Below are 62,818 nucleotides of genomic sequence, written 5' to 3' on the forward strand. Positions count from 1 at the left end.
CACACACACACACACACACACACACACACACACACACACACACACACACACACACACACACTCACACATAATGTGTCCACAACCCGCAGGCATACAACCGTGAGTCTATAACACACACACATACACACACACAGTGTGTCTACAACCTGCAGGCATTCAACCGTGAGTCTATAACACACACACACACACACACACACACACACACACACACACACACACACACACACACACACACACACACACACACAGTGTGTCTACAACCTGCAGGCATACAACCGTGAGTCTATAACACACACACACACACACACATACACACACACACACACACACACACACACACACACACACACACACACACACACACACACACACACACACAGACACACACACACACAGTGTGTCTACAACCTGCAGGCCTACAACCGTGAGTCTATAACACACACACACACACACACACACACACACACACACACACACACACACACACACACACACACACACACACACACACACACAGTGGCCCTCATTCATCAAACTTGCGTAGAAACCATCGCAGAAATGAGCGCAGATCTTGTACGACGAAGCTCACGTGAGATTTACTAAACATGTGTACCTCTCCAATCCCATCGTAAGAGCGAGCGGCTGTTGATAAATCCAGCGTCTGAAAACCATCGTAATTAGAATAATCACACCTTCTCTAAAACGGCGGGAAGGAGACCACACCCCTAAGTTTGCGACATGGAGAGGCGCAAACCGGCTAAAACATCCACATTTCTGGTTGATTGACAGCTTGAAATTAGGCTCTACGCGAAGTAGACAACAAAATAACACGTGGAAATAATCAACAGCAGTAGTCAACAGTGTTTCGGTTCTCAATATGTAAGGGGTAGAGATTGATTTCCAAATAGCCTACTTACAATGAATTGTTTGATTGACTACAGTAGACATAATGAAGATATTTTTTATATCTATATTATTATATTAAATAATATATATATTTTTTTAAATATGATGATAAACCTTTTTGTAAACGAGGTCAAGAAAGGGTTCCTACGTGAAACTGGCAAACAAACAGTGCCCAAACCATTTGTTGGGGATAGATGAGCTTTACATGTCCAGTGCGCTGTCCTTCTCGCACTCACGTGCGCCCTGCTTCTCTCCTGCGCTCCAGTCCTTCGAGGGGACAGCCCTAGCTTTTGCCATCTAAATGGACGACTATAAAGTGTTATCGGACACACACGTGTCAGGTGTGTATTCGGATAGTCGTGCGTAATGGCGAAACTCAACCGGGAGATTATTACTGTATGTAGGCTATTGATTGATGTGCGCCTGAACTCCCAGCTATTAAAAAGACAGGACATCGGTCCATTGATTCCACGACTGAAGGCACATTCCAATACTCGGCTGTATATTGCACAATTATTCACACATCACGTCAAATCACAAATTAGAAGTATTTTGCAGTTGTTGACCTATGCCAAATTAACACAGCGCACCCAGGAAGGGTGCATCAATTCAAACAAGTAGAACTTGGCTTATAGCCAAAATATAAAATGTAAAAACATTTTGTAATTATGTAGGTCACATATTTATGATAATGAGTTGTTGCGCTACAACTGCTGCTCAAGTTGGTGATCATAGTCATCTCAAGTCCAATTTGAAAACGGCGTACACCGTCTGAGAGCAGTCGTAGGATTTCATCTTTCCTGCGCTTACGATGAGATTTGATAAATGCCAAGTGGTCGTAGAAAAAGAACGTACGCACGACGTACGTACGATTCTCGTCGTACGCTGCTTTGATAAATGAGGGCCAGTGTGTCTACAACCTGCAGGCCTACAACCGTGAGTCTATAAAACACACACACACACACACACACACACAGGGCTGGACTGGCCATCTGGCGTACCGGGCAAATCCCGGTGGGCCCTCGTGTCTTTCGGGCCCTCGAGGGCCCCGAAATAATAATAAAAAAATATATACATTATTTTTTTTGTCTGTGACGGTAAAAAAAAATGACACATCGGTGCTCATTGGATGCTTCTCTTGAGGCACATTGGCTTAGTCCAATGAAATGCACTGTTTATCGAAGGCCCGCCCCTCCCTGCAGGCCCTCGCTCGACCCAACTAGTCTGTGTCTGTCAGCAGCAGCATCATCCGAAGTTTCGTGGACTTGGATGGTGGCTATTCGGTTAATAAAAAACTCTGGTGGTGGAGCGGAGGATACAGGACGCTATATGGAGAAAGAAAGGACTGGCTATGAAAAGCGCATGGAAAAGCGAAAGCAAAAACTAAATAAAAGAAAACTGAGCAAAATGTGCTAAATCACTGAATTGTTCAAAGCTAAAAGCACCACCAGCTCGAGCTCCGGACCGGTAGCTCTCGTGTGGCCGTGGGAGGTGGTGCGTCACACAGCTCGACCTCAGGTTGGGACAGTGGGGCCACCGGTGCATCAACGAGTGCAGGTGCAGAATGAGGCGGAGGAGAGGCGGTGGGGGTCGGGAGATGTTTCGAGCAGGGGAGGTACAGACGGATACGAGACGAGACCCAGGGAGAGAGAGGTAGTAGCACCCCCCTCAACACACCCAGCTAGCCAATGCATTGTAGCTATGCGCCGCTTCGGCGTGTCGTAATTCCCTATCCCCATCATTAGCTGAGACCAAATTGTCATGCTGACCTTATCAAATCAGTCATGAATATTTGTATCCATTTGATAAATGCCCATGCACTTGTCATGTAGCCTAATGTTGCGCCAGCACATAGACATCTTCCATTTGCCTTAGCTTGAGCTGCCACGAGATGCTGCCCACTACCCAATTCCTACCCTGGCTGGCCAGGCAGATAAGCTACACCCAGAGCTCTGGCTACACCGCCTCGGCGTTTTTCCCATGTAGCCTGAAACTAAAGAATACAGATGTCGTCCCTCCCCTCTCGCTCAAATCAGTTACAAATATGTAGTGATTTATTTTCTTAAACTTTTTTATATTGCTGCGCGAGCATAGGCCTAATAGATATTCTGTCTTTACGTGTCAGCTGTCTGTTAACTCTCCTTCGTCACAACACCTGTGCTACTGCGTCTTGTATTAGGCTACGTGTTAAACGGCGCAGCCCCACTTTCACTTTCTCAAATCCAACAAATATCTTGTTTTAGTCTATTGCTTGTCGTGTCTTTTGCAACTATGGTTTTAAACTAAATTTATTTTGCTATCTTTTCCTTCTGTAATGGCATGTCACGTCATTATCAAGACTATTATCCTGAGCTGCCTCTTTGCATAGATGGCTAAGAAAGAAACCGTCTTTCCGTGCTGTTTGTGAATCGCTTGGTAGATACGCGCTCCCTTTATTGTAATAGCTATGAAACATGGTAGCTTAACTTTGTTGTTGGAGTGTGTCTGATATTTTACAGGGCCTTCATGAGTTACATTTTCCTGTGGTGTTCACGGATATGCTTTTGTATCCATGCAAACACGTTTTGTTCTGGAAAGCATTTCATCATTGGGATGGATGTTTCAATATCTTCATGGTTGAGGCGACGCTCCAAGGCGTAGACTACGTAACGTCATCAACCTCTGTTGAAAACCTAAGCAATGAGCGGTCACTTGGTTTTGTTGTGGTGTGTTGCCATTTAGTAAGCTCACTGACAGTATCTGTGGATTGGAGCAATAGGAAGCTGAAACATTCACATTTTATTATTATTGTATATGGTGTCCATTTTACAGTGTGTGTGTGTGTGTGTGTGTGTGTGTGTGTGTGTGTGTGTGTGTGTGTGTGTGTGTGTGTGTGTGTGTGTGTGTGTGTGTGTGTGTGTGTGTGTGTGTGAGAGTGAAATATTGCTTTGCTTAACAAGGTGTTTGTGTCTGGGACATGTTTTCAGTTTTTGCTTAAGGGAAATGGTATGAATACTCACTGGCTAGGAAAATAATCAGGAAAATAGAGTTAGTTGTCCACCTCTCTATCTCCTAACCTCAAACATACTCAGAACTTCACATGCAGGATGAAGGGACACTGCGACCATTTCCCTAAGAAGGTTATTGTGAGTAGTGATGAAGCATCTTTTTCGTGTGAGCTTTTTAATGTAGGCTATATTATATACGATGTCATATATACCGATAGGCGCCGCATCGGTGTCGGGCCCTCAGGCGTCAAAAAGTGCCCGGGCCCTTTTCAGATCCCAGTCCAGCCCTGCACACACACACACACACACACACACACACACACACACACACACACACACACACACACACACACACACAGTGTGTCTACAACCTGCAGGCATACAACCATGAGTCTATAAAACGCACACACACACGCACGCACGCACGCACGCACACACACACACACACACACACACACACACACACACACACACACACACACACACACGCACAGTGTTATAACCTGCAAGCCTACAACCGTGAGTCTAACACAAACACAAGCACACACGCAAACACACACACGCACACGCACAATGCAGTCTGTTAGTCTGACAATCTGTGTGTGTGTGTGTGTGTGTGCCTCCTCAGCGGTGAACAAGGCGGGCGTGATAGCGGGCGCTGTGATTGGTGGGCTGCTCCTGTTGCTCCTCCTACTGCTGCTGATCTGGCTCATCATTTGCTGCTGCAATAAGAAGAGATACGAGAAGGAGGTGGCCCACGACATCAGGTGACACACACACACACACACACACACACACACACAGGAAGATATACGAGAAGGAAGTGGCCCATGACATCAGGTAACACACACACACACACACACACACACACACACACACACAGGAAGATATACGAGAAGGAAGTGGCCCATGACATCAGGTAACACACACACACACACACACACACACACACACACACACACACACACACACACACACACGCATGCTAGGCAGGATGTAGTGCTAGTCGGATGTCCAGCATCACGGGCTACCTCATTCCCTCTAAAGGCGGATTCATACTTAGCGTAACTGGCGCTAACCTCATTCATACCTCCCTCGCGACGATGGCGTGCGCTCAAAATGACGTCACACGCCCCTCCGCAAGCTGCCGCGGCGCGAGCTCGTGCATCCCACATTTTTTGTAACTTGGCGTGCGCCACCAGCGACCATGCAGGTAGGCAGACAAATCAGGAGTTGCGAAGAGAGGCTACAGCAACTGTAGGCTACTACAGAATGGGCCCTGCATCATTCTGAGGATAATAAAATGTCCTAGAGAGTTATTTTATCTTCTCCCTTAAATGTTGTTGTGTTCAGCGATCTATTTATAAATTCTGCAACCAGAACAATGCTCTCACATGGTCTTGGAATGATCTGGTAATGTAGGCTATAACAAAAATCTACGTTTCAGTGTGGTAAGTCATAAGTCAGACGTTCAGTCAGGGGCGCCACCAGGAATTTTGGGCCCCATGAAAGATTCTAATTTTGGGCCTACACCCCCCCCCCTCCCCCCTTTCTTTTTTTTTCTTTTTAAATTATTATTATTGTTATTCAGGGGAGCGGAGGGGGCATGAAGGGCATGAATCCAACAAATAGATTTATATAGGCCTAATTTGAATTGCTACGAATCTTCAGAGGGGGCAAATAATCATTCTGAAAGACATAAAGCATTATGGTCGGAAAAGCTGAGGCTTTTGTTTTTCCATATTCAAATAAGACAGATTTCCCAATATCATTTCCATGAACTCTTAATTAAAATAGCGCAGATAGCTACTCAACATAGAGACAATTTTCCTTTCTTTGCGCCTACCCCGTGTGGTTAGCCACCTGGGTAGCCTACGGGACGCAATTCCATAGGGTTACACTCACAGAGCTTATTGGTAGTCCGCGTCAGTCTGGTATTAGACATAGGCTGTGCCGTGTGCGCAGATTATTCAAAATGATTTGGTGACTGACGGCAATAGCAAACCTGCAGCTGTCTCGTCAAATCGCTGTTCATTTTCTGCATCCAAGTTTTCCGTCGGACTGAAACTGAACGTGACTAACAGATTGTGGTGCGCTGTCCATCAGCACCACACTGACATTAGTCTAATTTAGATGCCAGATAAGCATTTAGCCTATTTTGTGCCAAGGGTAAAACTATTTGTAACTTCATGAGAACAAGAAAATCTCTTGCCCTAGCCATTAGGTTAGCCTACTCCGTGTTGTTACATATGATTGTTAAAATAGCCACCGCTTGTCAAAGGCACCGCTCTCCTGCGCAAACATGATAATTAAATGGCTGATGAGAGCATCCAAAACTTAGGCTACAAGTTGTTGTCAAATCAGCCTTCATTCCCCTCACTTAAGTTTCAACTGATGCTGTTGGGTGACCAGAGAGAACCAAAACTTTACTGATGAGAGGGTCAAAACCGAACACAAACAAAAGCAGGTCAACGACGAGTGTTGTGTTCCCCCCTTGCGCTGTTGGTCCACACCGCGCTGACATTGACAGTTGATAGACGTGCAACATTCATCACGAAACGCGGATATAATCTACAAATTTAATATGGACAAAACAACAACCCCTCTATCATGAGTGCTGTGCCATTGCTATGCAGGATAATGGCCGAACCATTTAGTGATATAAAAAACATTATTTTGGCACTTAATACCCACGAAGCAAGCGATTCTGTCAGCCCTGCAATCGCTTCAGCAGTAGGCTATGGTAGTCGGGAAAGTAGGCTATTATGTTTGGAGGCTAAGTAGTTTATCACTTTTGCCGTTTGCTCGCGGTGACAATAAAGGTGGACTTTTTAAATAGGAGCCATGCTAACGTGCTCTCTTGGAAGTTCATCCAAGGATTCTGTTTGTTAGTTAGGCCTATCATTTGATTGCGTTTGCAAACACAATGTCACAGGGAGTCATACAGTATATCACGAAAGTGAATACACCCCTCACAGTTTTGCAGATCTTTTCATAGGAAAGCATTACAGAAATTTCACTTTGACACAATGATTAGTGACCTTTTAACAACATATTTAACCGCTTAAATTTCTTGTTCACTCAGAAAAAAACTAAATACAGCCATTAATGTTTGAACATGTACTCACAAAAGTGAGTACACCCCAGATTAAAATCCGGTAGAGAAGGGGCTATGTTGGCTCGAATCGTCTCGAAATGAAACGAAATGAAAAGGGATGACAAGGGAGGTCATCAGTGTGCGTTTCAACCTTTCTTTGCATTGAACTTTTACATTTTGAGTCTGCATCTGGCTTAAATAGATTGGTGTGAGATTTGAATGCAATCCTATGGAGAATATCATGATCTGCTTCAGTAGTCACAGTGCATGTTGACATGCATGTTTCTTTTAGGTGTATTTCAGATTGCCAATGTTGACAGCATTCATGCATCCCCAAACCATGTCAGTCCCACTACCATGCTTGGCTTATGAGAGGATACACCTTTTTTGTATAACTAACTGTATTACCACCACACATGCTTGACACCATCTAAAGCAAATTTGTTTATCTTGGTCTCTTCAGATCACACGACATGGTTCCAGTGATCCATATCCTTGGTCTGCTCATCTCTCTTGAGACCAAGATAAACAAACCACATTTTAATGGTAGTGCGCACGTTAAGTATGCAACGTTAAGTATGCAGAGCCCTTAATGCTGTGTGTTTCTCTCTCTACCTCACTCTAATGTGTGTGTTTCTCCACCTCTCTCTAATGCTGTGTGTTACTCTACCCCCCCCTCTCTCTCCCCCTCTCTCTCTCTCTCTCTCTCTCTCTCTCCCTCCCTATCTATCCCTCTCTCTCTCTCTCTCTATCTCCCCCTCCCTCCCTATCTCCGTCCCTCCTCCCTCTCTCCCTCCCCCCTCCCCTCTCTCTATATCTCCCCCTCCCTCTCTCCCTATCTCTCTCTCTCTCTCTCTCCCTCCCTATCTATCCCTCTCGCTTCTCTCTCTCTCTCTCTCTCTCTCCCTCCCCTCTCTCTCTCTCTCTCCCCCCCCCCTCTCCCTCCCCCCCCCCTCTCCCTATCTCTCCCCCCCCCCTCTCTCTAGGGAGGACGTGGTAGCTCCCGCTAGTCGTCCTGCTAGCCGTGTGTCTAGCATGCGCAGCATCGCCGGCTACCACACTCACTCAGGAGTCTTCTATTCGTCAGTGCGAGGAAACGCTGCCCCCCAGAGGACGCCGTCGGGCAGTGCAAGCAGACACAGCAGACACAGTGGACACACCGCCTCCCCCCCACCAGACACTGCCAGCGTCTACAAACCCCCCCTCACCTACGACAGTCGCTATGGTTACCCTGTATAACCCCCCCTCACCTACGGCAGTCGCTATGGTTACGCTGTATAAACACAGCCCATCTATGACAGCCGCTATGGTTACCCTGTATAAACACAGCCCATCTATGACAGTCGCTATGGTTACCCTGTATAAACACAGCCCATCTATGACAGTCGCTATGGTTACCCTGTATAAACACAGCCCATCTATGACAGTCGCTATGGTTACCCTGTATAAACACAGCCCATCTATGACAGTCGCTATGGTTACCCTGTATAAACACAGCCCATCTATGACAGTCGCTATGGTTACCCTGTATAAACACAGCCCACCTTCGGAAATCCAATTTAAACCCCGACCTATAGCTACCCCTCACCTACGATAGTCGCTATGGTTACCCTGAAGTAGTGTACAAACACAACCCATCTACACTAGTTGCTAGGGTTACCCTGTACAAACACAACCCATCTACACTAGTTGCTAGGGTTACCCTGTGTAAACACAACCCATCTACACTAGTTGCTAGGGTTACCCTGTACAAACACAACCCATCTACACTAGTTGCTAGGGTTACCCTGTGTAAACACAACCCATCTACAGGAGTCGCTATGGTTACCCGCTATGGTTACCCAATGTAAACCCCGCCCCCTCCCCTATGCTTCCATGTCATGTCACCCTTCACCTCTCAGTGACCCCTGACCTCTAAATGACCCTGCCCTCTGTCTTGACCTGCCAGTACCCCCCTGCTGTCCTTGGAGTGACCTCTATGCCCTCTGTCTTGACCTGCCAGTACCCCCCTGCTGTCCTTGGAGTGACCTCTATGCCCTCTGACCCTTGACCTGTCAGTATCCCCCTGCTGTCCTTGGAGTGACCTCTATGCCCTCTGTGTCTTGAAGGGCATTTAACCCCTGGACTAACCTTTGACCTTCTGTATGGGCATGAGGGAAGAACACATGCACACACACACACACACACACACACACACACACACACACACACACACACACACACACACACACACACACACACACACACACACACACACACACACACACACACACACACACTGTCTCTCTCACACACATGCACACAAACAAATACACATACTCTCTCTCTCTCACACGCACACAAAGAATGATCAGTGTGCATATTTAAATTAATGTTTGTGCACTTTATTGCCACTGCATGGTGTAATGGATTTAAAGTGTTTTCACCTGTCAACTTTGCAACCAAACCACAGAATTCTCTGATAGGAAATGGCCAATCAAAAACACCCTAAGGGTGCATCCCAATATGTGACCTTGCCTCCTCCACTTGTGCTTGTCTCCTCATCCCGCCTCCTGGCCCCTCCTCCGTGGAGAAAACGATAAAGTTTACCAGCTGTCAGCCTCGCCACAACAACTTTTGAGGGACTGTTTTTCATTCACCATCCCAATTGCAAATGAGAAAAAGACTCTACAATTGAGATTTTGCAAGATATTGAAATATAATGCTGTTGTCAGTGATGTCATCATGACGAGAAGCAAGTGGAGGAGGCAAGTGGAGGAGTGGCCTTGCTAGGACGTGAAACGCCCAGTGATTGGACACTCTTTGGTGAACTCCGCGGTGTATCCAATCACTGGGCGTTTTTACGTCCTAGCAAGGCCAGGATCCTTGACTTTAAGAAAACCCCTGGGTTTCTGATTAGCCATTCCAACCAGGAAATGTTTTTGTTGGAAATTGACATAATTATCCCAATCAAAAAAAGACGCACATACAGTGACTGGTTTCGGGTGCAGGTTCAAAAAAGTAAATCCATAAGAAATGAAGAAAAAACGCACAACGATGAACTCCCATTTAAGCCATTTTTAATGCGTGACGTTTCGGCTTAAATGGGAGTTCATCGGTGTGCGTGTTTTTCTTCATTTCTTATGGAAATTGACATGATGAAATGTGTTCAAATGTTGTGAATGTAACCTTGGTGTGTATTGCAATGTAATATGAATTGGTTTAATTGATGCAGGGCCTATGCACTGTAGGCCACAGAGACAGCCCTATGACTCTCTGGTATTCGGTGCAATGTAAATAATATATATTTTCTGACATTTTACAAATCTTTTCAAACATTTGTTTTTATAAATGTATCTTTTGTAATCCAGACGCCCAGAGATAATCCACACACCCAGGGATAATTCCCTTTGTGTCTCTCTCATTCAGTGCAATGTAAATATATATATATATATTTTTTTTTTTCTGACATTTTAAATATCTTTAACATTTTTATAAATTTATCCTTTGTATTCCAGACGCCCAGAGATGGTTCTGTATGATTCTGTTATTCAGTGTGGTGTAAATATATACTGTAGGGCCGATATTGTTTTTTTACATGTTAAAAATCGTATACATTTTATAAATTTAGCCTCTGCATCACACAGGGCATTTACATTAGCTGGTTTTTACATCTTGCCCTTGTGGGTGCCAAATGTGTTGTCTGTATGTGTGTTTTCATGATGCCAATAAACTGAAGTATTTTCCATTTGTAAACACTAGTGTGACGTGCCCCTACTGTGTCTTCTGGAAACCCTGTAATACAATAACAACAACAACAATACATAACTACACTTTTTTTGCCTCTAAGACCTACATAAAAATAAATTGAAGGGGTGTTTTTCACATTTGAGTCTATGCAAGTTGCATCCGTGACATCGACATACAAAATCAGGGGTGGGGAACCGTTTTCATTCGACGGGCCATTTCAAATGTTATAGAGTCCTCCAAGGGCCATACTGTACTGTAAACACAAACCAGGATTTCCCCCTGCACTAAAGGTCTATATTGAAGGCAGCCATCTTTACAACAGACTCCACCTTCACTATGTCCCCTGAAAATATAACTGTATTGCAAATGTTATTTCTAAGCTTGCTTCTCAAAGTATGTCATATTTCATGTGAAGCTGCGTAACATTAACATGATATTGGCGGTCGGATAAGACGACCTGAAGGGACATACAGCTCCAGGCCTTTTTATTAGAATAGCATGAAAAAGTTGATTTATTTCCATAATTCCATCAATAATGTTAAACTGTCATGGATTGTAGATTCATGGCCCAGTTTTTTAACTATTCCAATCATTAATTTTTTTCTTTTTATATACGTTGGCCTTCCAGCTCAAAAAACCCATGAATTGGGGAATTCGCAGCATTAGAATATTGTTATAAAATCAAATTTTTCTTCATCAAAATTCGGGTCACATTAAATCAGTTGAAATTTGGTACTTTCTACATAACATGCAATGGTCAATACTTGGTTAGGACTTTCTCTGTCTTCATAATGGCCATGATGCGTTTAACATTGAAGTCAATGGCAGAAACAGTGCATGGGAGTAATGGAAGCCCAGATATCCTTGATGCTTTGCTGTCAGCTGTTCTTGTTTGTTGACCTGGTGCCCCACACTTCACTCTTCAATATACCCTGTAGATTTCCATGCCACGTTTTGGTGTTAACTCACCAGTTTAATTCTAACTCAACAGAAATTAACTCGTCAGTGTCGTAAATTATATGCACAGGCCAATATGTTGGCACGCAGGTTCCATATGTGCACAGATGATGTCAAGGTTAATCTCTTTAGAGCCTACTGCACACCTTTTTACACAGCACACTTATGGTGTAAATACCATGCAGCTAAGCTGAAGAAGCTGCAGGTGGCATACAATGATGCGTTTAGGATTCTCCTTCAGTTCCCAAGATGGACGAGCGCAAGCACTTTATTTGTCAATTGTAGTGTCCCCACTTTTCATGCACTGCTGAGAAATTTTATGCATAGATTTATGGGTAGACTTGCTGGATCAAGCAATGGTATAATATCTACTCTTTGTGATACCAGGCAGAGTGATACAAGGTACTTCTCTGAATTGTGGCAGCATGTTTATATGTTTTCAAATGAACTGGTGCTTTGTGATGTACCTGTCTGTTTTTTTATTTGTTTTTTATGTCTTTTTATGTATCTTATATGGAAATTTTTGAGTCTGTAATAAAGTTTTCAATTCAATTAAAAAAAAAATCAATAACTCCCATTGAAAATGAATGTCCAACGTCTACTGTCTACTGTGTATGTGTAGTAGTATGTCTTGAGGAGATGTGAAATGTTGACCACTTGAGTTNCCCCCTGAGGGATAATAAAGTTTACCTTGACTTTAACCTTGATTATTTAAGATACGATGAACTTGCTACCCAACTTATAACAAACCCATAGGCCTACAGCTTTATCTCAACAATGGCCATAAGCAATAGATAAAAAGAAGAAGACGAAGAATCCCTAACTGGTGAGATTGGCGGCGTTACTGGAGGGTGCCTGCGTTACTTTCACACCTGACCTCAAACACGGGATTTTTTTTTTCTTCAACTAAAGGCACGGTTCTCGGCGGCCTGAATGCGCGTGTTCTACTTCGCCTGATTATTATCATGCCTGCTGCGCTCGACAGCTTGGCGGAACTGCAATATTGACTACAATGGGAACCAATCAGAGTGAGCCCCTCGTCTCTGCTACTTTCTCTGGGGCAGGGCTGAGAGTATACAGGTAGGCTCATACCTCTATGGGTAGGCTCCACCACAGACATCATATAGGAAGACTAGATGCGTCGTCCGCGTTCCCGTCATCCAAGTCGAACGTCCGCGCATGGTGGCCATGTTAAAGCAGCCTTCTGGCTCAACCAGTTGCAGTGAGTTTTGGGTGTTGTATACTCTTCAGATGGCCATAATCCCCTCATTTCGATTTTCGAAAGGGTTGTTTTTTTATACAGTATAAAAAATTCCAAACGAAAGTATATGTTGATACTGCATAGTGATGAATATTCATAATATTATTATATTATATTACATTATATTATTATGTGCATAGGTCTAAAATCATGTATAATATAGTTCAGTAGGCTTATTCATGTAATTAAATAGATCCCATAAACAAATGCACAACGTAACCTTATATATTTTCAGTAAAATAACAAACAAACGTTATTTGTAGTATATGCTTTGGTTTCGACAGCTCCACCTTGTGTTCAAAATGAGTCGTGACGCTAAAGCCATCCAGATAGAATGAACTTGTTGCGCTGTACATCTCTCTTCCAGTACGTCATCTCTGTCGTCTTTAATTTGGTGCAATGAATATATCCATGCCGTCAACGTAATGCACAGCAATGGTTAAAATGTGTATTTGCTGTAGGTCTATCTAAATGTTTGGACAATAGGCTAGAGGGATGCATCTCTTGGGCGTTTTACCCCAGTCTACACTTAAGTTTTAAGGAGCCCTACCATTTATATACACGTGTCAATATTTCAGCGAAGCAACAGTATACATGTTTAAGTATCTCGACGTTTCAATTCTTCAGTTTACTTCAGGTGTAACGGGGGTCTGTGGAGAGTTTAGGCTGCGCTAATATGGCCGACCTGTGCGGACGTGCTTGAAATACGCGATGACGTATCTAGTCTTCCTATATGATGTCTGTGGGCTCCACAGCACACAGGTAGGCGTACTCGGTAGCCTACACAGACCTTAAGTTACACTACCTCTGCCTTAAGTATGAGCGAGGCGCCATTTCATGCCAAATCGAAAGCAGTTGGCCACCAGATCATTCTTGGTCTCTAGACAGCAAATATCGGCTACAAGCAGAGTTTATGAGATCAGAAAAAAATAATGCGCAACAGGAGAAAGTAACCAGAAACGATATTGGACCGTGCGCTGGAACTGTCTGTATTCCGCTGCGCGACATGGACTTGGAGCGCTCGGACCACCGATCGACGGCGAGGACGCGCAGTGAAGGCGCAATGTTGGCTCTCGCTGCTAGCAGGTTGGGTTACCGCGGCTGTTATGCACCATCAAGCTTAGCTAGAATTAGACAATATCATTCATTATTTTCCATTGGAGTACATGGGTGATGATCGTTTACAGATGTGCATCATCTCAAAGCTATCAGTCAGTGGCAAAACATTACTGAAATGGAGAGAGACTACTATAATAAGTAGGCCTAGTATGGCGATTAGGGCGTCGCTGAAGTGCTCACAATTTGAGCTGCTACAGGTGACAGACCTATTAAAATGGAAGTGTTTATGACTCAGAAGGTAAGAAAGTGGATCGTACTCGGGTTCTTCTTTTCTTCTTTTTTTTTTTTTTTTTTAAATGTTTACATAGCAGCAGAAGTGTAGACAACCGTTTCGGCTGTTGCCTTCGCCAGTGTCTATGACATTGTTAGTGTTTATGACTCAAAGAAAGAGGCTAGGCAAACAGTGCATGTCAGAGTTCCAAGTCCAATGCGTCCTCTGACAAGGAGAGTATCAAGGCTTGTCTCAAATATGTTAAAACATATTGGCAATCCATACAAAGCTTCTGATAAAATATGCTGCGGTGACAGAGGTATCAAACGTTTTTGAAAGGAGAGCCCCTTGTAATATCTGGTGTGAAATGAACACTGCATTTGAAAACAACACCATGTTACAATTGAAACATGGTGGTGGGAATGTCATGCTTTGGGGCTCTTTTGCTGCCTGGGGACATGGATGACCTATGAGTGAAGAATGCATGAATTCGGCTCTTTACAAACAAATCCTGAAGGATAATGTCCAGCCATCCATTTGCTACTATTCATTTGTGTTCAATCTACCAAATGTGCAAAAAAAAAAAAAAAAAAACGGTAGGGGGACAAAACCATACACGCGACAGCAGAGGGCATTTTCACACTTGGCCCTTTTAAACCATTTAAGCGAACTCAGACCTGTGATTCTGCATTTTCCCCTGAATATGTGAACCAGTGGTGTAGTCTACTGTTTAGAAGTGGGTATACTGTATATTCGGCCAGACATAGGCTCGGTGGTTACCAAGCTAGGGCTCGGGACGCCACCCCCTCGCGACCAATCTAAGTGACAAAAATGTTTGCGTCCATGTATCAGAGTTGTTGTACAAGGCACTTGAGCAAAGAGGCTATATGGTACGAAAATGTATTGCATCTCAATGTCTCAATTTCCAACTCTCCATCGGAAAGATGTTCAATAGTCATGCCCTAATGCCCTAGTAAAATCTAATCTATCTATCTATAACAGTTCTTCGTCATTCATTTTACTTTTTAGATTAAGCACCTTGAGTAAAATGTGACAGTGCTTATAATATAAATATAAATATAAATATAATATAATATAATATAATATAATATAATATAATATAATATAATATAATATAATATAATATAATATAATATAATATAATACAGTATAATGCATAGGCCTATACCTGCTCTTGGATGTCAATAGATTCCTGGAGTATTTCCCTAGTGTATACTGCCATCTAGTGGTCAGATTTCGGAACTGATCCTGGTCACGAATGATGGCTTACCCACTGGTGTTTACATTCACCTGAATTGGTTGGATAAAAAAATCCAACAAAGTTTTGTTGTGCAAATCTGAAGTTTGTACTTTCTGTGAAGTAAAGGTCATGAACTTGGGAAACAATTACTGATCCAAATTGGAAGTCACTATAAAAATGATTATGTTATAAATAGTGTGAAAGGTTACAGTTTGATAATGCAAATTTCAACCAGAATTGAACATAATAATGTAGGCTAATAAAAATTGTAATAATACATTAGTACAAAAAGTGATTGAAAAAAGAATGCACAATATATAGAACCTTTCAAGGGCACACACATGTGACAATATACAGTGTAGCCTTGGCTATATTTATTTATATATTTATTTAAATGTTTTTGGTATGGGGCCAGCTTTGGCAAAATTGGCCCGGGTCTAGAAATTCTTCCCAATCCACCCCTAATCTTTGTACTCATCGGTCATAAAGCAAGGCCTAACAGAGTGATTGTTTTAAAGTAGCAGAACACCATCACATCATGAAACAGGTTGTGTGTCTTCGACTTGTCCATTTATGTCATAAATGAAAATTAAAATCATTAACAATTGGGCAGAACACTTAATATTTAAGCTTGAACTAAACTTGAATGTTCGTGAAAGTTAGACGAGGGGGTAAGTCATAATGTTATTAAACACCTTAGCCTAGGCCTACCTGTCACAGCCCTGGAAAGTCTACCCTGCAAACGCGAACCCACGGATGTTGAGATGATAGTTGTATAATCCGATCCAAATGGTGAGAACATGAGTCACTCCAGATGTACAAGGACATTTCGTAGATGCCTCGAGTTTACAATTTAGCAACCTTTAGCAACTACCGATACACGCTCCATGCTAGATTTTTGTTTTGATGGATGAAAGGCAGAATAGCCGCGTCTGATTGGTAGGTCGCAATGAAACCATAGTTAAATGGACACCTGAATTGTAACTATTCAGCCTTTCGGCATAGCCTAACCCCGGGCGCCGCCATCTTTGACCTGCATCATTACATTTTGCATTTATGCTAGGATGCAGGATAATGTGCGTATAGCCTGGAACTGATTGATGCTGGCCATATACCGTATTAGCCCGAATATAAGACGATCCTGAATATAAGACGACCCCCCTTTTCAGGTTCATGTTTTTGGGGAAAAAAGTGGTATGTGTGAATACGCCCTAAATTTAGTTTCACATTGGAAACTTCTTTCAAAATGCAATTTTTAATTTGTTGGAAAAGCTTAGGCTTTTTACATAGAACAAATTTCACAATGTAATTTTCATGATAAAAAACTACAGATAGCTACTCATACCCTTTTCCTTTCTTTGCTCACTTCAGTGGTTACCTGACAAGCGCCAGTAGGCACCTACTGTACAGCCGCCTGGGTGTGACTGTTCTAAGTGCGACACAACATTCCACTCGCAGAGCATCAGTCTGCACCAGCCAGGCAACCAGTCCAGTAGAGATAGACTATCTATTGTGCAATGCACAGATTTTGGCGAAATGCTTTGTTGACAGCAATATCTAACCAGCAGCCGTCTCGCCAAATCGCCGTTCATTTTATGCATCCAAAGTTTTCCGTTGGACTGTAGAAACCGAACGTGACCAAAAGCAGATTGACGCATTGCATTTGAAACCCATGCGCTGCCTATCAGCACCGTTGACATTAGTGCCAAGGGTAAAACTCTTAGTGATTTTATATGAACAAGACAATCTCTTGCCCTAACCATTACTCTCTGTCGCTGTATTGTTGTGAGGGATATCGTCAAATAGGCACCACCTGTCAAGGCGCCGCTCTCTCGCGCACATGAATGACCATTCATTGGCTGATGACAGCATCCAAAACTTAGCCTACAGGTTGTTCATCAAATCACCCTTCATTTCTTTAGTTTCAAGTTGTACTGGTGACCAGAGATAACAACCAAAGCTTTCCTGATGAGACTGTAAAACCGAACACAAATAAAAACAGAGCAACGCATCGCGATTGACTGTTGTGTTTTCCCCCTCGCATTGTCGGCCCGCATCGCGTTGACATTAAGCCCATACGACTTCATTGCGACCGTCGACGTTGCGCAACGGACGTCAGCGAGAACTTGTTGTCACGATGTGGGTGTTATTAAATACAGCGCATTTAAAGTCGGCCACAAATATGAACGAGACGATGAGCTCGCACCGGTTTGCTCTACTAACACACGAGTGGGGGGACAGGCAGTGAGGAGGAGCTGAAGTGGGGACCTGCGCAAACTTGTGTAGAGGTGTGAGACAAGACCCATATACACACGTGAGTGAGTTGTTGACCAACCAATTCATGGGCGCGTGACCTCGGAGGCAGTCCGCCGACGAGCGTTGAAGGGGATAAGCAACTACAGAGGTTGCAAGATCTGACTGCAGCCGCATTCATCCCGTGATGTGACATGTCACCTCGTCAACGCAACATCGACGAAATTTCGAAGTTTGACAGGAAATCTAACCGTCATGCAGCATTTTCCATCCAGGGTGCATTGCTGTCTAAATGCGCATGCATGCGTTGACACATGTCGATCGCACCTATTAAGCCCATACGACTTCATTGCGAGCGTCGACGTTGCGCAACGGAGGTAAGCGAGAACTTGTTGTCACGATGTGGGTGTTATTAAATACAGCGCATTTAAAGTCGGCCACAAATATGAAGATGTGACGATGAGCTCGTTTGCCCTACTAACACACCACGTGTGAGGAGTGGGGGGACAGGCAGTGAGGAGGAGCTGAAGTGGGGACCTGCGCAAACTTGTGTAGAGGTGTGAGACAAGACCCATATACACACGTGAGTGAGTTGTTGACCAACCAGTTCATGGGCGCGTGACCTCGGAGGCAGTCCGCCGACGAGCGCCGACGAGCGTTGAAGGGGATAAGCAACTGCAGAGGTTGCAAGATCTGACTGCAGCCGCATTCATCCCGCGATAGTTTTACACCATGTGACATGTCACCTCGTCAACGCAACGTCGACGAAATTTCGAAGTTTGACAGGAAATCTAACCGTCATGCAGCATTTTCCATCCAGGGTGCATTGCTGTCTAAATGCGCATTCATGCGTTGACACATCTCGATCGCACCTATTGTCTACACCCGTTTGCAGACAGCAGTGCATTCTGGACTGGAAATGTTGCATGATGGTTCCGACTCAACAAAATTCAGTCATGATGTCATGAACACCCGACATGTGACAGTGTTTTTTTTTACCATTAGGCTACTACATTTCTTAACTGTCTATGAAAAAGTATAATATTGAATTACTTCTCCCAATTCCCTTGCATTGAAATACAATGTGCAGTGAATGCAGTGTCCCAAAATTCCCCATTTTTGCTCATTAACCCCTTAGCGCACAGCCTATGTAATGACCTTACTGTCACCAAAATTGTAATGGCTATGTCTTTATCTGTTACTTAAGGCTCTCGGTACTGTCATAGCATTGTTATTATGATGTAGTTGAGTATTTTCAGCAAATCGTGAATAGACCCGCCGGCAACCCCATCGAGGCTACCGTACAATTTATTTGATGAATTTTGACATTTACTCACCTTTGTAAAGGCACTGTTATTATTTTGAGCCCAGCTCTATAGGCCTTTCTTTTTTTATAAATGTCAACATTTTGTGATTTCAGTGTAAAGATGGAGAAGTCAGATTCGCCTGTACCCAGCTGTGTGTCTGTGAAGTCAATGAATGAACCAGCAAACTTCACAGGAGAATTTACACCCAACCCAAAGTGAGCATTAAGAGGATTTTGTATTTGTTGATGGGTTAGGCAATGCACACATTACACGTTATGGATTTCTTTTTTGTTTTCCCCACATGTGATTTCAGAGTGAAACTGGAGAAGGCAGACTCACCTGCACCCAGCTGTGTGTCTCTGAAGTCAATGGATCAACCTTTACGCTTCAATCAGGATCATAGACCTCCTGACTCAAGGTTCAGAGAATTTCTTTCATTTTAGTTCACATTAAATTCACAAAATCACATTGAAGCGGCTCTTTGTGGGAAGTTTAATTAATCACTGTACTGAGTCAGCCGATGCTTATTTGAGTCATTAGTAAGTGAACAACTGCTGTGTTCCAATACTCGTACTGTCCGCCCTTTCCGCACTGTGTTTGGGTACGCAGGGTGTTCCATTTCTAATCGCGACGGTAAAGTGTACTGTAAATTACCCGGATAACGCCCCCAAAACGGCCATTTTTCGAAGTGTGGTGTTACTGTACACTTTTCGCACTCAACGGCCGCCATGTTTGTGACGTAGTTGAGTGTCAGATCTGTCAAATGGTTGAATCTCTGTGATAACAGCATAGTTTTGATTCCAAAGACAATCGCCATGTGTATTAGAGGCAGGGGTAACTTTGAAAAGTGTTAGCATAAGGAACAGTGCCTTCCGTGTTGAATTGCATATTGGCGGTTGGTAAACTCGGATGTCACGCGACCAACCGTCATTTCCGTTAAGTGTATCAGACACAACGGGAATCGGAATGTACTCGCCTCGTGAATTGCGGAGAGTGGAAAGGGTACTTCACTGCAGTCAAACAAGGTACACAGTACAGAGGGTGAATAATGGAACAAACCAAATGACTCTTGTGACCACTTTCACGGTCTGTCTGCTGAAGACCCCAAATGTAACTTTTGACAGAGGGGGCGGCCCGCTACGAGTGTCGTGGGAAACACTTCTCATACGAAAAATCGATTCGATACTGTAAATACCGTATTCAGATTGTGAGCTGGCAAACGGCTGGCATTCTGTGATGAAAAACGTGCTCACAGCAAGCTTATTTAAACAGCATTTTTTCATGACGGTGTATATTTTGAGACAGGCATGCCACGGGCACCGTGCAAACGACCGTCATCCTACATTGTGCCCTTTTAACCCTCTAGCTACCATAACGGCCGTGAACGTCCGGCTGAATCTGTACCATAATATGAAAATACGGCTGAACGGCCGTCATCATGCAGTTTTTCTGTTTCACTGTGCAGGAAATGGTCAAAAAAGGTACTGCAACTATGCTGCTCATTGAAACTGGGCTGCCTATTGCCAAATTTGATCTTTGCATGAAAGTTTACTAAGTAATAAACAAATATTTTCTAGTATGGTCCAAGTACAGTCATTTTTGCAGCTAAAAATGGCTGTTTTTGGAAATTCAAAATGGCGGACCATGGAGAAGATCCCCCTCTTCATGTATGAAAAATGCAATTTTTCCAGTCTTAATGAATACTTAGAATTTGATGGTGGTGGTACGTATTCATGAAAAAGGTAACATTAGTGAACGGGCAGCATGAATTCTGGAAAAAAACAAAAAAAATCTCACACAGTGTCCCTTTAATTAATCGCTGTCCCGTGTCGGACGATGGTTATGCAAGTCTTTAGTAAGTGAGCGATGACTCTCGCGACCACTTTCACGGTCCGTTGTCAGAAAAACCCTGAATGCAACTTTTTGACAGAGTGTTTTGGGAAACATTTTTCATAAGAAATATCTCTTGACATACCGTTTTCAGATTTGTATCAACTGCTGGCATTCCACAATGAAAAACATTCTCATAGCAAGTTTATTTTCACAGCATTTTTTCATGACATTTTTCAGATTTGAATCAACTGCTGGCATTCTGCAATGAAAAACATTCTCAAAGCGACGAGTTTATTTTAACTGCATTTTTTCATGACTGTATAGATTTTGAGACCAGGAGCACCGCGCAAACTATGTCATTCTATATTGTGCCCCTTTAAGGCAGTGTGTTCATACATATCCTGATTTTCTACAATACGTATGTGATGTGTGTGATGTATTTGGTCTTCTTGTACGAGTATAAACTGGACAGAAGGCAGTTATATTCATTCTGCGGGACACTGTATAAGGGGTGAATTCCACATTATAGAATTATTTGAGTAATGGGCTTTGTAATTTTAATTGAAATTGAATTGAATTGAAATTACCAACTGAATTAATCACCAATAATCAACTGGGAATGTGGCATCTTTTGGTGACCATGTGTCACAAGAATATAGCCATGCCGTAGGGCCCAAAAAAGAATTTTGATATTTGCTCGCCTTTGTAAAGGTAAATACCACAACTGTATATGACTTTTTGATAAATGTCAACATTTTGTGATTTCAGTGTAAAGATGGAGAAGTCAGACTCACCTGCCCCAAGCTGTGTGTCTTACAGATCAATGGATCCACCACGAAACTTCACAGGAGAATTTACACCCAACACAAAGTGAGCATAAAGATGATTTGCATTTGTTGATGGGTTAGGCTTGCACGTTATGAATTTCTTTTTTGTTTTCCCCACATGTGATTTCAGAGTAAAACTGGAGAAGGCAGACTCGCCTGCACCCAGCTGTGTGTCTCTGAAGTCAATGGATCGACCTTTATTCTTCAAACAGGAACATACACCTCCTGACTCAAGGTTCAGATAATCTTTCATTTTAGTTCAAATTAAAATCAATCGATCCAAATTTCCTGGATAGATTCGATTCCAATCCAGTAGGTTGCAATCCAATTCGATCCACGATCCGATTTCATTCGATGCAATTCGATATCAATCTTTTGTATTGCTGGGTTGTCACTTTAACCCATATAGGCCTAGAATTCTAAGACGGACTATAAAAATCTAAATATCTGAACCTTTGATGCCCACACAAACATGAAATACCTTGGTATGTGAGAAATAAGTGGGAAACTGTGTAAGAGAGCTACAGGATGTGGTTGAGAAAATAGCGCCTATAATGATCTACAAAAGATTGATCCACAAAGTTGTGAATCGATATTGCCCTTTTCCAATGCGAATCGATATTGGATCGCGATTTGATCTTTTGAACCCAGCCTTAGAAATTACCAACTGACTCGGACATTACTCAGCAATACTCAACTCTGGTATCAGATGAAGCAATCACATGGCCAAACCTACAGGTGACCATGTCACCAAAATGAAGCCTTGTCACCAAACTATGGCCATGTCACCAATATGTAGCCACGGCATAGTGCCCAAAACTAGTGGGGGCAAGAGTTCTAATCTGTACTGTACTTTTTAATGTGCCGTTACCAATATAATTCCCATGGTTCAGCTTTGATCTGATTGGTCCAGCTCTTTGGTCCAAAATCTACTGCCGTTTAATAGAGATTATATTGTGATTTCAGACTGATGAAGTTGGAACGGTTCCACTCACCTGGACTACACTCAGTGGATTCAGAAGACTTTAAAAGAGAATCTATTACACCAGCTCATGCCAGGTAAATTCCATAATTTCCTGATTCACTGAGCTGGGTATGATCATCACAGTTGTCTTGTATTCAAATGAGGTGTGGAGAGTGAGCCTGAAATTAAGCACCGCTTGTGTCTCGACAGTGAGTTGGCTGTCAGTCTCTTGACCAGCGAGGACTTCAGATGTTCAGTCTGCACAGGTGTACTGAAAGACCCAGTGTCCATCCCCTGTGGACACAGTTACTGCAAGCAGTGCATCACCTCATACTGGGAACAGCCTAGGTATGTAAAGGAGTGTATATTGGAGTGTATATGAATAGATGTGATATATGGATGTCTGAGGATTTTTTTGTGTCTGTGTGGAAATGGTGTCTATATGTATTGTCATGGGATGTGTACTACAAAGATCTAACCTGACAGTCTGATGTGAAAACAAATATCGCTATGGGACAATTAAGAATCTAATCTAATCTAATCTAATCTAATCTAATCTAGCCAAGCAGGCCGCTATGCCTGTCCCCAGTGCCCACGCACATACAGCTCCCACCCGGCACTCTGCTCAAACTCAGCCTTGGCACTGGTGGTCCACAAGCTAGAGCACTTCAGTCCTGTCCTGCCTGCCCAAAGCTACGCTGGTCCTGGAGATGTGGAGTGTGATTTCTGCACCGGGCGGAAACTGAAGGCTGTTAAAACCTGTTTGACCTGCACTGCCTCCTTCTGCAGCACCCATGTGAAAGAGCACTACACTATTCCAGCACTGCAGAGACACACATTAGTGGAAGCTGTTGAAACCATGGAGGAGAAAATGATCCACACTGAATTGAAGGTATGTGAAGGGATAACCTTGGGTGGAGCTTTTGTGCTTTTGTTGTGAATAGACAAAGGATTGGGACAAATTTTAAATTTCATATACAAAACAGAAATGATGCTGCAAAATACAGTTTCATATGTGGAATGCATCCAAAACTGTTTCAAATGGGCTGTTGTCCTGTTTATTTCACTTGAGCACTTCACAGTACAAACTACTTTTGTATAATGCATGCTGTAGAATAGCCAAACTCTTGTCAGACCTGTAGTTCCGGGTAGAGTTCTCAACGGTCCTGAAAATGTCACCCCGACCCTACCCGGCCCGTGGCTTTTAAAGCCCGAGCCCGATGTTACCCGACACATCACTTGGAATTATCTAACCGAACCCGGCCCGAGGCCCGAAGTCGGGGGTCGAGTTTCCCCACGTTATCCTATGGAGAATGACGGGTTGTGGTGGGTCTTTAAGGGCACTTATGTGCAGTAAATTGCATAACCCACTTAAAAACCTAGTGAAAAGATATTTTCCACAATAGAAACATAATATGAAATGGGGAAACTTACGTTCTTGCTATTTAAGCAGAATCATCCACAGCGCGATTTCAATAACCGCCTCATGCTTCACCGCAACAACAATCTATCCACCTTTTGTTTTGACTTCTAAATGTAGGCTTACTACATTTCCATCCCGAGTATCTGATTAAATGTAGGCTATGTGAAGTTGCCCCTCCCTCCTTGTTTGTTCATATGCGCGGATGAGATGGAAAGCCTGGCTGTGCCAAACATTGTTTAAAAGTTTCATCAAATTTTGGTCGGCACACAAGGTTTTGGACATACTAATTTCTAGTGGCACCTGGGCTACGGTTGGTGCATTGATCAGCCATGTGTGCGCACGTTTCCTTCCCTCCCAAGACCCGACAGTTGCTTACAAGTCAATTTGAGCACGAAAACAGCAAAGACAAGGTGATATTTCATTCAAACAGGGCCTACACGCTCCAAATAAAACATTGGCTGGGGGGATTTTCAACCAGACCGCAGCGCGAGCAGACAGTCAGTGTGAAAAGCCAAGTCTACCGGGGAAATCGCCGTCTTCGCTGCCGCTCCCTTACCATCAGTGCACGAGCCATTGAAATAGTGAAGTGGCATATCGCAACAGCACATGCGGATTAGCCAAATTATATGCAACAAAGTCGCCAACAAAGCGTGGATTTAACGTTTAATACGCATATGCCAACGTTGTGTGAATACGGGGAAAGGATAGCCTAATTGGAAAGCCACTGTCCTTTCCATAGTAGAAGACCGCTTCGGTTTCGTTTCACCTCATGGGGAAAGCATAATTTCCATGCACTGCTGAGACTAGGCCTACTAAGCATAAAGTTAGCGATCAAACTAAAAATATTGGTTGTTGTCATTAGGGCTACAGCATTTAAAAGGCTACTATGGCTGTTGAGCCATTGGATTGCCAACCGTCCCTTGTATTAAGAAACAAAAGTATGGTTCCATGAGCTGACATGGGACTCAATGTCGTTAAAATTGCATCTAAGACATTTTTTTCCCGTTTTTATTCGTTTGCGTAATTGTAGCCAATGTAGTTTTTCTGTGCGTTCCGGGACCTCTGTCCAACTCATCATCGCTGTGATGTCATGTTTGTTTTGCGTTCCGGTACCTTGTGATTTACAAATTAAGCACTGCGCAACGTTGCATGCAGCAGCCTGCCAGACCCTCATTACGCAGGCCTACATATATTTAGATAGATAGGCCTAGCTTTACTGACCCATCAAGGGGAAATTCGCCATGATTCACGGTAAACAGCAGAACTGACTTTTTTTTTTCACTGGGCGGAAAAGATTGAGCCCGCGGACCGAACCGACCCGAGCCATATGCTTATATTTTCGACCCGAACCCGGCCCGAACCCACGGGTCCCGTCGGGTTTGTCGGGCTGACCCGACCCGTTGAGAACTCTGGTTCCGGGAGCGTACCTATGTTCCCCCGGGTCCTACGTTCCTTGGGTCCTATGTTCCCCTGTCTTTGTATGGGACTGGGGAACATATGACCCTTTTTCTAAAAAGGGGTTCTATGTTCCCCGCATTGTATGTCTCCGAGTTTTCAAATTGTGCCCTTCCCAAAATCATCTCTAAACCTAACCTGTCAGTAATGCAATGTTTCTGAGTTGTAAATTTGTGCCCTGACCAAAACTCTCCTTGTTATGGCAGCAGATCCAATATCTGTGTCATTCCGAACTCGAGAAGCACTTTTGAAAAGAATGACGCGAGCAAGCTGGGTTCTTCATAAACAAAAAATCTTTATCTATTAAAAAGGGTTTAACAAAACAGGGTTCTCAAATACAATGTCCTTGTTTCTTAATTACACAGCAAGCACGGTCGAAAAACTATATACATCCGTGCTCCACAAGTTCGTCTGGCTCCTTCCAGCGTTCCTTCAGTTCTGAGTATGCGTCTTCTATTACGCAGGCAATCAAATTAAAAGTCCCAAATCTAAATGACGGTTAAATTACTCCAAACTTACAATAAACATTCCTTTCATTAAATAAATACAATATAAATAGCAAAAATCCAAATATATGAATTCTAATATTCTAAATTACATTCTCAAATATGCAAAATACTATCATGGCTCTAACATTCCGGCCCCAAATTCTATAGGCAGGATGCATAAGAATTAGAAACTACAAAATAGAGCCATGAACACAGTAACAATTCACAACATTTACTGTACTGTAAATGTCAATTACTCTATCAATCAAACTTAAGAGTATAACGTCCATCAGCCGCTGTTCTTCCTGGACTCATTCAGCTTCCTGCAAAAGACAAAGCTTGTTAGTAGGCCTATCTAATAAGCTGGACTTGGTTTGGACTTGAACTCTTCGGACGACGCCTCTTGCGTCTGGGTAAGTCTGCCGGATTCTTCCAGTCAGCCAGGTATTTCTGGGGGTGGAACTGTCCACGATGAGCACAATGTCTCCTGGAGTGAAGTTTCTCTTCCTGCTGTGCCACTTGTGTCGCTCCTGTAGCAATGGGAGGTATTCCTGGGTCCACCTTGACCAGAAGAGGTTGGCCATGTATTGTACTTGACGCCATCTTCTACGGGAGTAGACATCATCCCTGTCGAAGACACCCGGCGGAAGGGCTGGTTGCTTCTTCAATAGTAGAAGATGATTTGGTGTCAAAACCTCTACGTCGCCTGGAACATCGGAGGCAGCAGTCAAGGGACGGTCATTGATAATTGCTTCAACTTCGCATAGCAGAGTGTGAAGGCCATCATCGTCTAGCACCTTCTGTTTCAGCACAGAATTCAACACCTTTCTGACAGTGCGAATCTGTCGCTCCCATATTCCACCTTGGTGAGAGGCAGTTGGTGTGTTAAAAATCCAGGTGATACCTTTCTGCATCAGGTCATCTTTGATCTGAGAGTGATCAAGCTCTGCTAGAGCCTCTCTGAGTTCTCGCTCGGCACCTATAAAATTTGTGCCATTGTCAGAGCGCATCGTAGTCACTTGACCCCTTCGACTGACAAATCGTCTGATGGCGTTGATACATGATGAGGTATCTAAAGAATGAGCCACCTCTATGTGGACTGCTCTTAGAGCGAGGCATGTGAACAGGACGCCATAGCGCTTCACTGTGCTGCGCGCTCTTCTGACCTCAAACGGTCCAAAATAGTCTACGCCTACATGCGTAAAGGGAGGCTGGTCTGGCAGTACACGTTCCTCAAGTAAATCTGCCATCTTCTGTTCTGCTGGCCTTGCGTGTCGTTTCCTGCATGCGATGCATTGGGACCTCACTGTGCGGGTCGCTCTGTTCAGTCCTGGAATCCAGTAACGCTGCCTGACCTTTGCAATTAGCTGATTTCTTCCACAGCAACCATTCTGTAGGTGTATGTGCCGTAGAATCAGCTTTGCAATGTGGTGATCCTTGTGTAACACAGCCGGGTTCCTGGATTCCTCTGGCATGGCGGAGTTGTTCAACCGGCCACCCACTCTGATGACACCATCTAGCAGAACAGGATCTAGGCTGTAGAGTGCACTCGACTTCCTAACTTGAGAATCTCTTTGTTGGAGCGAGACCAGCTCTTCGGGAAACATCTCCCTTTGACCGTAGCGTATCAGCACAGTTTCTGCATCTTCCAAATCCTGTACTGACAATGCTGTCTTGTCCACTGACTGTCTCAATTTTCTCATTTCCTCTTCCACCTTTAGGTCTTGCTTTCTTTTATCCATCTCCTTCAATGAAACATCAGCCACATATTCCTTTCTCTTTCTCGCCAAGAAGTGAAGCAGGTCTTTCAAGCGTAGCATCCATGCAACAGCCTTCTTAAGTCTGTGCCAGTCTGAGTAGTATTCGACCAATGTTGTTAGGCTTGCACCTTTGGTTGCACTGATGAGACTGACCAGGGTAGACTTGAGCTCGCTAACATCTTCCATGGTACTGCGATTGTCAGGTCTTGTAGGCCACTCACTTTCACTTTGGCAAAGGAATTGTGGTCCATGTATCCAATGGTCATTGTCAATGAGTGAGGTGAACCTCATTCCTCTTGAAGCTACGTCTGCGGGATTGAGTGAACTATTCACATATCTCCACTGTGATGGGGAAGTAGCTTCTCGAATGAATGAAACTCGATTGGCCACGAATGTCTTGTAGCGCGACGCATCGTTTTCTATGTACTTGAGTACAGTGACGCTGTCAGTCCAAAAAACAGACTCTTCAAGCTTGGTCTCCATTTCCTGTCTTAACAGCTTGTCCACCTTCACTGCTATGACTGCGGCAGTCAGTTCCATTCTAGGGACTGTTACTTTTTTCAGAGGTGCCACCCTTGACTTTGCCATAAGCAATGAGCAGACCTTCTGTCCATCCTCACTGGTCAGCAGAATGTATGAAGCTGTACCGTAACCGCTCTCACTTGCATCTGAGAAATTGTGTATCTGAGCCTTGAGAGTGGGTCCGAAATCAGAGGGCTTGATACATCTGTCCACAGTGAAGTTAGATAGCTCCTGCAGCTCAGCAAGCCACTGGTGCCACCTTTGTGATTGCTTCTCACCAATCTCCTCGTCCCAGCTCAACTTCTGTTGGCATAACTCTCTCAAAATCAGCTTGGCTGGGAGGATGCATGGAGCAACTAGACCAAGAGGGTCATAGACTGAACTGACTATTGAGAGTATCCCTCTTCTATTGGTTGGTCTCTCTGGCACGTTGACTCTGAACCTGAAGGTGTCTGTGTCTGTACACCAATGAACCCCTAAGGCTCGTTCTGTTGGCAGGGTGTCTTTGGTTAGATCAAGGTCTTTCACCTCTGCAGCTCTATCATTGGTTGGGATGCATGACAGAACACGTCTGCTGTTGCTAACCCATTTCGTCAGATTAAATCCGCCACTTTGGCATAAAGCCTTCAGAGACTGTGCAAGTGCTATGGCCTTTTCTTCAGAGGGCACTGAGGATAAACAGTCGTCCATGTAAAAATTCCTCTCAACTGTTTTCACAACTTCCGCTGAGGCCTTGTCTCTTCCATCTTCAGCTGTCTTTCTCAATGCAAAACAGGCGCAGCTTGGGGAAGAGGTAGCCCCAAAAATGTGTACAGTCATTCTGTACTCCTCCAGAGGTCCATTCAAGTTTCCATCCGGCCACCAGAGGAAACGCAGGAAGTCAGAGTCCTTGGGAGGAACCCTGACCTGGTAAAACATTGCCTCTATATCGGCCATCATTGCAACGGACTCCTCTCGGAACCTTGTCAACACTCCAATCAAGGTACTCGTGAGGTCAGGCCCTTGGAGTAGTTGGTTGTTCAAAGAGACGCCTTGACACGTAGCTGTGCAGTCAAAGACGACTCTAATTTTCTTCTTTTTGGGATGGTACACCCCATGGTGTGGGATGTACCAAACCTCTCCTTCCTTGACCTCTTGACCTTCCTCAGGCACCTTTTCCGCATAGCCCTTAGCTATGATATCATCCATGAAGCGCTTGTAATCGGTGCAGAACTCTGGGTTCCTGTTGAGCTTCCTCTTGAGGCTGATGGCTCTTTGCTCTGCTTGACTGCGATTACTAGGCATCTTCACAGACTTGTCCTTGAAGGGAAGACTGATGCAGTAATGTCCCTCAATGAGCTGGCAAGACTGTTCGACTTCCTTCATGAACCTTCGATCCTCCTGCGACATCTCAGTTTTGTCTTCACAGCTGCGTTCTGAGAAGTCAGAGTTGAATTGCTGGATTAACAGCTCTTCAATGTTTTCCACAGAAATCCTGTTTGCAGCAACTCTCTGCCATTCCTCATCAGTGTCTTGAAGTTGATCTTGTGTGATGGGCCCGTTGACAGTCCATCCAATCGCCAATTTTACAGCATATGGACCGCCATGTTGACTATTGATGACTTGCCATGGCTCTATGGCCTTGTAGGCATTGGCGCCAATCAGTAGACCGATCTCAGCTTCCACACTGGGGAGGCGTACTTCTACCATGAAGACTCGAGAGGCAATGAACGTTATTAACATTTATTTAACAATAGACATGATACAAAATGCATGAATCCGTTTGGCGAACAATTACACTTGATACAAAATGCATGAATCTGTTTGGCGAAGGTTCCCGTCTTCGCGTTGAACTCCGGGGTAGGACAGCATATCCTCCAGCGGAGATGGAGGCGGGCGTAGCCTGCCCCCTAACAGACGGGAACCACTGGTGACGGTGGACGGAGGGGTGGTGGTGGCTTCAAATTCGGCTTAACTGGAAAGCAGAGAACAGAATGAGTGACTGATTTTTTAAACAAACGTGAATGCGATCCATTGGCTGAGAGGGAACGATGCATGAGTGATGCATAACGGGGATTCCCGAATCTCGCGTTGTGATTGGTTGACGACCCTGGGCAATGATGACGCATGTATGATCTGTCAAAAGGGAGATTGGATGTTTAGCCTAGTAAGTTTGACAGCCGAGAAATTCGAGTCTCCCTGGTAGAATTTACGCAAGCTCCCATTTCTACCATGAAGACTCGAGAGGCAAATGAACGTTATTAACATTTATTGAACAATAGACATGATACAAAAATGCATGAATCCGTTTGGCGAACAATTACACTTGATACAAAATGCATGAATCTGTTTGGCGAAGGTTCCCGTCTTCGCGTTGAACTCCGGGGTAGGACAGCATATCCTCCAGCGGAGATGGAGGCGGGCGTAGCCTGCCCCAAAATAGAGATTAGAAGTGAACTCACCTACCGCTTACAAGGAGACACCGTCTGAAAGACATGAAAAGTTAGTTAGATGATTGATTGATGATAGACGGAAGATGAAGGATGATAGGTGATGATGATGATGATGATGATGATAATGATGATAACAATGATGATGGTGATGATGATGATGATGATGATAATGATAATGATGATAATGACAATGATGACAATGACAATGATGACAATGACAATGATGACAATGACAATGACGATGATAATGATGACAATGACAATGATGACAATGACAATGACGATGATGACGATGACAATGATGACAATGACAATGATGACAATGATGACAATGATGACAATGACGATGATGATGATGATGATAATGATGACAATGACAATGATGACAATGATGATGATGATGATGATGATGATGATGATGATGATGATGATAAAGATGATAATGATGACGATAATGATGATAATAAAGATGATAATGATGACGATAATGATGATAATGATGATGATAATGATGACAATGATGATAATGATGATAATGATGACAATGATGATAATGATAATGATGACAATGACGACAATGATGACAATGATAATAATAATAATGATGATGATGATGAGTGATAAGTGATAGGTGTTGGAAGACAAATGATGATAGATTAAATGAGATTATAAATGATAGGGATGTTCTAAGGCTTAAGCTTATGGGCGGTGGTCTAGCGGAGGCATGAAGCCTGTGATGATGATGGTGATGATGATAATGTCGGTACCTTAGGCTATGCGAGAAGACATGGCGCGGATGCGCTGAGAGCAGAGACACAGCAGAGCGTTATGATTTGATTGATAGATGCACCTTGGTCAGGAGAGCGCTGAAAACTTAGATTATGACAGTAGGTAGAGAGCCGGAATCGTGACCTAGGAGAGAGTAGAACATGGTGATGAATGAGTAAATGAATGGATGGATGAATGAATGTAGGCTATAATATGTGGTATGATAGTTGACATCATAGATAAACAACCATGGCAATTAGGCTGGTTCAATGTGTAAAATATAGAGATAACAGGCTTACAGACCACTATGAAATCGATCTGATAGATGAGAGAAGGATAGAATACAGACATGACCGGGTGACCGGAGCGATAGCCCCCCAAGAGATGGAGTGAATGCCGCCGGTGCAGCAAAATACCACCGTCACCAGAAATGAGAATAGAAAACATAAAGTTACAGACCAGATATAGCATGCTTCAACGACGTGATGAGGAGTGAGGCAAATGCAGGAAGCGTATGCGCCAGACGACCAACGGCCCAGCGCCTTGATCGCAGTAGGGGACAGACCCCGCTTAGCGGCCGTGGTGGCCACGCCGATCTGAACGAGCGTGCTGTATACCTCTTGGCGAGGAACGAGAAGAACGAAACAGAGTTAACAGAACAGAAACAGTACACTGAGCCAGATGACAAAGCGAGGAATGAGCCGAATGCAAAACGCACTGCGTCGGACGACCAGCGGCTGAAAGCCTGCACTATGCGGGCGTCTGCCCAGAGTGGTGAGAGAGACAGCTTTAGACAAAGCATGAGTGGCTAACATTAAAAGACGAGCACCTCGGCCAGGATAGCAGAAAGGTCAGGTTAAAACAGAGGAGAATCGGCAGACAACTGGTAATCATGACCTAAGAGAGGGAGAGAGCAGAGCTTGTAGCTGAAACGAACAATGAATGAAACACCAAGAAAACATCTCGACCAAGAATAATAACACCATGTCAGTTATGATAAACACCTACGCGGTGTGGGGCGGTGAATGCTTGTGCAAAGCAGGCATGGACACAGGCAGTGGGGCGGATGCCCTGGTTGGTTGAGAGAAACAACTTGCGGTAACTGCATGATTAGACTAGCAATAAAAAAGGGGGCACCTTAGTCAGGAGAATGCAGAAAGTGCGAGCTTACGACAGAGGAGAGTTGGAGAGCCGGTTATCGAGACCTGAGAGGGACAGAGCAGAAAGCTGAAACATCACTGAATAACGGCACCAGAACAAAAACGGCATATCAAAATAGACATAAACTCCTACTCGCTACCAGTGGGTAGCTGCGATAAGTTTGTCATGCAGGATGGATGAGGATACCGATACAACCAGGTGACTGGCGTTAAAGTTGGGGCGACAGCCCAGTGCGATGCTGAGGCGATGGCCCATTGTGATGCCGAGTTGTGATGTTGAGCCGTGGTGTTGAGGTGCGACAGCCCAGGGCAATGCTGAGGTGTGCCATTGATGCACGAGCCCTGAGGCGCCGGCCCAGGGTGATGTTGAGTCGCCGGCCCAGGGTGATGTTGAGTCGCCGGCCCAGGGTGATGTAGAGTCGCCGGCCCAGGGTGATGTAGAGTCGCCGGCCCAGGGTGATGTAGAGTCGCCGGCCCAGGGTGATGTAGAGTCGCCGGCCCAGGGTGATGTAGAGTCGCCGGCCCAGGGTGATGTAGAGTCGCCGGCCCAGGGTGATGTAGAGTCGCCGGCCCAGGGTGATGTAGAGTCGCCGGCCCAGGATGATGTAGAGTCGCCGGCCCAGGGTGATGTAGAGTCGCCGGCCCAGGGTGATGTAGAGTCGCCGGCCCAGGGTGATGTAGAGTCGCCGGCCCAGGGTGACGTTGGGGCCGATGCCCAGTCCAGTGTCGGGGCCGATGCCCAGTCCGTCGTCGGGGCCAGAGCCCAGTCCGTCGTTGGGGCCAGAGCCCAGTCCATCGTTGGGGCCAGAGCCCAGTCCATCGTTGGGGCCAGAGCCCAGTCCATCGTTGGGGCCAGGGCCCAGTCCATCGTTGGGGCCAGAGCCCAGTGCATCATTGGGGCCAGAGCCCAGTCCGACGTTGGGGCCGATGCCCAGTCCGACGTTGGGGCCGATGCCCAGTGCATGACGTAGCGTATGCCCTACGTGGAGCGGCAGGCGCACGTGTATGTGAAAGTGTACGGGAAAGCAGCAGAGACCACCATCACCAGATATGAGAAAACAAACACAATACGACACATCACAGTCCGAGCGCCCTGACGATTCCAATGAAGCCTAAGGGCACGAGTGGTGTACGGAGTGAGAGGGTTAGCCCATAGATGGCTACCAATGGGATCAGAACCCTGACAGGACTCCATGGGCAAAGTTTCATGTATAATTTAAGTATGATTATTAACTGTCATCATCGATGTACTTCCCACGGATATCACTCATTTATTTACTTAAATTTGGACGGTGTATATGTAGCCCATTGTGATCGGAATAACTCGAAATAGACAAGGCATTGCAACCGGCTACAATGTCCCTCGATGCGACCGGGCGCAGGCCGAAAGCCCCGCGTGATCTTTAAAGGTACACTGTGCAGGAAATGGTCAAAAAAAGAAATGCAACTATGCTGCTCGTTGAAACTGAGCTGCCTATTGCCAAATTTGGTCATGCATGAACATTTACCATGTAATAAACAATATTTTCTAGTATGGTCCAAGTAAAGTTATTGTTTGGTGCTAAAAATTGCTATTTGGTAAATTCAAAATGGTGGACCATGGAGAAGATCCCCCCTTACATGTAAGAAAAGTGCAATTTTTCAGTCATAAGGAATACTTGGAATTTGATGGTGGGGTAAGTATTCATGAAAAAAGGTAATTAGTGAACTGGCAGCATGAAGTCTGGAAATAAACACTACAAAGTCTCACACAGTGTCCCTTTAACTTAATCCAGCCCTGAATGACTTGAAGCGGGAGTGAGGAAGCAAGGTACACTTATCAATACAAACTGCAGGCAGTGCGATGACATGAGGTGATGATTGGCACGCGCGCATAAGCTTAATGTGCGATCCAGAAGTCTAGGCCTACGAACCGAAGTCATAACTCTTAAAAGTCAACGAGACCGCCACATGGGCCAGTCCATGCAAACGAAAACGTAAAATAGGCTCGTGTTGTGGGCATAGGCTACTGAACGGAACATTGAAATAGGCAGGTGCAAACTGATGAACGCACGACCGGAATCCACGTGAATGAAAAACTGAAGGCGGTGCTACGGCCCGTAGGCTGAGGTCCTTGCAACATCGCTCCGGAACATAGGAAGTACGTTTGTAATCAGGACAATTAAGAACGAGTGCAAGGCTCTGCAATGTCCTCCGTCCGGTGTCGTGACAGGCAGTAGCACGAAACAACACAGAAGGTAATGTGGGTTATGCATGCGGGCGAGGCGCTTCGATATACAAGTAGCCCATTTAGATCTGTATCCCCAGCAAACGTTCCAAAAAAAAGCCACACCGACCGGTTCATAAATGCTCTATAATATTGGCAAGCGAATCACCAGTCCATCCGCAGCAGATGAGGCCGACGAGGACCAAGTAAATTGTGACTCGCAGTACCCATCACGCCTCCGAAAAAACAAATGTGCTGAGCAGATAAGCTGGCTAAGTGCGCGAGGCGCAACGAGAGAGCACCGCGGGCCCAGTTACTTCGAGTCCGCCCTTCCCCAGCAAATGTTCCAAAAGTCACTCCAACCAGTTCATGGAATTCTCCCAAATGACCGCAAACGAAACGTAGGCCATCAGTCAACCAGCGGCAGACGATACTGATATCCGAGACAGTGCAACAAGCCGAGTATGAGGCATAAGAGGCGACTTGCCTGGACAACAATTCCCCCGCAAAAATAGTCATTCGCTGAGATAAACGTTCCCTGGGTCCGCAGGGCAAGTGAAGGGAAAGCCGCCAGGTTACTCACGAAATACACCAGTTCGGGGAAATCCATCCACAGGCAGGCTAGTTCAAGCAAATCCACAGAAATCAGGGAGCGGCGTGCCAAACAAATTGATTGAAGCCTTGCGAGAAAATGATTAGGCTGTTAAAAAGCACCGATTGCGTGCCACGCGTTTGAGCGGTTGGAAATCCCATCCCAGCAACGGCAAGGTGAGGAGTTATCAAGTAACCAGGTAGAAAATAAACAGAATGTTTGATAACGAAAACGCCGGACAGCCACTTCAAATTCGGCTTAACTGGAAAGCAGAGAACAGAATGAGTGACTGATTTTTTAAACAAACGTGAATGCGATCCATTGGCTGAGAGGGAACGATGCATGAGTGATGCATAACGGGGATTCCCGAATCTCGCGTTGTGATTGGTTGACGACCCTGGGCAATGATGACGCATGTATGATCTGTCAAAAGGGAGATTGGATGTTTAGCCTAGTAAGTTTGACAGCCGAGAAATTCGAGTCTCCCTGGTAGAATTTACGCAAGCTCCCATTTCCTCTAAGTACGACCACGCCTGGATGTCCTTCTGACAAGGTATATCTTCTTTTTTCACAGGAATGTCAGGTTGCGTGAACACCAAAGGTAAGTCAATGTACTGGTTCTCCTCAAGTCCACAAATTTCCAGGTCTGGCAGGATATGGCTAGGGACAAGCTTCTCCTGCCCCATAGTTCTGAGTAAAATCTCTGTCTTCCTGCCTGTAAGGTTCAGCGCTGACATTACTGCCTCTGCACAAAACGTCGCCGAACTGCCTGGGTCAATGAAGGCATAAGTCACCATCGTCTTCGTACCTTTTTTGGACTTGAGTCGTACTGGAACTATGGCCAAAACGCCCTGACTGCTTCCGGCCCCAGTGTACGCACATATTTCAGGTTTTGTGGCCTGTGACTCCGACGTGCTGTTCTTGCTGCTCTTAGTGGTTGCCGTTTCATCCTTGTGCACCACATGTAGAACGCTTGGATGTTTCTTAGAACATATCTGGCAAGACAACTTCCTGGTGCAATCTTTGCTCAAGTGACCTGGCACAAGGCATCCAAAACAGAGACCTTTGGACTTCAAGAACTCAATCTTGTCGGTGTGAGCTTGTTTCTTGAACTTCTCACAGTTTTCCAATGTGTGGCTCTTTTCACAGACTACACATGTCTCCGTTTTCAGTTTGGCCTGGTCTGGGTTTGCACTCTGGTTTGTCTGTACTGGTTTCTGTTTCTGTGTGTCAATGCTTGTAACAAAACTGCTACTCTTTGTGGTGTTTTCTTTTGTTTTCTTAACAGGTGTGCCTTTTTTCTTTAGTGAAGCTGCAGCACTGTTTCCTTGAAGATCTCCAAATAGAGGATGTGTCACTATTTTGGCTTGTTTGTCAATGAAACTCACTAAGTCTCCAAACCTTGGTCTTTTCCCTTTGGTTTCCAGCATGTCATAGGCCACTTGTCTCCACTTCTCCCTCAGTTTGTAAGGCAGTTTTGACAGTATGGCTCTCATGTTCGTCGGGTTATCCATTTCTTCCATGTAATCAACGTCCTTCATAGTGTTTTTGCAGCCAATCAAGAAGAGAGCGTATTCATTCAAGCCCTTTGCATCATCCGTTTTAAGCTGTGGCCACGATAAGGCTTTCTCAATGTAAGCCATTGCTATCTTCAGCTCATTTCCATATTGCTGATCAAGTAATAGCCTGGCTTCTTCGTAGCCTTCCGCTGGGGTCATATGTTCACAGCTTCTCACTAGATCTTGTGGCTCTCCACTTGTATATTGTTCCAAAAAGAAGAGTTTGTCTCTAGCATTCTGAGTCTTGCTGTCAATAGCATTATCAAACGCTCTGAGAAAAGATCTGTATGTGAGCGGATCACCAGAGAAGACAGGAATGTCCCTTTTGGGTAGCAGAGACAGATCTTGCTGCTTCACCAATAGCTCTGTAATCATGTTTTGACGCTGCATCACTTCATAGATTCTGTCACTTGAAGTCACGGGCTGCTGAGGCTGGCTAGAGGCTCTAGCCGTAGGCACTTGGTGACGTGTAGCCACTTGGTGACGTGTAGCCACTTGGTGACGGTCACGTGGAGGAGGAGCATGTTCCACATCTCTTGCAGTGTAAGGAATATCATCTTCCTCCTCTTCATCACCTTCATGAGCTGTTGGCACAACATGAGCTTCAGACGCAGGTGGACTTCTAAGGACAGGTGATCCTCTAAGGACAGGTGCATCAGATCCTGTCACAGAAACATTAGACCCTTGTGCACGGCTGCCTGCATCCGCACTTGGCAACATGGCTGTCACATAGTCATTCATGGCATCACGAGGGCTTTCATGATATACTTTCAACTTGGCCGTAGAGGCTGCTATCTAACTGCTCCATATCGACTTTTAACTGTTCCATTTGTGCTTTTAAATGCGCCTCTTGTAACTGTATGGCTTTCTTCTTTTTCAGTGCCTCTGCTTGGGCTAAAAGCCCTGCTCTTTTGGCCTCCTCTTTCATGCGCACAGCTGAGCTAGTACCAGATGCAACTGATGTTCTGCTTCTATTGCTTTTGCTGCGCTGTGATGCATTTGAGACACTGTCTTCCGGTGCAACACCATCATCCATTTCTTGTATCCTTTGTTCCTTGAGCCATCTTTCTGTGTCTATGATGAATCCCCTTATGGCAGTTGCCCTTGGCTCATACCATGATAACTGATTTGAAGTTGCTTCATCACTTGGTAACATTTGCATAACACTGTCATTGAGCATGACAAAGTCTTCATACAGAGTTAGAAAGTGTGGCTGCATTTCTGATTCAATTGTGGTAATATACTCTTCATGATTTTTCATGTTTTCTATTTCTTTCATTTTGGCTGTAATCTGGGCCATTTTCGCTTTTCTGTGACTAATCAGCCTATGGAGCTTTTCTTCCAAAGCCTTTTCTGTGTACTTTGGCTCCCTCTTCTGGCGGGTAGCGGGTATTGCACCTCCTGCTGCATTTAACAAATTTCCATCCGCCATCTTGGAAACGTGTTCAGTAATGAATCAGCAATAATTCCCAACGATCTTTTAAACACTCATAAAAATCTTCAGTGATTCAATAAACTCAAAAACGAACTTCTGTGGTCTTCTTCTATGTCTTCACACTTAAACCAAACTTGAATGAACTTCAAAAACGAACCATTTAGGCATCTTAGAAATGATTTACGCTTGCAATGCTTCTCCTTTCCAGTTCCGTTTGCATGGCTAGTTTATATCAGCAATTTCGACAGGAAAACTGTACTTACAAAGTGCCAGCAATCTTGAGAAAGTCTCCTTACTTTCACCATCAATCAGCTTCGTCCTTTTCCACTCCTTTTCCTCAGCTGACTGTCCGTTTCTTTCCTCTTGGTGACGTTTTTTCGACTAATGTTATGGCAGCAGATCCAATATCTGTGTCATTCCGAACTCAAGAAGCACTTTTGAAAAGAATGACGCGAGCAAGCTGGGTTCTTCATAAACAAAAAATCTTTATCTATTAAAAAGGGTTTAACAAAAAAGGGTTCTCAAATACAATGTCCTTGTTTCTTAATTACACAGCAAGCACGGTCGAAAAACTATATACATCCGTGCTCCACAAGTTCGTCTGGCTCCTTCCAGCGTTCCTTCAGTTCTGAGTATGCGTCTTCTATTACGCAGGCAATCAAATTAAAAGTCCCAAATCTAAATGACGGTTAAAATTACTCCAAACTTACAATAAACATTCCTTTCATTAAATAAATACAATATAAATAGCGAAAATCCAAATATATGAATTCTAATATTCTAAATTACTGTACATTACCAAATATGCAAAATACTATCATGGCTCTAACAATCCCTAAACCTAACCTGTCACAGGTGCAACAACATGCAATTTGCCATGCAGAAGTCTACTTGGAAGCAGCGGGGGAACATAGAACCCTTTTCTGAAAAAAAGGCCCTAAGTTCCCCGGTTGTTGGGAACGTAGGACCCGGGGAACATAGGAATGACCCCGTAGTTCCACACAGCTTCACAAGCTCCACTCACTAGGTCTGGGAGAGGGTTTCCCATTCTCGGAGAATCCCACTTTCAAAACGATATTTTTAAAAATGGGTTCATCATCTCACCTAAGCAGCACTACACAAACATTTTTCTCTCTCTATGCAAATGCTTGTATTGTCTGGAATGTCCACTTCAAAAAGGAATAGGCCAGGGATGACTGGAGCACTCAGATAGGCCTACTTCCCTTTTACAGCTTGCATTGTCTGGTTTGGTTGAATACGGTATGTTAGAGCATGGCAAGAGAACTGAGAGACATTAAATATTAGGTTCAAACCCTAAACATTTGTTATATGAAACACCTGAAAACAGAATAGACACAGAGAATCGTTAGTTATGTTTCAAGCGCGCTTGGAGAGCGAGTAAAGAGGACTGTCAGTACAATCTTCCCTAGTCACTCTGACAGGCCTCTCTCTCTCTCCAGCCCTTTTATTAAGGATTTTCCCTGGTTACATGTATCTCAACCGCTAGGGGGGGTTGGGGGCACACACATCCCGGTTGAGATTTGTTTACGCACACACACACACACACACACACACACACACGCAAACACACAAACACACAAACAGGCTTTGGCCCGCTATCTAAACTTTGTTGTGGTTAAGCTGCAGGCGACTAGGCCTATCTCAAGGACGCATTCCATCGTTCTGGTACAGAGATTCGCACAGTCCAGTAATCTTCCACTGAGCCTCAGGCCCTTTTGTTACCAAGGCATAATGTTTGCTCTACTATAGGATAACATTTAAAATACAGTTCCAACATTTCCCTCCTGTTTATTCTATTTAGAGAAGAACATGAACATCATTCAGCGATCACTTCAAACGATTTTTTGTTTAAATAGGTACACTTAGAGGCCCCCATCATAATCCCCTGGGTCAGGGAACAGATCAGGGACGTGGAGGGATTCGCCATCGTCAGATTGGTGTGGAGGCTCATGGTCTCCACTAACAACATCATCATAGTCAACATTAGTGTCATCGACATCACTATCCTGCCTAGTTAGAAGAGCATATAGGTTTGACATTTTTTTCTTCCGTTGGTGCAATGGCAGTGGTAATAAATCTGGTGCACAACTCTCTAATACAAGGAATACAACAACATCCACATAACGTGAGGATCGCCGCAAATATTGCAATAGACATGATTATGGACGCTGCCAACTGTTTGTATTTGCCAAACATGTCAGAGAAACATTCCCACAATGAAGTGTCGACCCCGGAGTGGTCTTTCATTTTTTGGGTTGAGGGATCTCAGCCCCTCTATCGCCCTGGTGAGACTTCCGTCAGCTGCCGTATTGTTCAGTATGAAGGAACAACATTGATCACCAAAAATAGAGCACACACTCCTATCGGCCAAAAGCATATCATCCACAATACGAGATTGGAATGCCATGAGGGAGGTTGCCTTCAGTTGTTCATGGATGGCCCTGAACCCGAATTCAGTTTTGTTGCCCAGCGCCTGCACGTTATAGTGGATGTAGTTCATTCTGTCCACATTTTTGTTTATAGTACACCACCAACATACAAATGATTCAAACCCTGATGCAATTTGATTCCACATTGTAGCTCTCTTATGTTTGTTTTAGGTTAGGTTAAGGGGTGAAGTTTCAGAACAAGGTTTCATTTAACATGTGCCCTATACACATATTTGTTTGATGCACTGATTAATCCTAAAATATCTCTCCTGTTTGAGACATGTGCCATCCACATGACTCAATAAGACTGAAGTAATTTCCGAAACAGACTTTGAGCACAGTAAATGATGAGAAGTAATTGTCCACACAAAAACACATGTCTGCATCAAACTGTGAAAAAAAAAACAACCCAAAATGGAGAGGAAAGAAAACAAAAACAACTGAAACTCAAAAATGAATAAACCAAAAATGAAAATCCTGCCAAACATCTCCCAACACCCTCCAGTTCATAGGTGCATACATCAAGGCAGGCTTCTTCAAACATTTGCTTTAAGAAAGAAGCTCTCAGTAGTCAACTCATCCACACACAGACAGTAGTGTGGAGGAGGTGCGCAGCTGTAACTGATTAGAGAGCATTATAATAGAAAAGAAACAAAAAACGTTTTGTTAGTGTTGACAAAACAAAACCCAAAGCCGCCCAACCATTCTCTCATAATCTTTAATCGAAATAAAATAGATAGCTCTACATTCCGGGGAAACAACAATTATTAAGAGCACAGCAAAATTATGAAAAAGAAAATTACTTAATCCCAGAAGCATAACATGAAACAGACTGGGCCTCGTTTCCGAAAGGGCCTTAAGTACTACTTAACGCTACGTGCTACTTAAGTTCACACGTAACACCATCGTAGAGCTCACGGAGCGTTTCCCAAAGCCAACTTAGCAAAGAACCATCGCAGGTTGACACGTAACTCTAAGAGCAATCCACGAGTGGTCTAGAGTAGTCTTAACGCGCTAAGATTGATCGTAGCGACATGGCACAGTGGAGACACCCACAGGATATGAAGGGAAAAGAAGAAACCTGCGCACAAGATTGCTGTTTTAAGACGCGAGAGGCATGGCACAGTGGAGACACCCATAGGAAAAGAGGAAACTTGCGCTTCAAGTTGATGTTTTAAGACGGGAGTGTAGCCTAAATATCATGGCAGCACAGTTGACACTGCAACGAAAATAAGAAGGTAACATTAATTGTGGATGTGTAGGCCTATAAAATAAAAGTAATGTGTTTGGAAATATTTTACAGGTAGTAAAATAGTTCGACTGTGTTTGATAAACCTGGGCATAATTAAACTGTGATCAATCATAATTTGTGTGGGTGCTTCATGAACAAGAACAAGGCAAAATGAATAAGGGGCTTCTTCGGCAACCAGAGACAAGAGTGTTGATGTCGGAGGGCCACTTCCGAAACTTTATTTATTTTATATTTTTTGAAGAAAAATGGTCAGCGAGTTGTTGCACCCGCTTTCATTTTCAAGTAGCCTAAGAAAGGGAAGGCTACGCCGAAAACACATGATAGTTGTAGGCGAAGGGTAAGCTATGACAAAAATGATAAAATGATAAAAAGGCAGCGATGGGGATTCGTGTAGATTTTTTGTTTTAATAACAGCAGACTGCCGTGCAAAAATGTCCTCACAGTTGTGAAAGTCTTGAGCGTGCGGTACTTTGCGGTGCCAAGCTCCTCTCCCTATTCCGACTCTAGTAGGCTAAGCAATAACAAAAAGGCAGCGAGGGGATGTGTCAATTTTGATGGACATTGTTTTTCATAACAGCATGCTGACGTGCTCCCGACAGTTGTCAAGCCTTGAACGCCTTGAGGTTGTAACTTTGCGCATCCCAATTTGGAACTCCAACTAGGCCTAGCCTACTTGTCTTCTTAAATATTAAGCTGCAGTAGCCAAGTGCACGCGCTTTATCTGGGTCTTAACGGCGTAGCTCATTATTGCCGTCAGTTGGGAGTTATGCATGATTTCATTGCATGTGTGCATTTTATTTCATTTGCCAACAATAACTCCTGTCGATAGTTGCAAACTGCTACAAATGTAGTCCCACCCTTATAGAAAACAACTTTTGATACTGACACACGCCTTACATTTTGTAAATGGTTTAGCAGCAGATGACGGCGCAGTTCACTCCGAGTACACTTCAGCACCACATATGTGGACAGCGATCCTTAAGAGCGACGCTACGAATGATCTTAGAGGCTGTGCACGCGCGTTCATGTACGAGTGTCTTTGGGAAACAGTCGTAGGAAATCTAAGAACATTCGTAGGATCACTGGTTAACGACACACGTAAGGCTAAGAACCATCGTTATCGGGAAACGAGGCCCTGGTCAGTATCTGACTATTGTGGCTCACGTTTACAGTACAGTTCCTTACAGAATAGGCGATAAACGCAAACTGACATAATGTGGTGTTGACCACGATAGTTACTTCATCCAATGTGGCCCTGAAAATACTCTATGCACAGATGGACATAATGGGCACAGAAGAAACATTAAGCATGCCGTACAAAATTACTATACTCATAGTATTGGCTGTCTTTACATGATAGTTAGGCCTGCATAAATCAATTTGTAACAACTAAAACATATTGGCATGCAGTCCTCACTGTCCTTCTGTCATGAGGTCATGGTGATATAGGGGCCTAGCCCATCTCCTGCCAATAATGTCAGTACATTCAAAAATGTATTTTGTAAAAAAAAAATTGAGTATGAGTAATATTTGAGAATCCAATAATATCCCTCCTGTTGATACATGGCTTAGCCCATGGCTCCATCAATTTAAAATGAATGACATTTATTACTACTCTCCACTTTCTCACACCATTCCAAAGTTGCATTGTCATCACCCAGACATACAGATCACTAGATAAACCAATCAAAATGTAAGAGATAAAAAGAAAGAAAACACAACTGGCATTGTAAAATATGCAACTTTAAAAGAAAAATGAAACAAACAACCAGACAGACCCTTTACCTAAGGTATAGAGGTCAGACCTTGTGTTTCGCCGCATTATGTAATAACGGTGCAATATGTAATAATGAAACAAATTATTACATAATGCGGTGACAATTGCCGCATTGTGTAATAATTTACGCATTTCGTAATAAATTTCTTGAATGTATTTCGTAATAACTTTTTTCTCATCTTGTAATGAATTATTACAAAATGCGAAATTTATTACGGAATGCGCCCGCAACTTTTTTTTTTATGGAAATGTAATAACATGGTGCATTATGTAATAATCTATATGGATGTTTTTTTCTGCACTTGGATTCAAGGCACCGCACACACATAGTCTCAGTGACATGGTAGTCACTGCCCTCTCTCTCTCTTTCTTCTCAGTTCTCAAACTGCTCGAGAGTCGTGAATGATGCGGTTAAAACCGTTAAGAAATCATTTCACAACTTGTTGCGTGTAACGAGTAGGGCGAATGTCTCGCACTTTCTGCTACATTACACCAATTTACAGCGACATTAAATAGGCCAGGTCTAAACACTTCACGAGGTGGTGAAAACTTGTCTTGCACTTGCGTGGGTCTGTGGCGCGAGAGAGAGAGAGAGAGTGTGTGTGTGTGTGCGTGCGCGCGCACGGACACAAACCTGGCCTATATTGATCTTAAGCCCCACCTTGGCTCTTTGGAAATATTCTTACCATTACAAAGGCTATTTTAATATTTTCCCCCAAACAACATGAATCAAATCCCAGGAAAAGACCAACCATTATAAGTGACTCGTGGGGAGCTGTCCATGCTGGTGGTGCTTAATTTTTCCCGATATTTGCCCGTGGAGTAGTGAGTCTTTCATGTCTGTCTACATGACCTTGTGCGCCAGGGTCTGACCATGGTGCTTTTTGCCCGTGGAGTAGGGAGACTGTCTTCTTGCAAAGCAAGAAGTCATAGCACCCGACAAAAATGCCACTCTTGTTAAAAATTACATAGGTATGCTTACGTCCTATTCAATTTCAGTCCACTGTTCAGTAGGCCTATTAGGCTGCAATCAAATTCAATAGCCTATGCTCATCCACATGCACGCGAAAAACAATAACCCAAGCGGCGGGACTAATTCGATTATATTCCTTCCAAAAATGTCCTAACGTCACAAAAATCAGTTATTTGCATTGTCCTATACCAAACAAAAAGGTATCAATAGAAGAAAGTCTTCAGTTTCGATAATCCACGTTACAAATCCTCAACAACAGCAAGCCATTCCTTCTCTGTGTCACGGACAGAAGACGACCCAAGAGCGCAAGTTCAAATTCAGAGTTGTTTATTGAAGGGTTCAGGGGGGAAGAGGAGTGAGTGGATCTTGAGGTCTTTGGAGGTGCCGGTTCCAGGGGTGCTAGGAGTGCCAGGTGTGTCAGGGGTTCCAGGGGTGCTTGGGGCTCTGGGGTTTTTCAGGGTCCTGTGGGTTACCTGGGCTCCGGGGGTCACCAAGTGTCCGGGGTTTTCCAGTCCAAAGTGCCTAGTGTGTGTGTGTGTCCCAGTGGTCGAGCGGCGTGTCGGGCTGAGGGTGGTGAAGCGTCTAGGCTCGCTCGTCTGGTGGTCGGAGAACTGGGGGAACACACACACAACAGCAATATGGTGGTGAAGCGTCTGGGCTCGCTCGTCTGGTGGTCATTTTTTTCTGTGGCATCACTTATTACCCCAGGCTATTTTTAATCTTTGTTTTCTCTGGTGTGCGCAAATGTGTGTAGTGTATACATGTGGTGATGTCACTATTTAAGGGAGGCCTTTCTTTTCAATGGTGAACCTAGCCCTGATGAAGACCTGGTGAGGTCGAAACATGTCGGAATTAAATGTAACCCCAGCCCAGTACCATTAAAGGCTTTTTAATGTAACTTCCAGTTTGGACACCTTATTTTGGAGTGCCTGGATGAACTCTTCTCTACATGAACTGATCCCCGATATCCAAGAGCACCCAACAAACCTAAATGAACAGACTGAAGACTGCTTGAGCCACCTGTGTGCCTTTCATTGCCAAAATAATGTTCTGACTTTTATCTAAATTATTTGGTGATATCCCTCACAACAGTGCAACAGCACATAGGCCTAATGGCGAGAGTTTTTCCCTCAGCACGTAATGAAAGCTAATCGGACGTCTAATGACAGGTGGTGCTGACGGACAGCGCATGAGGGAAAGAAGTTGCAAACTTGATCGTGTTCGGTTTCGTCAGATTAACGGAAAACTTCTGGCTATAGAAAATGAATCTGTATTGCAACAAATCTAGTTAGGCCTAGGTCTATATAGGCTATCCAAGATATTTAATTTAGACAGAATCCTTTCAAGCCGTGCAGCATCAACGTGGTCATATAGCCTACTGTCTGCACTTGTTCCGTTTCCTGCCTCATAGCAGAGAAGGAATGGCTTGCTGTTGTTGAGGATTTGTAACGTGGATTATCGAAACTGAAGACTTGATTTCTTCTATTGATACCTTTTTGTTTGGTATAATTACGGACAATGCAAATAACTGATTTTTGTGACGTTCGGACATTTTTGGAAAGAATATAATCGAATTAGTCCCGCCGCTTGGGTTATTGTTTTTCGCGTGCATGTGGATGAGCATAGGCTATTGAATTTGATTGCAGCCTAATAGGCCTACTGAACAGTGGACTGAAATTGAAAATAGGACATAAGCATACCTATGTAATTTTTAACAAGAGTGGCATTTTTCTCGGGTGCTATGACTTCTTGCTTTGCAAGAAGACAGTCTCCTTACTCCACGGGCAAAAAGCACCATGGTCAGACCCTGGCGCGCAAGGTCATGTAGGCAGACATGAAAGACTCACTACTCCACGGGCAAATATCGGGAAAAATTAAGCACCACCAGCATGGACAGCTCCCCACGAGTCACTTATAATGGTTGGTCTTTTCCTGGGATTTGATTCATGTCGTTTGGGGGAAAATATTAAAATAGCCTTTGTAATGGTAAGAATATTTCCAAAGAGCCAAGATGGGGCTTAAGATCAATATGGGCCAGGTTTGTCTCCGTGCGTACACACACACACACACACACACACACACACACACACACACACACACACACACACACACACTCTCTCTCTCTCTCTCTCTCTCTCTCTCTCTCTCTCTCGCCACAGACCCACGCAAGTGCAAGACAAGTTTTCACCACCTCGTGAAGTGTTTAGACCTGGCCTATTTAATGTCGCTGTAAATTGGTGTAATGTAGCAGAAAGTACGAGACATTCGCCCTTCTCGTTGCACGCAACAAGTTGTGAAATGATTTCTTAACGGTTTTAACCGCATCATTCGCGACTCTCGAGCAGTTTGAGAACTGAGAAGAATGAGAGAGAGAGAGGGCAGTGACTACCATGTCACTGAGACTATGTGTGAGCTGTGCCTATCCAACTGCAGAAAAAATATATCCATTTTTATAGATTATTACATAATGCACCATGATATTACATTTCCATCACAGAAAAAAGTTGCAGCCGCATTTCGTAATAAATTCTGCATTTTGTAATAACTTGATACAAGATGAGAAAAATGTTGTTACAAAATGCATTCAAGAAATTTATTACGAAAAGCGTAAATCATCACAAAATGCGGCAATTGACACCGCATTATGTAATAATTTGTTACAGTATTACATATTGCACCGTTATTACATAATGCGGCGTTACACCTTGTCTAACTTTAGGTCAAACTTTCCATGGTTTGAAAAAAAAAAAAAAAAAACTGTTTTCATTGTATCAAGTGTAATAGCTAAAATTATTACCCAATTGAAACAAAACAAACTCTGGGAAAATCTTGTGAAACTTATCAAATTAAAAACAAAATTCACTTAACCTAGCGAGCATTGGTGTTGTCTAGGTTCCTTCCATTCACATCAGCTGTGTTTCAGCTCGTTTCCATAACACTAGGCCTGTTCCTCAAAGAACAAAAAAAAAATATTGGGAAAACAACTTTCTTGCATGAACACTCAAGGCAGTAATTTGAAATCAAAAATGGTTGACTTCATATATTGGTTAGATAAAACATTTTGTAACAGAACTAAAACCTTATTGGCAATCAGTTTTCACTTTAATTGCAAACTGACGACTGAAATGAAAATACAGAGAGACAACTGTCTCTTTCTTAATAAATCAAACAAATGAAAATATCAGGATCCCAACGTCCACAAATTCAAACTTTTAAAAGCAAATAGAGAACATTGACATGTCTCATCACACACCATGTGAAGCAATGTTCACACTTACAGTATTAAACTAATGACAATGATAGATATTTAACATAACTTTAAGCTGTGGTATTGTTTTATCCTAGGACGGTGTTCAGTTTTAGGTCTTATTATAATGGGTGCTGCCCCTTTAACTAATCCAACATCAGAGGGTCCCTTAGACCAGAGTTCGGTGGGGATTGGTTTTAGCTAATCTTCCTCCTCCTCTGTGAGAAAGATGTTTCATCCTTCTTCCTCTAATTTGTGTATTCCTGATTGCATAGTCACTGTCCAAAACATGGCCTTTTGGTTAATTTTGTGGAGGAGCTATACCATGTGTTTATCCCAGTCACCACCCAATCTCTGGCCTTTTCCCCTCTGTCCACCAATTTTCAATGGGATATGCGGTGTGCCGTACAATTTGTACAACCCTTTCACAGGGTCTGGCAGTATCACTGCCGCTGCCGAGGTAGTGTAGACATCTGAATACAGATAGGACACTGTTATCTTTGCTGGGTGACCTTGTGAAGCGCCTCTGTGTATTCAGAGTCTATTTTTTGCGTATGCCACACTGTAACATACAAATCATCTGGGGATTTATGATCTTGCACGTGATCCACAGCCCCTTTCCCTTTAACTACATGATGATCTTAAAAATTACATTGTGATCTAACTCTCAGACCAGGTCCAACCAGGTTTACTCACAGCACCTTTGGGCCATCAAATAACGCCTGCGTTATTTCAAGATCTCAAACCCACTGTTCTTTAAAAAAAAAAAAGAAGAACAAGGAGAAAGCTTCATCTATTCTTTAGAAGAAACAAAGACATTTCGGTACAGTAAATCATGAAAGCAAACTCTTTTGCAAAGTTAACATGATAATACAGGATAATCCATTTAAGTCAATGCAGTAGCCCCTTAATGCATGCCATACTTCCTGTGGCACGCTCTAATAGACATTGAAAGTCAACTACTATAGTACTACACTACCATGACAGTGCACGGGGCCTTTAGTAATACATTATGACTTGGTCATTGCCATTCTGGTAACAGCTAATTTATAATGCCGTGTCTTAAAGGCTTAAACATTAACATGTTAACTTTCAATTGAAAACAGTAAAGAAACACACATAACTCCACAACCCCGTTTTCTCCGAACAAAAATAAATGGGTAAGAATGTGTGGAAAAAAACATGACAAAATCCTAGACATCAAAGTTAAATTGTAGAATAAAATAAATGGCTTCTTCTTATTTAAAATTTTTCGTTTCAACATGTGCACTCCCAAGCTCCAGCTAACTCTGAACACAATAGAGTACCTCCACTAAACACTCAAAGAATGTCTTCCACTCTCAGACATTTTTAGGCACTCACTCCACAGATACACACTTACACTCCACAGACACATACAATCTCTCTCACACACACAGTGGGGTGTCCCACTAGGACAATTCATACAACAAATAGGGCCCACACAGACAGACGAACAGAGATCCATATTACTATATGGTAGGCTATCTGAGACATTAACTGCTCAGTGAGTAATCCAAATGGCTGTCATTTGCTTTTTCACACTAGTTTTGCTATAATTTCCGAGTTTTCAGATCTACATTTTTTTTTTCCCTTGTGGGCAATGCCTTGCCCAGTGACCCTTTTCTCCACATAAAAAGCATTTATCAAGTCTTTTCTATTCATACCGCTTTATCCAATAACACAAAAGTACTACTGCCGTAGGGTCTTCTTTTTGTACTACTTCCCAGCCCTTGCATTGCATTTCAGCAAGGAACTTTTCACTTCTTTTGCTGTTACTGCCCCCCATTTTGTCTCTATGAATTTAGTCCAACGTCACAACACCTACAGTGCCTCTATTGTTGGATACACTTTTCCACAAGATAGCGATCAACGATCGTTTGTGGTTAAATTCACTTCAACCTCCGAGGATACGTGCCCCTCACAGGTGGAATCTTCTTGCATACAGGCTTCCACAAAGACTTGCTATTTGAACCTTGTTGTATTGGTATGAAACGTATTACCGAGTGGTAATACGAATCCTTTCACACAAACTTTCACACTTTTTCTCAACGCAGAGAACACAGAATTTAAACTAGTTTCTCGTACTAGGGGAGTCTGCCCTCCCTTAACTTTACACAGTCTTCAGAATTTAACTTGCTCGATGACACAGAGGAGTCTGGCCTCCTATTTTACCTGATAGAGTCTAGAATTGTCAGGGTTTTGTCTTCTCTTATTTTACCGTCTTTTCATTCAATCCTTTTTAAATAAAAATAAAAATGTAGGCCTACTCACAATTCTCTGGTCTTTTCAAGATTCCCGTCAACCATCGGATCCCAGCCTGCGAGGGAGGGTCCAGTCCCGGAAAGGGTCTTAGTGCTGTGGCCACAGACTTTCCTGGTTCCCTCCTCGCGTACTGGAATCGTCGGGTATCTTGGGATCCGGCTCGAAGGACCAATTAAATGAAACACCTGAAAACAGAATAGACACAGAGAATCGTTAATTAAGTTCAAGCGCGCTTGGAGAGCGAGTAAAGAGGACTGTCAGTACAATCTTCCCTAGTCACTCTGACAGGCCTCTCTCTCCCCAGCCCTTTTATTAAGGACTTCCCTGGTTACATGTATTTCAACCGCTAGGGGGGGTTGGGGGCACACACATCCCGGTTGAGATTTGTTTACGCACACACACACACACACACACGCAAACATGCAAACAGGCCTTGGCCCTCTATCTAAACTTTGTTGTGGTTAAGCTGCAGGCGACTAGGCCTATCTCAAGGACGCATTCCATCGTTCTGGTGCAGAGAGTCTTCGCACAGTCTAGTAATCTTCCACTGAGCCTCAGGCCCATTTGTTACCAAGGCATAATGTTTGCTCTACTATAGGATAACACGTAATATACAGTTCCAAAAATTAATAAGATGAAAACTGATTTGATTACCATTTTATGTTTAAAGGAGTCTCACAGGAGTGGCTCTGATGAGTCACCAATTTCCTCAAAGAAGAGGCGTGGTCAAGAGGAGGACCCAGTGCTACGATTACAGCAGGAGATTCGTCAACTCAAAAGACAGATGTCTGATTTGCAAGATAGGATTTCTACGTCTGACTGTAAAGTCAGAAAGGAAGAGAAAAATATCAGGTAAATATAAGCATAAGGATGACAACAATAGACTCTTAATTGTCAGAGAAAGTGCAGCTTTTCCCCTATTATTGTTATAATTTGATATATTCGTCTTGTCAATTTAATACAAGACACAACTGGTGAAAGTTAACAAACTCAAAGCCATCTGCCATCAATGTTCTAAGTACACTGCACAACAGAAGTTAAGGGAACATCAGAATGTGTTGCTATTCCAAGTTAATCATACTTCTAATCAGCCAGTCCAGTAGGGAAGCAGCAGTGTTTATAAATCTTTTTTGTCTACTGTTGTGTAAATGTAATGATGGACACTACCCAAAACATGTATTCAGTTCATGTATGCATTATTCTGATGCATTCTGACAGTATCCCACCCCTGGAGGTATCACGAGAAGGTGTGTGTGGTGTTTATCACCCCTGGAGGTATCATGAGGAGGTGTTTATCACCCCTGGAGGTATCATGAGGAGGTGCTTATCACCCCTGGAGTTATCATCACACAGGCAGTGGTGTTCATCCAAGATGGCACATCATTGTGAGGTGTGGCAAGAAGGTTTGCTGTGTCTCTCATCAGTGTCTAAAGCGTTCAGGTTATACCAAGGAGATGTGGAGGTGGCCATAGGATGGTTCACAACCCGTAGCGGGATCACAATCTCCTTCTATGTACCAGGTGTCACAGGAAGCACACTGCTACTCCATATGCCCTGGTGTCTTCTGGACACTGTGCTGGAAGACACAGGAAAACTTCTTGCCACGCCTCATACAACCATATGAGGGCCATTCGTGAATTCCTTACGAGAAAAACAGAAAAAAATCAACTGTAAGCCTCGTGGTGCCGTTATGAATAGCCTCGTTTCTCGGGTTGGTTGACGAAAGGGGGCATTGAGGGGTAGTTTGGCTCTGAGGGGAAGAATTAATGCGGACAGACGTCAACAATCAAGCATGTGTGAAGGCTAACTGGAAACAACGGTAATTAAACATTCCAAACAAGTGATTTAGGGTTAAGGTTAGGGTTAGGTTTAGGGTTAAGGTTATGGACAATGTTGGAGATGGTATGCAGCTGACACAATGACAGCGCTCCCCTCCCGGAATGTACGCATGCAATGCTCTCTCTCACCCACTCTCAACGACAGCGCGCGTTGCAGAACCACGAAAAACGAGGCTATATGGTATCGGCACCACGAGGCATACAGTCGATTTTTTTCGCGAGACTGGTCTCCCTCACAGTGATGTGCCCTCTTCAATGAGCAGCACCTGAGCGATTTCAGTAAGTGGTTAACTTAATTCAGAAGTGATTTAAAAATTCAGCCTGAAATAATTAAAACAGAGAGATGGTCTGTGGACACCAACTGCAGATTAACTCTATTTTAGCATATGTTTTAGTTATTGCCTCTCAATTCTATTTGTTCCCGGTTCAATTTGCAGTATAAAGTTGCAAAATAGATTCACAATTTGTTCTGATTCCTAACTGGACAGGTTGATTTCACAGAAGTATGATTAAATTTGACATTTGTTGAGCAGTGCATTTATCTTGAGATGAACCATTTCAAAATAATAGTCAAAGTTGAAGATATAGATTAAAATGCTAGATAACCCCCATATCCTTGCATGCTTTGGGCTATTTATTTATATTCTTCTATTCTATTATTCAAAGCAGGGAGCAGCAGCAGGAGGCACAGCAGCAACAGCAGCAGCAGGAGCAGCAGGAGCCCGACCTTACTGGTACGAGACTTTGGAAATATTTCTAACCAAGCTCTGATACAGGTTGTTTTTCACTCCTGGTAACACTGTTTTGATAAAACTTAAAAAGTGCTATAACTGCAATTACTCAAATCGTCTTGGTTTAGTAGTATACTTTCAAAACCTACCATCGAGGAGAAGTTTGCTCATGCAAAGTTTGCCGTGGGTTACCATGGAGACGGCTCGTGAAATCTCCCTCCTGTAGTCTGCCAGTTTTCCGGGTTAGGCACACAAGAATGGTCAATTTTATCATCCCTACAGCCTATTTTTAATACCCTCGTCGGTTTGCAGGGGGTCGTTAATTGCGTGTTTGCACACTGACCCCAGCTCGTTTTAGGGGTGCAACATGAAAAGGAGACCACACAAAGAATGAAAGTTCAATTGTATTTTTATTGAACTACAATAATACATTCAAACAGGTGTCTAGGGGATGCATGAATGGTGTATGCAATGTATGTGTCAGCATCAATATGTGAGCTGTAAAGGAAGAATCAAAGGGTGAGGGTAAAGAAGTGAGAGGAGAGCAAGAAATGAAAGCAGCCAGTGGTGAGGTCGAGGTCAGAGTGCCTGCCATCGGAAGAGGAGAGGAGGACTTTATACCTCCCCCACAGGTGCAACCACTAAAGGATTAGGGTAACCCACATCAAGCATAGTCATGCCCGTGCACTGGCACACGCTAGCCTGAAGGGGACACAGGAGGACGTCACAACACACACCTCATTTGAGACTGATCCCCATTCATTTTCGGTCGCAAAGGGAACCAGGAAGTCCTTAAATGCTAACAAGAAATACCATAGAGTTCCGAGTACTTGTGCGCTCTATTAACATTCTGTATGTACGAGTTCTACTGTTTTGCCTCTGGTGATGAGGATCATGGGGGTATGGGGAAGGGATGTGTGAACATGTGTCCTCACCAAACGTGGACAATGTCTCGGTCACAGCCAGATCAACTAGTGGTGCTATGAAACCTGAGGATTTGACTGCCATCCAGTATCTGTTAAAGGTACACTGTGCAGGAAATGGCCAAAAAAGGTACTGCAACTACAAACCCCAACTCCGATGAAGTTGGGACGTTTGGTAAACAGTGAATAAAATCAAAATGCTATCATTTTCAAAACATTCAATCTATTCATTAGATGGAGAATAGTGAAAAGACAACATATTAAGTGTTAAAACCGAGAAAAAATATTGTTTTGGGGGACATATGTACTCATTTCTAATTTGATAAATCCAACACGTCTCAAAAGAGTTGGGACGGGGATCAGTGAAATTTAGTAAACATCCAAAAAAGATAAAACAACAAAGAAGAACATTTCAAAATGAATTGTACTGACGGACAATATAGGTGTCCAGGTATAAGATCATCAGAGAGAGGCTGAGTCACTCAGAATTAAAGATGCAAAGGGAATAATTACCATAGTTATTACATACATTTTTGAATTCCCTTTGATTTACCACGATTGAGTGTATATAAGACACATTTTTGTTAATGAAATCATTGTATAGGTTCATGACATCATGAAATATATATTGGCTGTAGTCTCACTCTAATTCCTGGAGTGCTAGAGCTATTGAAAATTGACCATATTAAGAATGCTTAATGCATGAAAATGATACAGGGGTTTAACATTCTCCTAAGCACCTGAGCTCACTTGAAATAGACCCGGAAGACATGGGAAACTGTCCTTTGCTTACAGAAGTCAGCAGAAGTTGTAGAAGTCCATTCTTTTTGACAATAATAGAGCATTGCACATCCTGTGCTACAGTGAAAATGGACCATCCAACCTGTGTTAGTGCTAGCTTCAAAAGTCAGCCTCCATGATGGCATGCGGATGCAGTAGTGCATTGGTTAAGATGTTCTCACTCATCTGTAGAGTTAAATACAGTGCTGAATGGTATAAATGGGTTTTAAGCAGCATGAAAAGCCACTCATGCATTATATTTTGAAGGGAGATCTTCGATTACTGCCACATAGTAAGGTCAAATTGCATTCTCTACTATGTTTTAACAGTTTGGCTCCATCATAAGGACCAGCAGGTGATAAAATGGTGGTTTTTTTGGTCAAGACCTGTCACACTGTAAGCACTACAGAAAGGAAAACATTGCAAAACATGACAAGGAATACACCCACCATTTAAGCTGGTGAAATCATGTCCAAGATAGGAATTAACACTGTTTTTTTATATAAAATCATCTCATCGGTTAATGTATTTAACTGTTAAGTGTTGTCTTTTGTTTTGTTTTTAGTCTTCCTCGACATTTGCTGCCATTTATTGTCCCCGTCCCAACTCTTTTGAGACGTGTTGGATTTATCAAATTAGAAATGAATACATATGTCCCCCAAAACAATATTTTTTCTCGGTTTTAACACTTAATATGTTGTCTATTCACTATTCTCCATCTAATGAATAGATTGAATGTTTTGAAAATGATAGCATTTTGATTTTATGCACTGTTTACCAAACGTCCCAACTTCATCGGAGTTGGGGTTTGTATGCTGCTCATTGAAACAGGGCTGCCTATTGCCAAATTTGATCTTTACATGAAAGTTGAGTAAGTAATAAACAAATATTTTCTAGTATGGTCCAAGTACAGTCATTTTTGCTGCTAAAAATGGCTATTTTTGGAAATCCAAATTGGCGAACCGTGGAGAAGATCCCCCTTTTCATGTATGAAAAGTGCAATTTTTCCAGTCATAATGAACACTTAGAATTTGATGGTGGTGGTAAGTATTCATGAAAAAGGTAACATTAGTGAATGGGCAGCATGAATTCTGGAAATAAAACAACTAAAAATCTCACACAGTGTCCCTTTAATGCTGTCAGGGTCAGCTGCTCAGTTAACCCTTTGAGGCGTATCTAGTAGTAACTATCACATAGGTCTCTGAATTACGTATAAGACCTGTACACAGTTCAGAATCCTTCGCACCAAAGATGAAATAAAGGGACATTTGGTGACACTTCACCATATTTGTAAAAACAAAAAGAATTGAAAATTGTAACAAAATGTAAATGTTTTAGGGCAGCCTTTCAAATAGGCCTATCATTATTACGTGTCTTCGCCCATCTTGAATATAGCCACGGAAAAAATTGAGAGACCAATTAATTTAAGTCTAATTTTACTATGGATAGTACGGAAGCCCAGAGGTGACATGGAGGGATTTTTTTGGGGGTGGGAAATGTGTGCCCTGGAGACCAACACCTTTGCGAGATAACGCAAATCTTTTGCGAGATAACGCAAACTATTTGCGAGAAAACGCAAACTATTTGCGAGAAAACGAAAACCTTTTGCGAGATAACGCAAATTAAAACTTATATCTACGGGTTCACCACTTTGATTTGCAGCACACTTTTTGGTCACCGGGGGGCAGTCTGAACCAACATGTGTACGGCTTTGTCACGCCACAGTTGTAGGGGTAGGCTATTCAATTCAACCACCACTGTTGTTGGGATAACAGCGAGAGGGATGCTGACAGTCAAAACATTAGGTTACTACCAAGGATACCGTTATTTTATACATTGTTTCATGTTAAATAAACAGAGAGACACCGTAGCACCTTGCTTTGCGAACGGACACAAGGGGAAATATAGGATTTGTTGGAGGACATGTGTCTGCAATGCAGAAGCTCTTTATGAGAGAATTAAGGAAGGCAGACTGGACAACTGTTTACTGAACGGTTATTTTCAAAGATGATGAAGCATATGAAAATAATTTTGTCATATCAAGACCCACATGTGAATTATATAGGCCTAATTTTAACATAGGCCTCTGCGTTGAGGCAGCACGCTGTATTCTTTCTTTCTTTCTTTCTTTCTTTCTTTCTTTTTCTTAAAACTTTCAACGCAATGTGTCGTTTAAGAAAGCAGAAGGTCCCAGGCACTCAGAGGTAACTCAGTCTGAAGAAGGAGGTATATTAAAAAGCCTTTATTATCTGTTGCTACTCATAATTGGAATTAAAATGCCAACATGTTTCGACCATCTAGGTCTTCATCAGGGCAAAGCAAAGACAATGGATCGACACAAAGTTTAAAAAATTGAGGCGTTGGAACATATTAGACCTCTGGATAGAGGTGGTGACCGTATCCGTAGGCTCAACCAACGGGAGACCTTTTGGATCCACCAATTAGATGCACTTAGATATCCCGGCCTAAATGAAGATATTGAGTTCAAATGTTTTTTATAATATTTTCTATGTATGCACTATTTGATTATGAACATTGTTTGAGAAAAATGGTAGACCTACTGTTGACACTAATGCTTATTGCTTTTTTGTTCATGTATGAGAAGAATCTGTTTTGTTATGATTTAGCCCCCCTCCCCCCATTCCCCCATCCCTCGATGGAGGTGCGCCTTACTGATTACACACCTGATTCAGGGGTGGGGTTAAACTTTTTAAACTTGGTGTCGATCCATTGTCTTTGCTTTGCCCTGATGAAGACCTAGATGGTCGAAACATGTTGGCATTTTAATTTCAATTATGAGTAGCCACAGATAATAAAGGCTTTTTAATATACCTCCTTCTTCAGACTGATTCACCTCTGAGTGCCTGGGACCTTCTGCTCTCCTAATTCTGGATTTCCCAACCCCAAGAGCACCATTTTGGACACTTTTTTTCCCCACACACCTGAGTGCCGGGTTGACCTCTCTCTTTTTAATTCATAATAGTCTAAATTAAGTAGGCCCAGGCTATCACTGCTTAGCCATGCAGAGAGCTTAGACTTGTAACAACTCCGACATTGGAACTAGGCCTATCCAAAGTGGGCATTGGTTAATAGTTTTCTCGGTCAGACTTGGATTAATGTTTTTTAACGCATGACATGATGGCAGATCACGGAACTTCACACAGTAGCTCAATGATTAGAAAGCGACATATTTCCTTCCTGTGGTAGACAATTCCTCCTGTTATAGGCTACATGACATCGGGTCTTAGGTAAATGGAGGAAATCAAATAGTTATTTGCTTTTAATTGTGAACCAGTTTTACAGGGATGGCTTTTAACTTTTGGATGTAATTCGTACCGCCGCGTGCCCTCTTCCAACCCTGCAGCACTGAGGAATATCGCTGAAATCTAACGCAGAGCTCACAGAGATGATAAGCAACTGTCAAAAATTCATGGAGAAGTGTCAAGTTTGGCAGAAGGGCGATAGCATTGGCATTGATGATCTGGCTTTGTTTTAAGCAGTCCAAAATCATAGCGTAACGGGCGTAAAGGGCCGTAGCCTAACGCAACCTTGCGCAAACTAAAACACATGGTGTAGAGTGGTTGGAGAAAACCAGCAGCCACGCTGGATCGACAACAGTCCGGACTTCCTGGGGGCAGTGTTGGAGCAGGCGTCGGATGCGGCAATCGAGAACAGCAGGTACTACTACTGCTCTACTAGTATGACCCACTGGCGCTCCCCCCAGCACACATGCGCGCCATCCACCATTCTACACCAATGCACATAAATATGTGAGAATTTCACTCCGTTGTTTGGTTTTCGACCTTTTTTTGAGCAAAGGCACACCTTTTATCGAGAGAAAATGCCAAGGCACACCACCAATGAAAATGAAAATTTTCACCACCAATGAAAATACAACCATATTGCCTGTAAAGGTAGGCCTACAGCCATTTAATTTTCCATGGCACACCAGATGATCTCTGATGGCACACTAGTGTCGTTGCCCCCATCCCTGTGGTTGAAAAACTTAAGCCACTGTGTAATCATAGTGTGCTGCCTCAACGTCGAGGCCAATGTTAAAATTAGCCTAAATAATTCACATGTGGGTCTTGATATGACAAAATGATCTTCATATGCTTCATCATCTTTGAAAATAACCGTTCAGTAACAGTCGTCCCGACTATCCTCCTTAATTCTGGCATGCTTCTGCAGTGCAGACACGTGTCGTCCAAAAAATCCTATTCCCCCTTGTGTCCGTGCGCAAAGCAAAGTACTACGGTGTCTCTCAAAATCTGGTGTTTATTTAACATAAAACAATGGATAAAATAACGGTATCCTTGCACGTCCTTCCAGCGGTAGTAATGTTTTTGACTGTCAGCATCCCTCTCGCTGTTATCCAACAACAGTAGTGGTGAATTGAATAGCGTACCCCTACAGCTGTGGTGTGTCAAAGCCATATTCTACTCGTGTTGGTTCAGACTGCCCCCTGGTGACCAAAAAGTGTGCTGCAAATCAAAGTGGTGAACCCGCAGACGTAAGTTTTAATTTGCGTTATCTCGCAAAAATATTTGCGTTATCACGCAAAATATTTGCGTTATCTCGCAAATGGTTTGCGTTATCTCGCAAAAGGTTTGCGTTTGCTCGCAAGAGTGTTAGTGCATACATTCCCCCCTCCTAAAAAACCCCTCCATGTCACCAATGGGCCACCGTAGGATAGGTATGTGTTTGAGTAAAACGAACATTCTTATTTCATTATATAAACTGCCAACTACATTTCTTCTGAATTTTGAAAGAAAATAGAGCATTTATTCGCAGAAAATTACAAATGGTCCAAATAACACATAAGATACAATGTTTCCAGAACTCAAAAAGGCAGAGAAGACGAGATGATATTAACCTAAAGCAACATAATAGTAATGTTTATATTTTTAGACACAGCCCTCATGGGTTTTGGTACTCTTTCCGCTAGTCTTGTACATTGTTCATGGATGACTTTATTCCAGGCCTGGTGCAAGAATTCAAGTTGCTAAGATTGGGTTGATGGATTTTGACCATCCAGCTTTGTCTTGGTCCCATTCCAGAGGTTTTCAAGGGGGTTCTGGCCTGGCCATGTCAGGGTATTGATCTGGCGGTCCTCCATCCACAGCTTGACTGGTCAAGCTGAGTGGCTGAAGTATTGCCATTCTTTAATGAAAACAGCCCTCATCGTTCAGTGGCATTGTCAAAACAGAAGGAAACAAGTTTTGGCCCTAGATAAAGTATGTATATTGTATATTCATATTCGTTTGCAGAGATGAATCTACCCAATTCAAGCCTTGCTGAAGCACCCTCAGAATATCACCAATCCTTGGCCAAATTTCACATCTAAAAGGGAAATTAAGTAATCCAAGAACAATGTGAAAGACTGGTGGAGAGCATACCAAGATGCATGAAAGCTGTGATTAAACTCTAGGGTTATTCCACCAAATACGTATTTCATTACTTTTATGTTGTTTTAAAGTGAATAGCATCTTGTTTTCTTTGCCTTGTTGATAGTTCTGACAGCTTTGTGTGTGTGTTGGGGGGTGTTGTAACTTTTTATTAACCCACATTGCTAATTAAGATTATTAGCTGAGCCAATAAAATAGTCATAACCCAATTTAATTAATAAGACTTAATCTGGGCTATTGCCAGTTGCACAATATATGTAACCACCCGCCATCTGACTTGTGTATGTTTTACCAATTTACTACTTAATACCTAAGCACTTATTATTGTTAGTTATTAGCATTAGTTAATTGGACTCAATCAGCCATAAGCATACATTACCCATCTTTGTGCAGGAGAACAGTGAAGGGAAACCAGGACGCCAGGAAATGTCAGGAGAGATGAATGCCATTGCCATCAAGATTGTTACATTTATTGATACATTGCAAGTGAGAGAGCATAGTAACTAAGTTATTACAATTAAGCATAACCCAAGTTCCTAACCATGGTGGCCAAATGCCCCATGTGTCCCAATAGCATAGCATAGCGACCTGCTAGCACCAGGGCAAAAGGCCAATAAGCACCCTATACCCAAGGCTCCCTTCCCCAGCTCTCTCTCCAAGTGTGAGAACGGCTTGCTCTGAGCCTTCTGAAATAAAGATATACTACATGTGAAGATAATGTCCAATAAATAATTGTAAATATTAATGAAGAAATGTTGGCTCAACTTCGACAGGGGAGGGGGTAGTTGTTGACAATATTGCATCTTATGTGTTATTTAGAACATTTGCCATTTTTTGCTAATACAATGTAGAACATATTGTTGATGCACTTGTTTAGGCCAATGTGTTGTTTTCTTTCTCAGTGTCTGACGGCCATCTTATTGCTGAACCAGTGACCAGAGAGGACTTCTTACAGTGTGAGTTGGACACACACACACAGAGACACTTCATACTTCAGTTCTTTGCAGTACTTTTCCTTTATTCTAAAACTGTAAAATAAATGTTTGCAAATTTGATGAATGTGAAAGGGTGTCACTTGCATGCTCTCGTATAACACACATACACACACACAGGTACCCCCCCACACCCCCCCCTCCCCACACACACACACATATAAACCCCCTACGCACACACACACACACATTCACATGCAAACCTCCCTACAAACACACACACACATTCACATGCATCATGTGATCAAGGGTGAAAAGGGTGTCACTCGCTTCGATGTGACGCACACACACTCGCACGCGCGTGCACGCACGCGTGTGCACGCACGGACGGACGCACACACGGACGCATGCACGCACGCACGCACGCACGCACACACACACACACACACACACACACACACACACACACACACACAACCCCCACACTCCACACACACATATACATGCACACCTCCTCCCACACACACACACTTTACTTGTTCAGACACTTACTACAGACACACTCACATATACCAACTCACACACACAAACCTCCATGCATACATTTGAGCAACCCCCCCCACACACACACATACCTCCTCCGCACACACGCATTCACATGCACACCTCCCTACAAACATACACACACATAGACACTGTGACCCCCCCCCCCCACACACACACATAATCCCCGCCCACACATACATACACACACACACACATACACACACACACACACAGATAATCCCCCCCTACACACACACATGTAACCCCCCCACCACCACCCCAAACACACACACACACACACACATAACCCTCCCCCAAACACACACACACACACACACTGTAACCCCCCCCGCCCACACACACACACGTACTGTAACCCTCCACACACACACAAGTCAAGTTTATTGTCAATTTCTTTACATGCACTGGTCATACAAAGAATTTGAAATTGCGTTTCTTGCTCTCCCATGCAGACAGAGACTAATCTAGGTAAGGACATAGACAGTATAGACATAGACAGTACTCATACATGGACATAGACAGTATGGACGTAGACATTGGTCATACAGACATTTAAAGTGCAAGACTGGACAACAGAAGACTTGTAGAGAACATACATTAAGAGGAGGTATTTTGTTGTGCTTTTTCTAAAAGTCCTTTATAGCGTTCTGACATAGTAATAGTAGCATTTGAAGAAAATAAATAATTAAAAAAGGTTTATTAAATACACCAGCAGCAGTATGTGTGTGTGTGTTTGTATGTGTTTTGTGTGCGTGTGTGTGTGTGTGTTTAGTGCAGGTAGAAAGTGCGGTGTGCGTCTGTGTGTGTGTCTGTGTACCTGTGTATGTGTGTGTGTGTGTGTGTGTGAGTATGAGTTGTGTGTCAGTGTGTGTATGTTTGGGTTTAGTGCAGAAAGTGCGGTGTGCTTGTGTGTGTGTGTGTGTGTGTGTGTGTGTGTGTGTGTGTGTGTGTGTGTGTGTGTGTGTGTGTGTGTGTGTGTGTGTGTGTGTATGTATGTATGTGTGTGTGTGTGTGTATGTGCATGTGTATGTTTTGAGTTAGTGCAGGTTGAACGTTCAGTCACAGATGTAGTAGTGCAGGTGGAATGTTCAGTCGCAGATATGGTGGTGGGGATGAGGGGGGGGAGCGTTGTCAGTGGCCTGGCT

At 43.4% G+C, this 62,818-nt stretch overlaps 2 protein-coding genes across 3 annotated transcripts in view; both read left to right on the top strand.

Annotated features, from left to right (window-relative positions):
* vsig8b (V-set and immunoglobulin domain containing 8b) overlaps positions 1-8,702 on the top strand; it is a 30,165-nt gene extending 21,463 nt beyond the window's left edge. For both annotated transcript variants that reach the window (XM_063194626.1, XM_063194627.1), the window contains 2 exons: positions 4,522-4,660; positions 7,977-8,702. In XM_063194626.1, coding sequence (XP_063050696.1) covers positions 4,522-4,660; positions 7,977-8,229 — 392 coding nt within the window. In that variant the 3' untranslated portion in view covers positions 8,230-8,702. The remainder of the gene's footprint in view (positions 1-4,521; positions 4,661-7,976) is intronic.
* Positions 8,703-19,208: 10,506 nt separating this feature from the next.
* On the top strand, positions 19,209-52,118 carry LOC134446450 (tripartite motif-containing protein 42-like). Its single transcript, XM_063195816.1, has 8 exons — positions 19,209-19,303; positions 19,402-19,506; positions 21,879-21,983; positions 22,715-22,807; positions 22,923-23,060; positions 23,274-23,604; positions 51,165-51,261; positions 51,919-52,118. The coding sequence occupies exons 1-8, from the start codon at positions 19,209-19,211 to the stop codon at positions 52,116-52,118; spliced, it is 1,164 nt and encodes a 387-aa protein (XP_063051886.1).
* Positions 52,119-62,818: the final 10,700 nt, after the last annotated feature.

Source organism: Engraulis encrasicolus, chromosome 3, assembly GCF_034702125.1.
Source record: "Engraulis encrasicolus isolate BLACKSEA-1 chromosome 3, IST_EnEncr_1.0, whole genome shotgun sequence".
Taxonomy (NCBI): Eukaryota; Metazoa; Chordata; class Actinopteri; order Clupeiformes; family Engraulidae; genus Engraulis; species Engraulis encrasicolus.

What these genes read in the sequence shown, in the direction of transcription:
- LOC134446450 (XM_063195816.1), top strand. Translation starts at nt 19,209, where the DNA reads ATGGAGAAGTCAGATTCGCCTGTACCCAGCTGTGTGTCTGTGAAGTCA. An exon ending in GAATTTACACCCAACCCAAA is followed by an intron (nt 19,304 to 19,401) that starts GTGAGCATTAAG and finishes ATGTGATTTCAG; the next exon opens with AGTGAAACTGGAGAAGGCAG. An exon ending in CATACACCTCCTGACTCAAG is followed by an intron (nt 21,984 to 22,714) that starts GTTCAGATAATC and finishes TTGTGATTTCAG; the next exon opens with ACTGATGAAGTTGGAACGGT.